This window comes from Thunnus albacares, chromosome 13 (assembly GCF_914725855.1).
Source record: "Thunnus albacares chromosome 13, fThuAlb1.1, whole genome shotgun sequence".
Lineage (NCBI taxonomy): Eukaryota > Metazoa > Chordata > Actinopteri > Scombriformes > Scombridae > Thunnus > Thunnus albacares.
The window spans coordinates 25737210-25809298 of NC_058118.1; the positions used below are offsets into that span (position 1 = coordinate 25737210).

At 39.5% G+C, this 72089-nt stretch overlaps 1 protein-coding gene and 2 long non-coding RNA genes across 3 annotated transcripts; 2 read left to right on the top strand and 1 right to left on the bottom strand.

Moving 5' to 3' along the window:
• Nucleotides 1-12782: 12782 nt before the first annotated feature.
• LOC122995096 (protein sprouty homolog 3) lies at nucleotides 12783-32757 on the top strand. Its single transcript, XM_044370106.1, has 2 exons — nucleotides 12783-13724; nucleotides 30401-32757. Exon 2 carries the CDS (start codon nucleotides 30487-30489, stop codon nucleotides 31393-31395), a length of 909 nt encoding a protein of 302 aa, XP_044226041.1. The 5' UTR covers nucleotides 12783-13724; nucleotides 30401-30486; the 3' UTR covers nucleotides 31396-32757.
• Nucleotides 26947-42661, top strand: LOC122995098. The gene is made up of 3 exons (XR_006406722.1): nucleotides 26947-26957; nucleotides 28123-28126; nucleotides 42514-42661. It is a non-coding gene; the product is annotated as an uncharacterized LOC122995098 (long non-coding RNA).
• On the bottom strand, nucleotides 33596-53134 carry LOC122995097. The gene is made up of 2 exons (XR_006406721.1): nucleotides 52791-53134; nucleotides 33596-34231 (listed from the first exon to the last, which is right to left on the bottom strand). It is a non-coding gene; the product is annotated as an uncharacterized LOC122995097 (long non-coding RNA).
• Nucleotides 53135-72089: the final 18955 nt, after the last annotated feature.

Here is a 72089-nt window from a genome sequence, read left to right on the forward strand (position 1 = left end):
CTATCTGGGTGGCTTCCTTGTTAACCTCTTTCTCTTCTCTTCCTCCCGGGCCTCCACCAGCCAGATGGATCAGGGTTATGTGTTTTGTTTGCACGCATCACACACACTTCATTCACCCAAGTTATTCACTCTCATTGACTTCAATGCAGTAATTTACTAATTGTATGCAGAACGAAGTTAATGTTTAGTGTTCACTGGTGTCAGTGACATCTGTGTTGTCCTGACGGTCGAGAGGTCTAAACACGTCCTGTAACTATAAGGTCACCTGTTTGCATCCAGCCTGGCACCAAGGTGTGTGCATCCTCCTGTTTCTGTTATTTTCAAGAAAATCAAGGGTTTTGCTTGTACCAAGTAATCCTCCTGCTCCACCGATTCATATTTGGCATCATTCATCTAAGTACTTGGACTTCAAGTTTACTGCTTGCAGCCATATTTAAAAGGTTCGCTTTTTAAAGCAAAGTGCAGTAATAATGCTCCCCTAGAAAAACAGGGTAGGACGTAGACATGTTTATCCGCTGCTGCCGAAATTGTCAGACACTGGAAACTTGTTGTCTGTCTGTCTGGGTTTGAATCACAGGAACAAACTAAGTGTATGAATTACCTCCTGACTCTGCCCGTTATCGTTATTTTTTCTCTCCGTGACGTTTACACTGACGACAAGACAGATTATGCTTCTGCAGATGTTAATTGCGTCTGATGTGTTTGTTTTTGGTCGTCTTTGCCAACTATAGGCATATACTTACTGTTGTTCTTGTTGTTTTCCATACTTAATACAAAAGAGTCTTAAAGATCCCCTCCAGACATGTTTTAAGAGATGTAAAAATCCTCCCCTTTTTCCACAAGAAATGCAGCAACCTTATTAAAAACTCAATAAAATGAAAAAACAATCTGTATTATAGGCAAATATTTTTCATTTCCACAGTTAAACCGCTGAATACATGATCTCTCCTGCAGTGGAGGCTTCAAATTTCCATATTACACTTGTGGAAGTTGTATTCTGGCCCTTGATTGGCTCCAAACTAGTAGTGATGTCACAAATCATGCTCATGTACACGCCTTAAACTCAGATTTAAGTTGAGCACAGAGAAACTTTCCTCCCTCCTAGTATCAAACTCTGCACAAAGATCATTCTGCACAGTGACGCTCAAATGTCTAACTGAAAGAACAAGAATAAAAAATACGTTTTTGACAGGAGGGAGACTTTAAATGTTCCAAAATCAGGACATTTAAAGGGTCAATACACCCAAGTAATGCAAGAAATATTCAATCTATCTTTGTTGTTTTCCCTTTATTCCCAACAATCTGCCAAAATAAATGACAATTGCCGTCTAGAATGACACATAAGATCCAACGCACCTATCAGCAGGTTGATAGTTATTATTACTACGAATAGTTCCATATTTACATATTGAGCCAACATTGAGCAACATTAGCGTTCATTTGGAGTCGTGTGTCTGACCACCTGATGACTAAGTCCAGTATTCACTCTGCTTTTAGCTCTGTTTTCTTCTCCACCACCTCCCGAGGGAAATATTAAGTTCTTTATCTGCTAGATGCTCCATTATGTTCACCAGCCAGTCTAACTTTGTCTGTCTGAAAACTACCAAACAGTAAAAAGTTGTGAGGCATAAAACCAAGACAATGAGTTGAGTCAGGTGATGATTATCTTAAAGGACAATCTCAAAATGTCTCTCCCACACATCCACTTTTCTCTTTCATTCACAAACACACTCTTAAACTTGCAAACACACACATTTCCCCCCACCCATATACCCTCTACCATATATGTACATTTTTTATGTTTTTCACATGAACATTTAATCTCCTACACACAAACACATGCTCTCTCTCTCTCTCTCTCTCTCTCTCTCTCTCTCTCCACCATATACATACAACTTTTTTTTTCTATCACATTCAAGCTATGAGCTACTGAGTCTGACGTATACTCTCTCTCTCTTTCTGTAAACTCAATATCCTCTGAGGCCCGGGGGTTTTAGAGTGTAAAGAGCGGGCAGGGGGAGGAAGAGAGAGACTGCATCAAAGAGCCAGAGTTATCAGCCATAATCAATGCTTCCCCATTACGCACCCCAGTCAGACTCACTCTCTCTCTCTCTCACTCTTTCTCTCTCTCTCTAATCAGATCAATATGCTTTATTGGCATGATTGGAAGTATGATAACAATATTGGCAAAAAATAGGAGGAACTCATCAATGAAAGGTTGCAACACTGGTTAAATGTTTGGATGGTTAAATGTTTCATTTCATGTGTCATTTTGAGATTTGAGATGTTGAAAGTTAAAGCAACTAGCAACTAGGCACAGTGTCGTCTGAGCTAAATGCTAACATGCTCACAATGACAATGCTAACATGTCAATGTTTAGCAGGATAACATTTAGAATATTCATGGAAATACATCCAATGGTTGTTGAGAAACAAAACAAACAAAAATGTCAACCTTATGATAACCCCTGATGATCAACCCCTCTCTCCCAGTAAGCAGTTTTATTAAACCAGAGAATATTTAAAGAAATATGTACAGTAGTTTTCTCCGTCGTGGTTGCAAACACCTTAATCAAGACTTTTTGAAAACTCCTCTCCAGGTGTTATTATAGCACGTCGTAACCAAATTATTGGTTAGTTAATATCAGTGTAAGATCAATTCTCCATTCATATTTTGATGGTAGTAATATGTCACCTCAGAACTGTTGAGGTAGCCTAAAACTAGCATTACTGGTATCAACTACTGAGTTTTTTAAGAGTCTTCTGACACCAGAAGACTTTAAACTTAAACTTCACTGATAGTATTTCAAAAGGAAAACATTACTCATGAATTGAAGTACATAGTAATAGTTTGTATAAGTAATAAAAACAATAAAAGTATCACTATTTCTTTTGCTACAGATATAACAGCCTTTTGGGTTGCCAGGTCTGGGTGAATGTCCAGGTTGCATCTCATCAGTCTGGATATTTTCAGTTTTCCACCAGTCATTGTAGTCATCACTCTCCGCTTCACGCTCTCTCTCTTCCCCCCATCTCTCTTTCTCTGTCTCTCCACCCTGCCAGGAAAGTGTTGACAGCTCTCATCTTTCATCCATTTTGATGTAATTATGCTCCTCTATACACATTTGAAGCTTTCCATTCACATTTTATGGTGTGATGAAAGGCCAGTGTCAGTATTTCTCACAGCTCTCAGTTTCTCCTGCTCAAATTTAACCTCTGGTACATATGGTATGACATCTGGATAATACCTCAGAGTGACTATTTTTCACTACTTTGAGTGTGATAACATACTCCTTAAAGGTGCAGAGTGCAGAATTTAGTGGCATCTAGTAGGACGGACTTGGCAGGAATGGAATATAATATTCATGAGTATGTTTTAATTAGTGTATAATCATCTGAAAATAAGAATCGTGTGTTTGTTACCTTAGAATGAGCCCTTTATATCTATGTATATCAGGCTTTGGATACACTCAATACTTGTAAGTAGGATCAATTCATGGTTGGTTTAGCTCTGCACTTCAGATTTGTTGACAATAAGAATAATATAGAAAATCGCCAGCCACATTCTTTAAGTACAGCGGTAGAAAGGCCATCATCAGCAAGCTAACATGCTCCGAATGATGTGCAGCAGGTATGATGTTTATCATGTTCACCATCTTAGTTTAGTGTAAGACTGTAAAAATATGGTTTGTAGCCACCGTGACGTCACCCGTTGGTTTCTGAAGAGTGGTTTTGAAGCTCAAAGTGGGCGGCTCCGGCCTGACTGACTCCGCCTAACTCCCGGCTAATCCAAAATGGGCAAAGAGGTGGAGCTGAGGCGGGCCGAATGAGGCCTGAAACAAGTCACCTAGCATCTAGCAACCAGTCACTTAAAGCGGCCACGTCCTTAATTATGCATAACTTTACGGCTTAATACGATTTAAATGAGGGAGTTTTTTTAACCCCTGTACAGTTGTCATGAACGGGGAAATTAGCTATAGACATTATAGAAATTAGCTTTTTTAACTGTTATTTAATGTGTTTTCTGAAACTTAATGCTTTGCACAATACATCACATGTATACCTATACATAGATATAGAAGAATCAACATTCTCAAACAAGTTTGCTGTACCTTTAATAGACAAAAGAAAAAATCTTCTGCTTCCAAGGTGACAAACCAGCTTTTACTGTAGCACCACCCTCAGGACAAACTTTACATGTCATGTACCCAAGCCTCTAAAAAAAAAAATGAAATTGTCTTTTTCCCCCTGATTTCTCTTAACAAGTTCATATTGTGGGGTGTATTGAACACTGCAGCCTCTAATGCCCAATGTCTTTGTTTTTTTAAGGGTAATTGTCAGTCATCTGATTGTGCAGGGAAATTTTAGTGTTAATCTCGTATTAAATCGGAAGGAAAGGTGTACTGAGAGACCTGCAGTATATTGGTGTGTAATAAAGTTACACTGTAAGAGATATTGTAGGTTGTGAGCCTATAGAGAACCTCCTTCCTTTCTCTCTTTTAATGTCTCGGCTCTGGTTTGTCTCACTTAATTCTATCTCCCCATATCCTGATCCATCCATCAGTGTCTTCTCTTCGTCTCTCACGCGCTCCCACTCCCCCACCCCCCCACACACACACACCCTCTTCCTCTCTCATCCTGTGCTTGTCTCACAGTGTTGCAACTCATTTTCACTCCCATCATCCATCCCTTTCTCTTTCTCTCTCTCTCTCTCTCTCTCTCTCCCTTGATGAGTGAGTGAATGAGTGGGTGAGCGAGTGAGTGTGGGCGAGCGGGCATAGCCGCTGATGCACTCCTGGTCATTAATAAAAGTTTTATACACAGTCAGGAAATGCATTTGAGCCCCCATGGCTGGAGCTCCTCTCAGACACACAGGAAATGGGCGCTTGGCTGACAGCCAATCCTGCTATTTCAGGGGTTCGTCCGGAGCCAATCAAGCTGGGCCTGGTCAGTTAATGGATCGGTGGCTCTACTCTTCTCTACACCCAAATATCAGCAACAATTAGAAGGTGTGGGTGGGTGGGGGGGGGGCTTTATGAGGGGAAACTGAGCATGAGCTGAAAAGTGGTGAAATGTGAAAATAAATTAGTCTAAAAATCAGCTACAATTACCAGTTATGACCAGTTGCACACATGTGAAAAGGCAAAGGGCAACAAGGGGTGATTTATTGAAGGACTAGATGCAATTTTAAGAAATTTTAATGAATTAATTGAACTTTGTTGTGGAAAACTAATTATCAGACACAGATTATTAAGTATTTACATATGTCTTAAAACATGTAGGGGGGGGATCTTTAAATGAGCAGCCAACAAAGAAGTCATTTTCTCTGTGATGGATTGGCAAAATAGAACAATATTAATCTTGCATGTTTGACTGACTAAAGCTCATCAATGTAGGATTCAAAATGTTCAGATTTTAGTGACTTTTTAGTGGTCGTATCAAAACGTTGCCACAGCAGCAGAATAATTTGAAAGTTGCCATAATCACATAAAAATCTACACATTAAGAATAGTCTACATGAGCACAGATTGCTGCTCAGCAATAATATTTAAGCCCAAAGTTTAAAGGAATAGTCCAACATTTTGGGAAACTCTCTTATTTTGCTTTCTAGCAGAGTTAGAGATTGATCAAAGAAGATTGATACCACTCTCATATGTCCATTAAATATTTCATCAGCCCAACAGCAGCTGAAATAGTGTGTTTTAGCCTGGACCAAACAAACCAGACATAACATGTTTATTAATGAGCTTTAGAGGTACCAGTAAGTAAATGTTTTTAACATTTTACAGAGCCAGACTAGTTGTTTCTCATCTTTGTGATAAACTAACCAGCTGCTGACAGTAGATTCATATTTATATTCATATTTTATCTTCACATCTAACTCTTCAGCATAAAGTGTTTTTTCCCCAAAAGGTTGAATTATTGTTTTAACATTATTGTGTCACAAAAATACTTGATTTATCCTACTTATACTACATAAACACTTTAATCAAATATAGTTGAAAAAGGGACGGAGATTGTCATTTTTTTTCTTCTTGTTTTCTCTGAAAGGTAGAGATGTGACATGTCTAACAATCTGGATGAAGGAAATAATAAAGCTGAGGGAAGGAATGGGATGCTGTATCTCACTGTGGCATTCTTCATTTCCTGCATATCCATTATCATCCATGCATTATTTCTCACATAACTTATGTAATAAAACTTTTAGTAAGATGATGTTACTATAGTGTGGTGTACCACGGTGTTTGCTAGTCCCACCTCAGCTGCATCCACGTTCCTCCCTCTTTGCCCAAATTTGGACACAATGTCAACATTTCTCCAATAGCCTGAGGTTTAAGTAGCCCACAAATTTTCATCATAACGCACCTTTAATAAAAAAAACAAATAAATACATTTGTGACAGTCGTGTCACATCGGTTCATCAAAGTTGTCATCAACTCAGTTTTATGAACAACCTCAAAGAAAGAAGAGATTTTTCCCCTCACCCTCTGTCTGACTGTTCAGTCAGCCACTTCAGATAAAAGTATCCATCCATCCATCCAGTGAAAGGAAAGTGTATGTATGAGTGTGCAAATGTGTGCAGAGTTGCTCACGTGAGACACTGTAATGTATTGTGTAAGTTGACACCCATGTGGCTTCATGGGTGGGACACCTCCGCCCCGTCCGGCAGGCGTTTGTTACTGCAGCACAATGACACACAACCATATAATACAGATAGACGATCACATTTTCACACACACACACACACATACACACATACACAGGAAGAGTGCATCCAGAGTGGAGCGCCGGCAGAAATGAATGACTTTGTCAGCTGTATGCTGTTAACCAGGCCATTTGACATTGATCCCTCCCTGACCCAGAACATCTCTCCATTTCTCTCTCTCTCTCTCTCTCTCTCTCTCACACACACACACTCATCTGTATTTAGTTTATTTTTGCTTAATTAGCAGGCATGTTTTAATCTTAGACAAGCAATATTCAGGAATTCATCACACAAGCAATGAATGTGCAAACTATGTATGTGTTGAGGTACATGTCACATCTAATGTTTACCATCTTACTTTAATGTGTTAGCATGCTAACATTCGCTAACTAGCGCTAAACACAAAGTATAGCTAAGGCTGATGGGAAAGCCATTAGGTTTGCAGGTATCTGGTCATAAACAAAAGTGTTGGACAAATTAAAATTATAAGCTGATGTTGGCGCTAGATTAAAGGTTAAAGGATCTCCAAAGTTATTACAGTTCATCCTGAGGGGGACATGAATGTGTGTACAAAATTTGATGGCAATCCGTCCAATAGCTGTCCAGACATTTCACTAAAAACCAAAAACGTGAACCTGCTAGTGGTGCTAGAAGAAAAGTCAGAGGGTCACAACATGCGGGGGAGGGGGGGGTCTGAGGGTGTCCGAGCACCTGCCCCTTTGCCCCTTGATGTCCAAAGTGCCCTTTTGTCAAGGCGTATTTCATGTTTAGCTCTACGCAGACTGTCAATCACTGTACAGTTGTTAGTGGCTCAGACCGGCTTCCTACCGCACTCTCTGATGTAGCTTCTAGGAGCGCTCATTTTATTTCCCATTTGAACACTGGATCCCTGTATGATACACGGAGACAGCTGTTACTGTGAACAAGGAGCAACAACAAACCACCGCCCACTCCTGCTATGCGGGGGTTTAAAACAAGTGAACCTTTGGTGCTGAAGCTAGCAGGCAGAACGGAGCCACTTTCATGAGACGGACGAATTAATCGGTTCAGAGGATGAAATATGACATTAACTGACATGTGCACCGTCAAATAATAATGTGTTTGACATGAAGTAAGTGGCTAGCAAAAACTCTTCAGTGAGGCTTAAGTTTTTTTTAAATTTTCGTTTGTGTTGTTTTAACTGTCCAGTTTATCTGGTGCTGCTGCTTTATATTACAGTAATGGTTATGTAGCTTGATAGTTTGGATAGCTTGACTGCTGATGCATTCCCACTGTAGGAATCCCACTGTAATTAAAACCATACAAGTTAAAGTTCTGCTTCATGCTCTGTCAGACTTTTAAAAAGGAAGCTTTTTTACATTTTCAGAGTGAGTGAAGGAATCAGGAGAGAGGAGACAGAACTGAGGAGGAATCGCAGGATGTAACGGTGCTGAAAGAAAAACAAAGAGAAAGTAAAGAAGACGGAACTGATTCAAGACTGAAAGTAAAAGTTTAAGGAGGAAAGAGAAACACACTGTTCTGTAAATATTTTTAAAAGGCACAATCTACAATCTAAATACAATCTAAATTATCCAAATGTAAACTAAAGGACATCCGAACAAACATGTCAAAGCTCAAGATTGAAACCTACTTGCAGAGCTTTTAACACAAGTACTAACACTACACAACAACTCTATAAACAGGTTTTCTTCAGCTGTTAAAAAGCTTGTTGACTTTAGTAACTGTACCTTAATGAAGTAGGTGAGACGCCAGCAAAAAAAAAAAAAATGAAATACTTTAGAGACTATTTTCAACATTCCTGAGAAAAAGCAACTGGAAACAACTGAAAATGACACATCCCAGCTCAGTGGATGTTTCTTATTGTTTTAAACCTTGAAGATGTTGCTGACTAGAAGTAGAAGTAGCAGAAAAGTGCTGTATATATGTCAGAAAAACATCCAGCAAATAATCACAATTCATTTTGTTCTCATTTTGGTTCGGAAACATTTGTCGAACTGTCTCTTGCACTACTTTTGAACTCTGCCTCTCCATTATTTGAGCCATATTTAATAGTCTTTAAAGATTCTCCCCTTTCCATCCTAGTTTTTGTATGTCTTCTAGTTTTTTAAATTTTTTTTGTAATTATGGGATTTGAAGAGCTACATGTTATGTTCTGGATCAGAGATTGTCACCATATCAAAAACATATTCTTTGTTTTAGGAACAATACGTATATGCTAAATGTCTTTAAAGGAGCAGCCTTTTCACCACTCAGGGGTTTCTGTTTTTGAAAGCAAATTGTTTTATATACCATTCAATTAAAACATTGAAGCCTTGTGCTAATCCTGCCATTCATTTACCCTTACAATGACAAAATCTCAGTCCTCACAGTTTATGATCTATACTGTGGCCATTTTGGTTTTCAGCTCTTGTTTCATGTGCCCCTTTTTAACTTTGAGCACCTGCCCTCCTAAAAAGGTCTCTGCACGGCCCTGTCAGGAGTCATCGTCTGGGAACCACGAATGTCTGTTCCAATCCATTTCGTAGATGTTGAGATATTTCAATCTGGACCGAAGTGGACGGCCGACAGACTGACCAACATTGCCATCCCTGGAGCTACACTGCAAGCGTGGCTTAAGATTTTCAGGGTTTAAAGAAGTTGTACTTATGTATGACGTAAATGAGTGTAAATGAAATCGGAAACAGAAACAGCGTACCTCATTTACGGTAATTATAACTTTCATTTTTCTGTAACACCCTGTCATGAACGACATGTTTAGGCAGCTATACATCACTGACTGATGACCACCTGATCTCAAATACCTGAGAAATATGACGCGGTCTCGTGACATTTCTAGACATTACAAACTGACAAAGATCCTTGAACGCTCCATTAAACAACACAACAGCACACAGTAAATGGATTGTGGAACAATGAGGCCTTCCAACCACACGTCGGTTGTGTCCTCCAGAGTAGAAGAAAAATAAGGCTTCATGTGGAGGAGCCTTTGAAATGGGACACATGTTGTCATACATTCACATAATGTGAAAAACATTGTTTTTGTATTTGTTATGTATCAATCACACAGACTTAAAGTAAGATTTATGGTTTGTAACTTTACATACATTTTGCATCCTATCTCTGAATTACTATGTAGATGTTTTTTTTCAATTAAAGTTCTATTCAAGAGCACATTTGAACCCTTACAAGAAAAAAAAAAAAGAAAAATCACTTGAAGGTAGTTTTGATTTATAGCCGATAATCACATTTTCATTTTCTGTATTTCCCTTCAGTGTGTCTCTTTATCAGCAGTTTGTTTCATCTCAGATATTTTCCTCAACAGGAAACAGAGCTCCCCCTACCCCCATTAGGGACCAGTGTCTGGTTACCTTTGTGTGTGTGTGTGTGTGTGTGTGCGTGCGTGCGTGTCTTTCTATGCCTACACTAGTGTGTCTTGCTATAGCCCGGATGGTTGCAAGTTGCTGAGTAAGGGCACAGACCAAAAGAGACAAAAGCACACACACATACACACATATATACACACACACACACGCATGCATGAGCATCCTCTCACACGTACACAGACAAAGGAAGAGGTTCATATTACAGTCATGCAGCATATTGTCAGTGATGTCACTTGTCCTTATGAAACGAATTAATGAATGACTGAATCTCTGGTTCGTCCCTTTTTTCCCCCCTCTCCTTCACTTCTCACCTCCTTCTCATCCAAAGATTCAGATTGACTTCATCTGCTTCTAATCTAATTAAAACCAGTATTAAGTAGAATAATTGAGAATGCAAGAAAAAAAAAAAGATGTATGGTTTGCAATCAGCCATGAGATAGAAGTCAAAAGTACAACGACATCTCTTGTATAAAGTGAATCTGTGTTCAAAATCACTCCCTTGTTCACTCATTCACTATTGCCAACATAACAAATATTCATTCTTTTACTCTATAGTGAACAGTAAAGGATGGTTTCTGACACTTACGCAACATCAACACATTGTTTCATCACTGACAGGGGTAGTGTCCAGGCCCCCGGGCATATTAGCGCTGTGCTGGAGTATAGAGGCCACAGTTGGAACTGCAGGTCATGTGACGCTCACTGGCCCACAGGAAGTCAGCCAGCTCGGCCAGATAAGGCATTTAATGCAGATGCTGTATGGGCACCAATACACTGAAGCCTGAGGAAGCTTAAAAACCTTTTTCAATTTCCCTTTTTGCACTCAAAAATAATGCTGACATGTTTTATTAAAATTTCATCAATAAAAGACAGTAAAAGGGAAGGAAAACTGGGGTTTGGGAAATATCAGAAGTGCTCCTTTTCCTCTCAGTGGCTCGAGGGGCGTGTCGGCAGGCTGAGTGCCGTTATTACACTGGAGGGAACGAGAGACAAGTTTAGCAAACTTGTGCTGTAGCTTAGTAGCCATCGGCAGCCAGTGTGCTGTTAGCAGTGCTATTAGAGATTAAGGACAACACCAGCATCTAAAAGGACTAAAGTGACGTCTGCAGGTATGTTTACATGCTGTTTAATGTGCTACAGCTCTCAGCTAATTAGCTATCTAGCCTGCAAATTAACATTAGTGTTGCACTTTTCCCTCTGTGAATGTTTGTTTGGTGGCTCAACAACAAGCTAAGGTGTACCTGCCTTTGATAGAGCAGTGATGTTACTGATTTATGTAAATATGGATCAACATGGATCTGATTGGCTGTTTGGAAACAGGTTAATCCTCTTATACAGAAAGCTAACGGCATTCAGTTGAATTAAAACAAAATTAGGGAGTGCCATCATGAAACTAAAAATAAAAAAAATGCGTATTTCTCCCTTTTGGTTACCTTTTTTTTTTTCTTAAAAAAGGTAGAACGCAAGATATTATGTACAGGGCAGATATTTATACTGTAGCAGAAAAAGGCTAATTTTATTTGAGCTGGACTTGAATAAATCTATTGCAGTCAGAAAAAAATAGAAACCATTAGCGTTTTATAATGAGATGGCACATTCAAATATAATATATAGTAAATAAAAATATAATCAAGATTCTTTTATAGACACTGACAAGAAGCACTGAAGAAATGTATTTCTCTTGTCAATTAAAGATCCTTGATTATATTTTTACAGGTTGAGCATGTTGTCTACCCAAGAAACACGTGATTCATATAATTTTTCTGATTACATAATCATCTTGTTGTTGTTGTACTTGTTGTCAGCCTTACAGTACTGTACATACTGTCCTTCTTATCACACCCATTGTTGCATTGCCTTTTTATAGATGACAATGAAATGAACACTGTGCAATTTAGCAAAACTAGTGTACATGCTACGGACACTACATTTGTCATTTCACCAAGGCAATTTTTGAGGGCAGTAATGTATATAAAGCACAAATTAGACACAAATAAAATGGTGGAAATATCGAGCACTAAATAGAAAATATAGAGTGATTTTGAACACAGCTTGTGTTAACTTAATTGTCCAGTTAGCAACTGAGCTTGCTAGCCTGAAAATTGGAAGTTTGTCAGCTAATTTGACAGTCTGTTGTGGCTGGCTAGCACTAACAACTTACCAGTTTGCCAACTACCCTCACAAGTAGTCACTACATTAAACCACTTATTTTGCAAGGTGGCACAAATTAATTTCATTAAGTATGAGAAAGATTTCCTGATCAGAAAGAAATCTATTTTCATTTCTCTATAAAGGGCTTTACAGCTACTTTAGACTGACTGAAATGGATCCTATTTTATTGCACAGGAGCCTCAAATAAAACAAACTGGTTTAAGCTGGAAATAAAATACATAGAGGAAAATTAAAATATCATGTTTACGTAATCTGTTAATATATTGTTACCCAAAAGGATCAACACTTGTTTTTGGTAAGACAGAGGCTTCCGCCCCGTCATGTTCATAGAGCTGAACTGAATTGAATTGAGTTCAATGATGGGAGAGGGTGGGGGTGGAGAGAGAGGAGTGACAGAGAGAGAGGAAGGGAGGAGGAGGGGTGACTGGAGAGTGTGTGTGTGTGTGTGTGTGTGTGTGCGTGAGTGAGAGAGAGAGAGAGAGAGAGAGAGAAAGAGAGACGGAGAGAAAGTGCATGCAGCTCTCAGTCATTCATCTCTCGGGGAGAGGAGAGGAAACTACAGCAGGACGGGAAGACATTTCTTTGAGAGGACAGAAAGGAAGCTTTTTTTTTTTTTTTTTTAAAGTTCTGCATTCAATCTCTGACTGTGGAAGCCTCTCAGTTCAACCTCCAGCTGCTGATTTCTTTTTCATCATCATTTCCTTTTAAACCCCTACAAATACTGCACCGCTGCAAGTATTTCACATCGCTCCTTCTACTCAGCGTGGAGATTAATCCACCACTTCTCCTCCTGCAACCACGGACACTTTTCTCTCTGAAAACTGCAGATATAAGAATCAAACGTGAAAACTCTGCCTGTTTTCTGACAGGAGCCTTATATCACGAGCATCTTCGGCAACTTGAATGTCTTCAAAACTTGGTCAGAGAGTCTGGAGCGCTTCGATGCGCCGTGCGTAAAAGGGACCGGTTGGTTTTTTTTTGGGAGAGAAGGAGGAGGAGGTGACCTCAGGAGGACGCACCAGTATCAGAGCGCTCCTGCAAGATCTCCGGGAAGAGCAGGAGCAAGAGCAAGAGTAGGAGGAGGAGGAGGAGGAGGAGGGCGCATCACACTGAGAGAGAGCATCCTCCCAGCCATCTATCACCCTACAATCACACATCCTTAAAACAACAGGGCTACAGCAATGTTATAGAATTACGGTAGAGAGGGATATCATATATGCATTTTAGCAAAATAACATCCTGCAGCACCAAAAAGTAAGATAAAGACATCAGAAACGTACTGCATGAAGTAAAGTACAAGTAAATTAAGTCAAGATAAATTCACCACTGGTTTCCACAAACATACTGTAAGTCATTAAAAAGGATATTATAGGAAGATTGTAGAGATTTTTCACACACACGCACCCACGGACACCCAGGACACCCCAGCACGCCACCTCAGAATGGATCTCCCACCAATCAGAGGTAAGCATAAATTCATCCTGCCGCCATCCGATCTGCTAATGAACTATTGATGATTTGTGTGACCTTGGAATGAAAAAGTTCCATTTGATGATGTAAAGAATTATTCATAAGGGGTTTGTGTCGCTTTGCAAACAGCCGTTGCATCTTGGGATAGGATTTTATTTCAAGTTTTTAACTTGATATCAAGGCAGCGATTGTAGAGAGTCTCACTATACCGTATTGTTTTTGTCAGTTTTACTTTTTACCGTTTTTAAGGGGCTTAAACAATCCACTTAAACAAGCCATTTACCTTCTTATGAATTAGCCAAAATTTCTTATGAGATCAAGTACAAGATCTTGAACACGAAACAGAAAAGTGCACAGAGCGTGAGGTTTATTTATCAAACAGAGCGAGCAGGTAACTCCAGGTGAAAACTGTCACTTTCCAAATCCTCTGCAGCCAGAGGCACGAGATGAAGAGGAGAAAAGAAGGTATCTCCTAAATATCTGGTAGTCAAATTCCCTTTTTCTTTCCACTTTTTGATCGGTGGTCAATTATGCAGCTGCTGATTTGTTCAAATAGATCAAATCTTACTCGGATACATTTCTGTTCCTGCCCTGTTTTCCATCTCCTGTCTTAGCTGTTGGGTTGGGAAAAAAAAGTTTCATACTGTGATGATTTTTAAAAATCCATCAATCCATCTCGGCTTTAACATCATATATGTGTACTTCACATCTACTTCTCATCATTGTTGGTCAGTATTTACTACAGTTTAATGTTTTGTTGTATGCTTGGGCCTGTGGATGAGTGATGTGTGCAAACTGTCACCTCCCTGGTGGGAGTGAATTAGTTATGTGACAATTTATTAGTCTCCTTAGTAACATGCAATTTGTGTTTTTCTTACCAACTTTTGAAGTAACTTTTAAACTCTTACGTGACTTCAGAGTATATTAATGAATCACAAATGGAACAGAGGGAAATAGTCATATTAACTGATTGTTAGGCTGCATATTAACATTAGCCTCAGTGTGTTTTAGCAGTTTGTGTGTGTGTGTGTGTGTGTAACTGTGATGGGGACATGTGGGGTTGGGATTGATTGTCCTCAAGGTCGGATGCAGAATGTCAATACCCATCTCCGCTGGGGTGGGACTGGAGGGGCGGGTGGATGAGCAAATGATGGGGCGGACTGATGGGGAGGGAGGGAGAGAGAGAGAAAGTGAATGGGATGAGAGGCGCGGTAGCATCAGGCAGAGGGATTGACCAGGGGATGGATGGATGGATGGATGGATGGATGGAAGGGAGGGGACAGTATGTGTGGAGTGGAGGAATATGGCGGATAGATGAACGAATGATGAAATGGATGGATGGTTAGATGGATGGAGAGAGAGAGAGAGAGAGAGGGGGAGGGTGCGAATGGGGATGGAAGGTTTTTATGCCATAGCAGAAGAGCTAATGCACTGACTCTAATGCACTATAGAACCACAACCTTGTAGAAACAGAGAAAAGATTCACAGTAAAAATACTTTGTAAAAATAGCGTGAATTCCCGACTGAATTTAGAAGAAAAAGAAAGCAAGTCTTCTTTAAAGTATAAAAACACAGTAGAGTAAACACATAGTTTAGCTACTTTCTATCTGACTGAAAATAACAGTATACAGTTCACAAAAGCTTTAACATTTCTTCTTCAAAGAACTCACTGTCTTCTCGTTATCTTCTGCTACATAGAAATTACATTTTTGTATTTTCCGACAGTTTGAAATAAATAAAAAATGAACTGAGTAATTAACAGGATGATTAGAACAGCCACCATGGCTAAAAAAAAAGACAAAGCACCATCTACAGACACTCAAAATGTTAAAATCAGCAGAAATTCTAAGAAAGATGACGCCATAGTTTTGCCCTCACTGTTTGAGTCACAGGTGATCTCTGGGAAGTGCATTAATGAATGAATACTTGGCAACAAGAAGGCAGTGATTGTGCAAATGTTATAAGGTGTAGTTCCTCCGAAAGTCACTAGATGTCACAAGAAAACAATCACTGCATTGAAGTGAACAGTAAAACCCTACTTCTGTTTTCGAGTAAAATTTACATTCATTGTTTTCCCATAGTGGATTAGTCTCAACTAGTGCTGAATTCATTAGTGGACTGATCAGTTGATTGACAGAAAAGTCTTTGGCAACTGTTATAAAGCATTAAAAAAAAAAGGCTTTATAAACTCAGATTCTCAATTCATACAATGATTTCTTTGCACATGGAGTAAGTTTTTAACAGTCAAAACTCTTTCCAAGAACCAACTTTCTTGTGACTTTACGTACAAGCAATAGAGAGATGACAACTGTATGTAAATAAGTACACAAGTAAGATCAAGCCAAATGCCTCTATTTAACTCCTAAAACAGTGCCAAGCTGACAGGTTTACTGTAGCTATTATGCCATCTCTTCCAGTGTTTCCCCCGTAGTTATTTCTGAGACTGTCCTCCCAAGAAAAAAAGACAGCATCAGTCATTTCAGCAACTGCCCAAAACTTGTTTTGTTTTGACCTTCAATGGCCGTAGGAATTATAACTCTTGTCTTTTGGGAGAAAGGGAAGAAATAGTGCGGTGATGCTGTTATATAGCCGCCAAAACTTGGAAAGAGAGTAGGTTGGGATGGTTGGTTGGGTTAACAAAACGTCGGAAGTCGGGAGATCACTCGCTTCCCGTTTGCTCCCGACAGTCAACATTGGTTTCTAACCACGATCAATCCCATTTTATGCCTTTATTAGGTAGCAACAGCAGAGAGATGACAAGAAAGGAGCCGGGGACAACGTGGTCGGCATCTTAAACCCAAAGCCACGGGGAGCCCAACTAAGCAGTTATTTTAATCCTTCTTTGCCTAAATCTAATCAAGTGTCTTACTTGCCTAACCTTAACTATTTACTAACCATACTGTAGTTGTTGTAGTCTCCGTGTGCAGATATAGAAAAAAAAACATTGGCAGTGAATATTCAAACACATCTGGTGAGTGAGTTGTTATTTCTTAGCAGGGAGGAAAAACGCTAAAGACAAAATTTAGACTATTTTTAACTAAAATAAGTGGAAGCAATTACAATTCATTGAACCACAGCACAGAGAGCTTGTGATAGTAAAATCTTCCACTGAAAACAATATTAATAAAATCCTCTGAAAATAGTACTCTGAGAGTTTAGAGAGTGAAGTTTTCATTAGTCCTTTGCTTTGAGCAGAGATAATTCTCCACGAATGCTTATACCAAAACCAGGATTGATTTCAGGCAAACATGACAAACCTATTATCTTATATCTTATATCATTGTTTTCTATTTAGGCTGATGGGCTGAGTAGATTGTTACATGAAATCTGGTGTTCTTCAATTTCAGTGAACATGTCTTCAAATAACTTCCTAAAACTACAACTTCCTCTCCAGCTCTCTCCCATGCTCTCCTCTTCTGTAGCTTGTTTTGACTTTTTCCATTTTTATCCCTGTTCCTCCACCTCTGGTTCCACCACTTTCATTTTTTTTTTTTTATCCTTGTTGGCATCACGATCCCCCACTCATTCACTGTCTCTTCCCTTCCTCTCGTCCTCCTTCCCCACTTGTTCTCCCCCCCTCTCCCCCTTGCCTGGACTTGCTGGTCTGCAGTGTCTATTTCAGTCTTTCCGTTGGGGTCAGATTCGGCACATCCGGTATCTCATCCAGTTTATTGTCATTCAATCCTGCTGTGCTCCCGGAGGGCATCACGAGGAAGGCCCCTGGGTCTTAGTGCCTGACGGGCCTCACACATACACACATACAGTCATGCCATGCACTCAGAAAAGCTGGCAACACTGTAGTTAAATGTTTTGACCTTATGAATCTGCTGATTTAAATATGCTTATATACAACACAGGACATAATTCTATTTAGCTATACAACTTAATTGAGTTTTATTGATTTCATGTGTTAAAGCCCTTTGTGATGACTTTGCACAATAGTGACACCCTGGTTAGAATTTGCTAGTAGAGTGCCTTCCTGTCACACTTTTGATGGCATTAGCAACAAACAAACATGTTGTCTATCACAGTGGATCAAAAATACACAACTAGGATTCTTACATCCTCAAACAACCTTTAAAGGGGACATATCATGCTTCTTGTGATTTCCTGTCATTTATATTGGATAAAAGCGTTATATAAATGCAGCCATAGATGCAGTTATAATGTCCGACGTCTGTGTTAAACATAGTCAAAGTTCCAAAACTTGGGGTGAATGTATGTAAAAACAAAAACAAACAAAAAAACACACACACACACACACACAAAAAGGCTGCCTTCAAGTCAAAAGCCAGGGCTTTAGCCTGCAGTCAATACTTTGTTAAGAAAGTTACCACCACTTCCCCATTAAACCGATCATTTGCACATGCCCACAAATGAACAAATGGACAAAAGCCTTTGTTGCTAAGATCATTTGCTAATGTTATAGCAATTAGATTTGGGCTTGAACGTGTAGGGATGCATTTTTGAAGTTTATATGTATGTATTTTTAATACATAGAAAAAGAAGTGAAATGAAACTACTACTGCATGTTTACGTAGCCTCCAAAACTACTGAGGAGCAGCTTCCAGAAGCTGACCAATCAGAACAGAGTGGGTTCATTGGGAGGGGGACAGGAGCTAAAACGGCTTGTTTCAGACAGAGGCTGAACTGAGGGGCTGCATGAAGAGCAAGTATAAGATAAATATACTATATTTTCATTCTGGGGCTGTACTTTTACAGCCCCAGAATGAAAATACAGACCTGGAAATGTGCATGTTATGTCCTCTTTAAAGCTAGAAGTCAGCACTTTAACCTCAAAGTCACTGTTTTATTTCAGATCCAATGTGAGCAGAAAAGCCAAGGTGGAACTATGTAAAGTAACAGTTTTGTGGTACTGAATGAGGTCTTCACAGGACCACTCTGTTCCTAATGAATGGGACCCAACCCAACCCAGGCCTGAGTTGGGCTGGGTCCAAATAATGGTCAGCTTAAGTGGGTCAGGCTGGGTCCTGTTTTTTCGCTGTAGGTCTCAGGTTGGGTCTCTTTAGGAAAAATATATTCATGCACATGGGGTTTGGGTAGGTGTTCCACTTATATTGCTGCTACTGCTTCTATATTTTAACTTTTACTTAAAGATATGACTACTTTTCCACTAGTACATGACAGACTAGTAGTAATAAAGTTATAAAACCAGATGATAAAATACCAATATACACATAACAATTAAGCTAATTATAAGTATACTGCGGATGTAGACTGAAGCTATATCATTGATTTCTATATTTTCACTCTGCATTTCATTTATTCCATATTTTCATTCACTCTCTCCAACCAACACACAAAAACACAAACTGGACCTACTACCTTGCTTCACTCTTCCCATTAAATGACAACAAGCCTGTTATTGACTCTCCTGTCTAACTTTGTCCTTATGTACTTCTCACTCTTATTTCTATCTCTTTACTGCTGATTGCTTGTAATGTTGACTGCTTAGAAATTTAAAGCTCTAATTTGTCAGCTACTGTAACTCAGTGTATTTCAGAGTTGTATCTTTTTTTTTTTTTACCATTGTGGTTTTCAGAGCAGCTGGTTTACGCATTGTGCTTATGTCTTAACTAACCACAACGTTACAGAAGTCCTGTCCTGATGGCTGGGTTGTTAAGTTTGATCCTTGTTACAATTTATAATCATAGGGAAGTAACACATTTCATATGTTCTTTTAAGTCAATATCGATATAGTTTTTTCACTTTCTCATTCAAGGGAATGGGAAGGTGTCCAAACTTTTGACTGCACAGTTTAAGTAATAAATATAATGTGACAAAATACAGTCTTTTTGGGGTCTAGCTACACATTTCATGGAGGGTTATGGATGTGCTGGGGTAACTCAGACTAATCATCTCAGTATTTCTAAAATCCTGGGTATGGCCCTGTCTGGAGTTATTGGAAGGTGTGTTTTTTTCACTTTCAAAGTTGTTAAACTCACTGGCACGCTGAATGCACTGAGATTAAATTAATATTGATCTTCTCTGCTGAAAAACGAGCAGATTTCCTAAAATGTGTCGCTTGTAGGTTCTTGTTGGGTTATTTATTTACTGAGACAGTCATTTATAAAGTGTTATTATGTATGTATGTTATTATATATGGAGCCCATGTTCTCCTAAAAGAATGTGTTTTATTCTTCGGTGAGAACAAGAGGAATGAAAAGGAAACCAAGGAGGCCAAAAAGGAGAGAAGAGCAACAAGAGTGAGGGGAGTAAAAAAAAAAAAAAAACAGGACAGCAGGGAGGGGATGAAAGGGAAGAATGAAGGGAGGTGGTGAAGGTGATGTAAGGGGACAAGAGGAGGTGAGAGGATGGGAGGGGGAGAAATGAGAGGAGGGGAGGATAGAGGAGGAGAAGACAGGAAAGGAGAGGAGAGGGCAACCCCTCCTCATTCCAAGGCGAGGGGTCACTGCAGTCAGTTTTAAAATAGCCTGAAACCATGATGTCATTGGTGAGAGATGCAGTGATGCTCTGTCCATTAAACTCCATCGACCATCAGCAGGTCGAGTCCAGACTCAGCGGAAGTGAGAGAGTCAGCGGGCAGACAAGAGACCAGCACAGTTTATAAGTTTCTGTCTGCTTCTGACATCTGAATTAGTTTTTAAGCCTAAATGGTTCCCACTACACAGATTTCGTCTTCAAGTTTGGTTTGTACATTTTCTACAAACCAACTCTTAATTGAGCAGCAAATATGTCTATGAAATGAGTTCTACATTCCTGTACGGGAGATTTAAAATGCCTAAATAAAAAAAAAAGAAAAAGAAATAAAGTGAAGTACAACACATATTATATATTTCTTTTCTGTTTGCATTTACAGTGTCATAATCAGATGAAAACATACTGTAAGTTAAACCCTGGCTCACAATAGTTTCATTGAAAAATCTGTAGTTTTTAGCAAATGTTACTCAAACAGCAGGATGCATTTGTTGGGGACTATTTTCAGCAGCGGATTTATATACATTTGGTGCTCCTGTGAGTATTAACAGCAGTAGGATGCTGTAAGTAGGATTGAGCCAAAATAAAATACAGTGTTTGTGTTCATGATAATGAAGGAACAAGTCAACCAGTGCAATGGTGGGGCTCATTGATGTGTTTTTAATTGTTTTTGCACAACATGGAGGTCTACAGCATAGAGGAATTAGCATAATCAATTAATTGTTGGTGTGAGTCTTTTCATTGGATTTGTTGATTAAAAGAAAAATGTATAATATTGCCAGGTTTATCCTTATGATGAGGCTACTTTAAGAATGGGACCCCACTTGGTCATGAAGCAAAAACTGACTTTTTTTTTTTTTTTTTTTTAGGTCAAAACAGTAGGATATCATTTTTGTCAAACAATTGTGAAGACTCAAATATATTTCCTCAAATAATTATATCTGACATTCATGTAAATGTTCAAATGGGCTAACTGAGGGACTCATAGGGGTTGTTTCACCACGCAGGTGAGAGACTTCAATAGTTCTGAAGACTGTCTGAAAAATAGATGGTACATAATCTGCCATCATCTGTTTGAGAAGTAGGGTTTTGGGGGGTGATTTGCCTCAATGTGCACAAACTATGTGTGACTTGACACATAAAAACAGAAAATCAGAGGTCAAAGTATGTACTGCTCCATGAAGGTGCCCACACAGAAGTTCTCTTCTTTTTTTGGACATCATAGATGACTCATGAAAGACATTGGTTTTGCATGTTCTAGCTCATTAACTACAAATTAGAAATGGTTTCCACTATTGACCATTTTCCAAACCTCACTGTAAATCTGATTTCTAGATTTCAGAACACAAATGGTTTCATTTCTGTATGCAAAGAAAATGACCTTGCAGAAACTTTAAAATCACTCGGACAGCAACATACAATTTGTCATCTTAGCACTGCAGTTACTTAAAAAGAGTGTCAAGCACCTGTAACCACACCCGACAGTGATGTCACAGAGTCCTGGAGTACATCTGTTCATCACTGCAAAGGTTACTGGAGTTCAGCAGGAACAAGATTTTCATGGGGTGTTAAGTTAGTGTTTAAAGGGACCATTTTAAAAACTCTCCTTGGCAGTGCGTTGTGCATAGACCACATCCGAACATTGATCGTCAGCTGCCAAACATTATTGCCAGAAGACCAACAATTAGCTAATGGATGTTGCAAAATACTGAACTCACTCACTACAGTGGATGCAGACAGGCAGGCCAGTGACAAATAGATGTCTGTGTGTGTGTGTGTTTTTGCAGTTTATTAGCACTCATATTAGTATTTCAGCTCATGTCTGAATGATGAATCAACATTTTTACACAGATAAATTTGTTTTGCCATTTTCTACAGCTGATGCTTTGCAGCTCTGCCTTTTCAAACTATTACTAGCTGGTGTCTCTCACCTAGATGAAAAGAAGTGTTTTATGTTTCTGGTTTATTTGAAAGGTAGAAGAAGAACTTGATAGCTAGCATGAACAGTGATAGCTGAAAAGAGAAAGAAAAGAGTTCCACCTTAAGAAACTCAAACTCAGTCCTTAACTTTAATTGACAAGGGATTTCTGGAAGTGCTGCCCAGAAATGTAATAAGCCCAAAAGTGGAGAGTATGTTTAAAAAAAATTGTACATCGACACATTAAACCAAATATTTCAGAAATATGTGAATGCTTAACTTATGTATGTATTAACATATGTGTGTATTCTTAACTTACATAACTTAACATATGTTTTTATGCACTTTTATTCAGTTACACAGCAGCCAGAAGCCTCAGATGAAACCTGGCAGTGTAAGTGGTGATTGGCCAGCAGAGATAGAATGTATACAGTGTGTGTTTTTGTGGAAAAGAGTGATGAGAGCAGGAGTGTGTGAGTATGTATGTATGTATGTGTGTCCATCCCAGGGCAGAGGCTCACCACTGATACTCCCCCAGCACAGAGGTCTATCCTCAGGTTACCACTGACGGCCTCTTGAAACACCAGCTCACTGTGACTGTTTCTCTCTGGTTTGCTTCACATTCGTTTTATATATTTTACACTCGCGCAATGCTTTGGAAATTCATCATAGAAAAAAAAAAGATAAATGTACAACAAAGACATTGTGTATTTGTGACACTAACTCTCTCACACTCACTAAAATATCACATTATATGTATAAATACTACTTTATTGTTCCCCCATAATGTTATTGAGTACCAGTTTCAGAGAGAGAGAGTGATAGAGAGAGAGATGGAGAGGATGGATGGATGCCTCTCCCATCCTCTTTCCTTTCCTCCTCTGAGCCAGATGGATTATCTACTAAATAAAACACTCATTGTGCTGCCGGCCGTGTTGGTTCTGTGTTAGCCATAAACCTGCATCAAGTTTCCCCTGAGCGTCAGTTGCATTTGTGGGAACATCAATGATGAGGGGAGCATGTGGTCCAAATATAAAAAAGGATGTGGAAATATAAGAAGGGCCAAAACAAAATGATCAATTTTCAGGTGTAACTCAGCAGTGGAGGTTTTAGAAACACCAAGAAAGACAAACATTTTTGGGTATCATATGTACATTGTTTTTGAGTAAAATGTGGCTGTAGAATTATTATCACAAGTTGGCATTAAATGGTCAATTAATCAGATTCTATGTCTTGTTAAATGAATCTTTTTATCAGATGAGAATGAGAAAATGTTGGACCTTTATGTATTTGCTCTGGCTCATTTTAAATAAAAATGGGTTTGTAGAGATTTCTTTTAATATACAGTATTGAAAAAAATTGGTATCAGTACAGAGACCCGGGTATCATATTGTTATCATATAATTTGGACTATTTTTACAACATCCTCTTATAAAACTATACATTATAAAAGTAAATCAGGAACAATGTTAACTGACTTAAAGTCATTTTTATTTTTTTAGATTTTTATGAGGAAAAAAAATATGTCCTCATTCATGGGGTGTTTCCAAATCCAATTAAAAGGATAGGTTCATAACTGTTCAGACTGTTCTTAAACAATAGTTTAAACAATGATCAGTGAACAGTTTTTTCTTGCTGTAATCCTTCTTCCTGTATATACCGACCATTAGGATATCCTTATAATACAGTATCAATCCACAGCCTCCACACAGAGGATGATAATGAGGCTTCAGTCGTCCAAATTAGTCAAATCAAGTCAAAATCTTTCAAAGTTACAGTCTTTTTAGTGCCAAATTCCATCTTTTTTTTATTATCCTTCCACTGCAGCTGGACAGGAAAACACTGTCTGTGAGACACAAAGAGGGAAATTTTTACTAAAAAGACCAACTGTGGAAGACATCCACTCTGACAAACTCAGATAACAGAAGACTCATATTATCATCAGATAAACTACATTTAAATACATTTATTCTCAAAATGAGGACTGTGGATTTTGGCCCCCGTCACTATTTGTAAGCTCGTTTGGAGGGGATCTTGTAATGGTCAGTATGAACAGGAGTAATGATAACAGCCAGCAAAACCTGTGTCAATGTTCATTTGGGTATCTGACTATTGTTTTAAGACAGACTTGAAAAATTGGGAACCTATCCTTTAAGTGGATGGTTAAAATAAAAAACCTTAATAAATATGGACTTGTACAGTATAAAACTACACCACCATGCAAACTCACATTAAGTTCTAAAAACACACCGGCAATTTTTGATGATTTTTGCAGTTTGCGATGTTTTAATCAGACAAAATATCAAAGTAAATGACTGCTCTGTGGTCTGCCTCCTCCCCGGCCCCCCTCGCCTCCTCTACTGGAAGATGTGTTCTTGGAAATCATGTTTGGGAAGTCAGCTACCCAGAATCCTCACACAATCACATACACATTAACACACACGTGACACACAGAAAACACACACACACACACACATCCCCTCAGCTCCACTTGTAATGTGAGAGGGGAGGGTGCAGCCTGCCCCGCCCTCCACCATTCTCTAACACACACACACACACACACACACACACACACACACACACACACACACACACACACACACACACACACACACAGAGCTCTCATCCCAGCTGTTGTTGCTGGGGGATTGATAACAGACACTCTCCAGCACAGACATCCAGACAAACTGAGCATCACCACCCAAAACAACTGTAACCCTCGACGTAGCCAATCAGCATAGCCGAATCAGGTGAAGCGCTAACACAGACGCCAGAGACATTGAGACAGACTTTCATTTTCCTCCATGTGTCTGCTAGAAATACAGTTTAAAAAATAAAATTGGAAAATAAATTGACACCTTTATCCACTTTGTATATCCTTGCAGGGAAAGATTTCATCATGAAATAAGCCGACATTTGGGTGAATGTTTGTTTTGTTTCTGTAACTAATGATCATTTTCAATACTAGTTAATCTGACAATTCTTTTCTTTGATTAATCAATTCATGCACACGTTCCTAGAGCTCATGATGATGACTGGACATATCTTGTTTTGTCTGCCTAACAGTCCAAAACCCAATGAATCATTTGTACCATTCTGATCAACATTTGATAAGATGGAACCATTTTTAAATGACTCAACTGTTATTAATGTCTGTTGATTGGATCATTTCAACACTAGTTTGTATGAAGTTGAGATTGAAGGGATGTTCCGCTATATTTTTCCACCCAAGAGGACACTTTTTCTAACTTTTTTCACATAACTTGCAGTATTTGTGTCACATTGGGGATTGGCAATGGTCGGCTCGACCAGTAAGTAAATATGAGGTCATGGAAATGGACGGCAGGCCTCTTCTTTTTAACAATTAGATGGGCTGATAGGCGGGCAGAGTATGAGCAAGCTGCAGCCACCGCTCTGCCTGATGAGATTAGTCACCAGGACTTCTCCTCTTTCCTCGGACTAATTTGAAAATGCATCCTCATCTAACCAACCTGGGCCCCCTTATCTGCCACTTTATGGATGGACCTCTGGAAGGAAGTGACTGAGTGATGGATACAGAGAGGCTAGAGGGGTAAAGAGCCAGAATTTGTTCAAAAGTCTCTCCTTGGAAAGCCTGGAGGACAGGAAGAGGGTTTTTTTTGTTGGTTTTGTTTTATTTTTGTTTTTGCATGCTAATCATCTCTCCTTCCTTCCCTCTCAATGATGGATTGCCATTCTTGGGTTTCATCCACCTCCCCCATCCCCTCTTCTGTTTGCTCTTCTCTTGCTTTTGCACTACATTTTCCAGAGGCTGCTTGTCTTTTTCTACTTTCTGTACTGAACTGTTTACATAACTGCACATAAACAGGGCATTTTATAATTTACTGACCAGTTTTATGTTAGGTCCAGTTATTTCTTAATTTAATGTTTAAAGAGTTTTTTTTTAAATTTGATGTACTGGCTGTGGTGAAAATCAATTTGTTGTGTAGCTGAAACCTGACCATATTATGATATATAATATATTGATAATGAAAAAAACTATATGAAAATCATGACTGATCATGATTTCAACCATATCATCCAGCCCTACTGTTTAGTAAACCTCTGTATGGTTGCTGCTGCAGATGTGGGGTCCCAGATATAGGCAGACTTCTGGGACAGATGAGGACTATGATGTCCACTTTGGATTTTCTACTGATACAGTCTCAGTAATGTTTAGCTGAAAAAGATGAATCAGTAGCAACAAACAACAAAAATAGATAATACAACTGAAAATGATAATATAATTGATCGATTGTTTCAATTAATCAGTGCAAGTTTGACATGATTAAGGGCTGGAACATGGACATGTGTTTCGCAAAGCTGTTTCTTTTATAGGCTCATCTCTGAGCTTCCGTGACTGCAGAGACGTCTACGTATACCTTTGCAGAATAATAATTCAAACTTGCAAGAAACCACAGTCGAAGGCGGGGTGAAAAGCCAGAGACACAATTACTCTTCAGATATGGGAATAGTGAGCTGCACTTTCTGACAGTCTTTCCTCTAAGACATTCATATTGTCGAAATTGGCTGTAATTATGAAAAATTGAGAACGAGAGCTCGGGAGAGAAGTTCAAATGCTTTCTACTCTCTCACCTTCACACAACAGACCAAGAAGGCTTGTCGAAAACAACAAACCCCTCACCCCCCCCCAACCCATGAAAACCCATGTTAGAAAGGTGTGGGAGGGAGGGTGTTTCAGACGCTGTGGAGGAAGCACACGGACGCCTGAATGGTCACAACACTGTATTGCTTCCTTCAACCATATACTCCTGAACAGAAAAGTCAAGGAAAAAGACGTTTAACTGTTTCTCTTTTGTTCTGGCAGCTCAGTGTAGATCTGTACTGCGAGAAAACAATCTGAGAAAAACAGATGTGAACGGGAAACTTTTGATACATTAACAGTGTTTCTAGAATGACTCTGGATTCACGTGAACGCAGCCCAAAGATGGTCATTTGCTGCGGTTCCTCCTCTATCTAATCTCATGATCTGAGCTGCTTTAAATGCATTTCCATTTGGCCTCATTACTCTCCGAGAGGACCAGCCCAACGTGAGGAGCGAGCCAGCCATCTCTTCCCTTTGGCCACTTGGCAAGACTGCAGCATCTTTGTGTGTGTGCTGCTTAGCGTGCATGTGTGTATGTGTGTATATATATATATATATATATATATATATATATATATATATATATATATATATATATATATATATATATATATATATATATATATATATATATATATATGAGTGTACAGTATTTGTGCATGCTGGTTGGAGAGGGTTTCTACTGTTTTTATCATACACACACACAAAGAAACACATTTTCCTTCCAAAGCTAGCAGCAGATATCACAATATCAGAGTTGTTTTTTTTTTGTTTGAGTTCTGTCTTTTCATTCAGGGCTCATCTGATGTTTGACCAGGGAATCAAATCAGCTGCATATGCATTCAGCTACACTCAGACGTTTTATTTAATTTAGCCTGTTTTGCTTGTGCATTTACTGCATTTGTAAGCAAATTTATAATACCTTTTAAGTATTTATGGTAAATGGTAAATGGACTGCTTTTATATAGCACTTTTATCCAAACCACTTTACAATTTGCCTCTCATCCAGCCATTCACACACTCCAATGGCACTGAGCTACCATGCAAGGCACTGGACTAACCATTGTGAGCTGCTAGGGGGTTCAGTGTTTTGCTAAAGGACACTTTTACATATGTACAGGAGGAACCAGGGATTGAACCGTCAAGCTGAGCCACAGTTTAGTTGCTGTCTTACCCAACATTACAATGAAACTACATTTTCATATATCACAACACCTTGGAGGATATTATTAAGCTACTATAACCACTTTACACTTCTTTTTTTGTGGTCGGTTTAACTCTTGGTTTGGTCCATTTCCGCAGTGATTTAAGTGGTAACAGCATAATGAAACATATTCTTAGAGCTGCCAAAGAATGTACGGAGGCAGCAAAAATGTACACAAAGCCAACAGACAGGTGTCAGACAGGAAATTTGCTTATAACAAAAGCTTGGGAGAAGGAAGATGTTGGTCACATTTTATCAAATAAAGTCTTTAAGAAAGCAAAAAACATGTCTTGTCAACTTTCACTTTGAACCAGCAAGTGCAGAAAAACATGGATGTAAAGTAGTAGTTCAGTAGTTTCAAGTAATTTCAGAGGATTGTTTAGGATTTGTTTACTGAAGTCATAAAACCCCAAATTTGGCCAAAGGTTAGGGAGCCGGTACAGCTGAAGTGGGACAAGCAAACAAAATCCACCACATTAAAGGACCAGTGTGTAGCAATTAGTGGCATCTAGCAGTGAGGCTGCAGATTGCAACTGAATGAATACACCTCCCGTCCCCTCCCAGCGTGTGGGAGAACCTACGGTAGCTGTGAAACTCGCATGAAAATCGCAAAAGGCTCTCTCTAGAGCCAGTGTTTGGTTTGTCTGTTCTGGGCTACTGTAGAAACATGGTGGTGCAACATGGTGGGCTCTGTGGAAGAGGACCCGCTCCTTATGTAGATATAAAGGGCTCATTTTAAGGTAACAAAAACACAATGATTCTTATTTTCAGGTGATTATACACTAATTAAAACATACTTATGAATATTATATTCCATTTCTGCCAAGTCGTTCCACTAGATGCCACTAAATTCTACACACTGCACCTTTAAATGTGATGGGCAAATGTGCCCCAAAAACATATCCCCATTTAAGGATCAGTTCACCCAGTTTACATAGATATATTTATTCTCCTAACCCCTAGTAGTGTAACCATGCAGTTGTGCATGTTTTGCATGCATGTTTTTATTATTATGAAAACAGTTTATATAAAAATACTACTATGAAAAAAATGTATTTTTATTTATTTTTTACAAGCAGGGTAAGACCAAAACTAAGACCAAAAATGTTTTTTTTTATATTTATCAACTGTTTTTCTAAAATAAGGCATCTTTTTACTGACATTTTGCTCAGTGGAAATGATACCTTCACTGATAAACTAAAGAAACTAAGCCATTCAAAAGGAAGCATATCTGTCGATGCACAAACACACGTTGCATGAACTGAACCTGTGTCTGCACTGTTACCCTACAGTCAGTTCTAACTGCTTGGCCTCAGTGCCAGCCTCTCTGTCTGCAGGTGGGTTTCCTCTGTGGCAGCAGCAGCTGTGTTCAACAGATGTTAAATTACAGTGTGGACCTCATGACTGTATCTCTCTGGCTCTGGCAGGCTAATAATAGCGTTAGCCTGAGCAGTGGAGAACCTCAGCGGTCATGATGACATGGCTGATGGTTGTTTGGAAGCTGTGCTGCCAAACTCCATCTTTGATCAAATGCTGCTTGAATATTTGGAGTAATATGTAAGCCACTGTTTGCTGTACACAATGTGGTCCCTCTTTCTGCCAGTGATTGAGGCAAAATTAAATGTTTTTGTTTGCCTTTTCATCAATATTTCATTTTCTATTTGCCCTCCATTTTAATTCACTAAATGTATTTTCTGATTTTTCTTTCTCCACAGCAAACAATCATTATACCTATGATTATAATGGAAGAACACAAATATATAGTGACATACATAATTGTTATTTGGTAGGATGCTACAATATCTGACTTTTTGTGACCTTTGCCCTGTTTTGATTTGATTTTTTTGCTTGTTTGAAGCAAAGTAAAATTTTAAGTGGTAAACCTCTTAGATACCAAGCAGCATTTGTGTGGTACGTTTCCCAAACCTCTTCTGTCAATCAAACACTGGGAAGGACTATCATTTCTTCATTGGGTTTCTGCTACTTTTCTGCTACTACTAATTTGCTGCTTTTCTCCGTTTATATAGTTGGGTTAATACAGTTGGGTTTTGGACTGCTGGTCAGGCAAAACAAGCAATTTTAAAGATGTTGCCTTATGCTCTGGGAAGTTTTTCCACAATTTTATGACATTTTATAGACTATATGGTTATATATTGTGGTTATACAGTATATAGTCTGGATTTGCAGCTTGACTGTGTCTGAGGGAATCTGGGGTAAATTTTCTCACTGCTTTAACCTTACAATGACATTAATAGGCTTATAACTGCAAGGTTGGCAAAGTTTCAAAAAGCCTAAGTTGTGCTAGCTGCTATTAAGTGAATGCATTTTGTATTTGTCTGAGTAATAAGCTTGTCTGCTAAGTGAGTATTATCATTGTCTGGAGCGCTACTGGGGTGGAATCATCAAAAGTTCAATTTAGTATTACAAACCACAGTCATGGTGTTTCTCTCTCTATGTGTTTACAGGTTTATCTGATGTGCCGTGAGCGTTGGGAGCACCTTGCCCCAGCCCCGGCCTGCAGCCCTGGTGCCACCCGGCCTGGCTCACCAGGATGGACCCTGCTCATTCCCTCAGGATGGACGGGCTGGACCTCCAGCAGGTCCCAGTGCTGTCACTCGACCAGATCCGTGCCATCCGGGCCAACAATGACTATGTGGAGCGGCCCGTGGTACCGGAACCGGTATCCCAGTCCGTATTTTTTTATGCTCATGATGACGGTCATGGAATATACCCTCACCACCCCCAGACTTCCCTGCACTCTGCCATGCCCCGTAGCCAAAGTCAGCAGCAGCATGCACACCTGTCCCACCTGAGCCGTTCCAGTACCATAAGCTCCTCCATCTCTCGGACCAGTGCCACCTCAGACCAGAGGCTACTGGCAGGTCTGACACCATCTCACTCTGGCTTAGGTTCGGTGGTTCGTTCTCAACCTAAAGGAGAACTCAAGCCTGATGCTTCTCTGAGTAAAGGCTTGGCAGAAGATGAGGCTGAGCTGGGCCTTCATCTGTTCATCTGTGAGCGGTGTGGTCGCTGTAAGTGCCAAGAGTGCTGTGCCCCCCGCCGCCTGCCTTCTTGCTGGGCCTGTGGACAGCGCTGTCTGTGCTCTGCTGAGAGCGCCGTGGAGTACGGCACCTGCTTGTGCTGTGTTAAAGGCCTGTTCTACCACTGTTCCGCCCAGGATGACGAGGATAACTGCGCTGACCGGCCGTGCTCCTGTGCTCCAGCCCACGCTTGTGCCCGCTGGGGCACCATGGGGCTATTGGCACTCTGCCTGCCCTGCCTCTGCTGCTACCCCCCTGCCAGGCTGTGCCTTGCCCTGTGCCAGTGTGCCCATGACCGTGCCACACGTCCTGGCTGCAGGTGCAGCAACACCAACACTGTGTGCCGCAAGATCTCTGCCTCCAACCCCAACCCTGGTCATCCTTCGCTCCGCAGCAAGGCCCTGGAGAAGCCGTTATGACAGGCCTGGATGGGGGCCAGATAAATCAGTTTCCCCTTAGCCGTCGCCAAAGCAACGCTGTCGCCAATCAACAGTGCCACAGCTGACATTGTGACAACAATGCCATTGTGACCCTTACCTACATACAACAAGCCAACCAACCAACCATGAAGTGTTCACTTAATGTACCTTGTATTTACTTCTTCTCCAGCTCAGGAGGGACCAAAGCTTTACTGTGCCTGTTCATGTTGGAAATGTAATTCCTAAAAACAAAAACTCATACTGAAGAAAAAGAAGCTGTTGTGCAAGACGTCAAGACAGAAATCACCTTTCTCCGCCTTCTGTGGTGTAATCTGGACGTTTAAAATCTATTTATTGTTGAACCTCCTTCCCACCCAGCCTCTGCAAAGAGAACGCACAGAGCACAGAGATGGGCGATGGACCAAATCAGGAAGGAAAGACGCCTGTGGCGACGTATATGATCTATGCCAACAGAGTGTCTGTCCTCTAGAAAAAGGAAATCGGAGGAAGCGTGAGAGATTGAGGAATCAGACCACAACGGCATTCAGAAAGCTCCACAAAAGTGGAAGGAATGAATGAAGAAGGAATGAATGAAAAAAACCGACGTTGTGCCACGGTGGATATCTGACTGGGAATCTGAGTAAAACACCCAGGCATAAAGTGAGAACAAAGACACTTTGTAACACACCTGTAACAACAGTTTGACACCAAAAAAGGGACCATGCACTGTACGAACTGAGTGAATTTCAATGCTATTAAGCTCATTTGTAAAGGAAAAGCACTGTGAGGTAGATGGACATTGTTTTCCCTGGCAGCCAAGAGCTGAATGGGGGATTATTTAACCAGAGGGAGGGTGCATCCATTGTGACTAGGCAGCGTGTGTGTGTGTATGTGTGTGTACGTGTGTGTGTGTGTGTGTGTCCTCCTACTGTACAACAACCTGTGTATGTAGAGCCTGTGTGTATGTTGTTTTGTCAGCACAAGAAGCCTCCCTTGTCTTATTTTTAGCCGTGCTGCTTCAGTGGAGCTCTGTGGGTCTGGTCGGGTTTCCTCCTGAAGTCAGTCTGTCGCCAATCTCCCTCCTCCGACCGACCTCCTTCACTGCTCCCTCTCTCCTCCTCCTCCTCCTCTACCCCTTTCTCCTCCTATTCTCAAATCAAAAGCTAGTTAATTGGGAGAAAATAAATAAATAAAATGATGGGTGTGTCAGTCCTAGTTTTTCAATCTAAAAGGTAATGCAAGAGTTTTAGCATTAAACCAGCTACCTATGTCTCAGAGGTTAGGGGTAGTCCAGAAGACTCCTAAGCCACAAAGATCTAATCAAAATCAGTTGGCTGTTCCTGGAAACGTGCCTCATTGTGTCAGCATTCTGGAAAAAAAATTAAATAAGGAGCTTTTAAAATGTATTGGCTACTTGTCAGGGTATTTTGATAGCGGTGAAACTATGCAATTGCCTCACCAACCAATCAAAACAATCCAATTACCCTGGAGATATAATTTTGCACAGTTCTCTGCTAGTTGGTCACTGGAAAAAAACTGAGTTAGGCAACCGTGATGAACTTTGATTATCCCAGTAGTCTTTTAGGGTTAACCTCATCCCTTCTCAGCAACTTAAGAGCCATACTGTACTGGATGCCCCTTGTCAGGATGCTGCATTAAGTGTTCACAGGACAGAAAATGAAAATTGTCCAGGAAAAAAAACACAGAGAGAAAAAAATGACTTAATAATGTTAAAAATCTTTCTCTCTCGTCCCGTTTTGGAATAAGACGGCAAAAACAGAAACAAATTTAAATGGAATAAAATAAACTATCAAATAATGCGTGAGGCGCATTATTCCCACACACCCATATACGAATCCTTCCTGCCTCATCCGTCTCTCCTCTTACGCTCAGAGGGCTAAAAGCCTCCAGTTCTTGGTCCATCGAGAGTTGATCAAACAGGCAATTAGCTTCATGATAGCTCTTAATGGGCCGGAGAAGAATGGAGCATGGGAGGGAGGGAGGGAGGAGAAGGGACAGGAGAGTGGAGTTGTGGTGTTTGTCAGATGGACAGATTATGAGGAGAGAGGGATGTTAGGAATAAAGAGAAAACAGAGATGTTGAATGAAGGGAAGGAAAGAGGAAAGAGAGGATGTTGATGCAGCCATTAAGTTAAATGGAGACCATACATGCTCTGGAAAATTTAGCAATGTGACTTCTATTTTTTTTTTTTTGAGTTTGAAACAACTTTAATCCCCTCCACTGAATTTATTCAACACGTCAGGTTTACAGTTCAAAATGGTAAAACAATCGCAGCTCATGGCTTTTTCTAGGAAGAAAGGATTCAAAGTTGATTAAAAAAAAAACAACACGTGTACGCTTGTGTGTATGCATGTACGTGTTTTTAAAGCGTGGGTGTGGGTGTGTTCATGTTTGGATGCGTATGGGCTTTTCTGTGTGTGTGTGCATGTGTGTCGAGATGCGTCATTTAAAGCACAGATATACTCACACACACTGACCTGATTTGTTAAATGTTACTTTGCTCTATTTTTATATGTAAATATGGGCTATTAACTGTATAACTATTTTTATTCTGCTTTATTTTGTTTCTATGAGATTGATATTATTACGGCTGTTTTCCATTATAGTGAACATTTACTTATTTACTGTCCACTTGTGATCAATTCAGGAACTTTTGGGGCAACTTTAACAGGAAACTTTGAACAAGGACTTCAGAAATCTTTCGCATCAGTTAATTACCGTTATGGCTGAGTTTTTGTATGACACAGAGTTTCAAAACCTCTGCAGCTGATCAAGTAAGTTGTCTTCTAGATCATTCCTTGTTCCTTCTGCGGGTCTGAAAGAGAACAAAAATGGGATTTGTCTGACAATTCTTCTCAGCTGTTGCATTCAGTAGGAAGAAGGATAACGGCGGTGCAGCTTTTTGCTGTATGGATTAGCTACGTAAAATTTAAAATAAAGGCCTCTGTATGCTTCAGACTATGCTCTTCTTAAACCATCTAACAGCACCTGAAACACCCGTTCTGATGGTGGAATCAAGAGGTTGTGTCCCACAATATTTGTAACTTTTCAAAACAGACAATCCAACAATCACGTTCACTTTAAAAAAAAGGTCTTTTTTTAAATTTTTGCATTCATGCAACACTATGAATGCCAGAGACTGTTCAAAAGTTATCGCCAGTCTCAATGCAATGAGACAACAAAGATATGCAAAAGACACAAAGTTCTTGGAAAGATATAATGGGATGCACGGTAAGCTTTTTGTCCCGCCTTTGAGTGTGGCCATTTGGAACAAGAATGACCAGTTTTGGCTTCAGAGGTGGTCAAACGTCACGTTGTGCGAAGCATTTCTTTTGAAGCATACTGAGGCCTGAAGGCTTTGTGAGTTGATAGAACTACGTTACAGATCAGTAATACAGCATTAATGCAGATTTACTAAAATGTTCACTTTTTTCCTCACATTACAATAAATCTACAGTTATTAGTGTTAGTAAGCAATTAATAAGTGTTTGTTTTTTTTGACCCAAATGCTCTCAGAAACATTTAAAATGGGTGTTCTGATGAATTAAGACACGGTTAAGAGTGAAAAGTTTTGAAAAGAAAAAGTGAAAAAGAGTTTGAATAGTTTTAATTTGTAGATGTGTGAATGTTGCCCTAAATGTTTCTGTGTTCATCACTGGTTTCACTTTGATAGACGGGTTGGCAACTGTGGAGGACACACTCAATTTAATATGGCTTCTTTTTTTTTTTCTTCTTTTTTTAAATGTTGCAACTTTCTCCACGTTTAGTGTTACCTATGACATTATTATTATTGTTGTTGTTGTTATTATTAGGAGTATTGGCAACCAAAAACATAATCTATGTAATTGACACTAATGCAAATCACCTGGGTTGACATTATGTCCACATTAATGTTAATGGTAATGAAACTGAAATCCCCCCCCCCCCCCCCCCCCCCCCCGTTTGGAGTTTTCATCCACACTAAACCAAAAAGAGATCAAGTGAATCTGCAAGTTTCATGTTGTAATGTTGACAAGAGGAAAAACTGGGCTTTTCAAAAACACTGATGTTTGCAATGTCATTGGAGCCGTTTTTGATAATTTGCTGGCACATTCTATCCTGCATGCATAATCTGTGAATGACAAACAACGCTTCAAAAAGCTGCAGAAAACCATCATACGGCATACAGACCAGTTAAACCAGCTGTGTTTGCACCTGCCTGATTGCAGAAATGACTTTCTATTGTGGCGTTTGAAAACAATAGTGTGGACGGAAAACTTTCAAAAATGTAAACTTTGTTTTCAAATGTACCTGCATTAATGGGGACATACAGTAGCTTCAGATGGGTTCTACACACACACACACACACACACACACACACACACACACTGTCTCCTCTACGTCGGCTGGTTGACTTCAGTCAGATCTTGGTGCTTGTGGAGATGACTCGAGGAACATTTATTTGCACCCGGATTGTTTTCTATTTGAGCTGGATGATGTTACTGAGAAAACTGTTGCGTATTTTCAAACTAATTATGTTTCATCTGTGTTCAGGGTAGCTTTAAAATATTTACAGTGACAGCTGTCCAATCATAACCTCTTTAATATGCAATGTTCTTCATGTACAGATACACACAGAGTGGTGCAAGCAGTGCATTGTGGGGCACATGGGAGACCAATTTCCAATGATTCTCATATTAAATTAGTAATTCTGAGTTAATGTTCAACAGTTTTAAGTTGCTTTATACTGTATATATCACATCTGTGTCTCTTATTTTGCAGCTAGATGTTGGCAACAGAAAGTAGCATTTAATGTAAGGAAGATATAATGTATCTTAAGATTTAAGGGAAATGAAGAACAACTGCAGTTTAGTACTTTATTCAAAGCCATTTTAGGATTGTTTATCTCTTGGTATAATTAAAAACTACACTCTTTACTCATTACTGGTGTCCATACCTCATGTCTGCTGACCATGCTGTGTATATCTGTACGTACATTTGACAAATACAACTTTTCAGCAAGATGAAAACACAACTAAAAATAATTATTTTCAGGGCTTTAAAATTGAACCTCTCTAATTTCAAGATTTTCCAACATTCCTCCCTCAGGACTGGAGCTCATGTCAGGAACCTGTCTGTTGCTGTTCGTACGCAGGCTGCCACTATAACCACTACAGTTCTCCTCTCGTGTCTTAGCAAGCATTGCTTTTGGTACAAATTGGCATCTTGTATGTTGTAAAAGAATTTAAGGAGAGTATATGGAACAAATATATATAGAAATCTATCTAAAATGAATATATTATATATGGAACAATATGCATTTCACACTCTCTGTTTCATTGCTGATATTGCATCATGGATATTTATTTAAACGGTTGCAACAATAGCGGTCACACAAAAATCATGCAGATGGTGTTGATGAGTGAAGTATTTATTTTACAGGGGTCAGAGGAGATGAAGAGCACCGTCGTCGTTGTTGTTGTTTGTCTTTTGGTTTTGTTTATTTGTTCCTCTCGGTGTGGTGTGGCTGCTGCTACCCTCCTGGCTAAAGATGATCCAATAAAAAGGAGTTTCCAAACAGAACAAATGTGTGCTTCATGACTGACTGAATGATAAAATGCACAATTGCTCCATCTTATTAAAAAAGTGTACACAATAATAACTTTCAGACATTAAATAATTGGGATGCCCCAATCAGTTTTATGTTTTGGCCACGTCTTTCTGTAAGCCGTTTAGTTCTGAGTATGACTTGATGTTTATTGCATGTTTCTCAACATAATACAGAATGTGGGTCATGGTCAGATCACAGTCAAAACATGTCTTTTAGTGACATTCTGGGATGAGCTTGGAGGACTGAAAATGAACCTGAAAAACCATCTTCATGAACCTCTGCCTTAGTGTTTTAACAGACAGTAGTACATATGACACCTTCCACATGCACATGTCTTATCATCTGTTTCTCACACATATAGAAATAGAAAAGAAGACAGTTTAGAGGTATTTACTGAATATCAATAGCTAGCTCAGCCCCAGTGACTGGACGGCCCCTCAGCACTCAAGTCTCATCCTCATAGTGAAGCTACAGGGTTCACACACCCTCCTTGTTGGCTTATAAGTGGCTAATGTTAGCAAGTCAGCTAAGATGACACAACATGTACAAAAGACAACTTTGCAAGTTCACATTTCTTCTTTTTTTTGTGGAGGCTAACCGCCTCCCCGCAGCTCTCTAGACCAACGAAACGTAATTATTGGAGTTCGAATTGTAATGGCTAACACTACTCGTTACTGAAAACAGTAATCACATTAGGCTACTGTAACAAGTTAGTGAGTAATGTGTTATGGCCCAACACTGCCTGTGACAGCTGGCATAGCTGGAACACATCAGTGAGTTAAATCATAGATGTATTATGAGAAGTAGACACCAGACTGCAAGATTCAGCATGCTGCGAAAAACTTTTCCACCTTCCTGGGTTGCTTCCTGGATTTTGACCACTGCACATGCTCTCCTTGGACCCCCATCGAGATGATGTCACACACATGGAAATATATTCTCCATCCAAAAAGACACAATAGAAAGAGTAAACCTTCTTTGCAGCTTGAAGTTTTACAGACATCTCGTTACAGACGTATAATAGTGTCCTATGGGGGAATGCTGTCTCGGCTGCAGGAAATTTCATTGTTGCAGCACAAACTTGCTGTTGGCTGCTGGGACAAACTGGCAGCAACACTAATTCACCAGCTCTCTTAATACATAATACATATTGAAAATAAACTAAGGACCATAATAAAGTTGCTATAATAAAAGAGAGAGAAGCCACCGTTGCTGAAGTTTCTTTTAATGATGATTTAACAAATTAGTACAGTAAGGTGGATGGCTCTATATGCCACAATATCCATGAGCTTCAGCCACTGTTGCTGTAGAGAAGTCAGTCATAGGTGTGAGTCAGAGCAAATTCAGAAATGCTTTCTTGTTGCAGTCTCATGGCATGACGGTTGCCAAATTAAACAGAAATTGAAGCAGAATCTGAAATTGACCCGATTTAAACTTCTCTCGATTGTCTCCAGAAGACATCCCCAGTAATTAGACATTTTTGAATGCCATGGATTTAACTCAATTGTTATTTTTTTTCTTATTTTTGCTGACATTGTTGGAATGATAAAATCAACTGTGATGAAATCTGGGTGAAGTCAAACGACAGTTTTATAAATGAGACCGCCTGGTTCTCCACTCCCCTCACTTTACTCTGTTGGGTCCATAAATAAGTAATCAAGGCTGGGTCACACTAATGGCTTCCCAGAGCAGTGAATACAGATGTGTGTGTGTGTGTGTGTGTGCATGCAAGAGACATGCAAAAAGTGACGAGGAAAAGAGATTATTAGAGGAAGAGAAATGAAATGTGTGTGTGTGTGTGTGTGCGTGTGGATGTGTGTGTGAGAATGTGCATGTGCAGCTTTAGAGAGAGAGAGAGAGAGAGAGAGAGAGAGAGAGAGAGAGAGGAAAAAAAACAACCTCTCTATTCATCATCTCAAATCAAAGTGCATTAAAGCAGAGCTCTTAGCATCTTCCAGCCTTGCACACTTCCCTCTGGAGCCACACAAACACACAAATGCAACGTGGATGTACAGTACGTGCTCCTGTCGACATACATGAGCAAACACACACGTTTAAGTGCACACACACACACACAGTCATCGAAATGAACACACACTTTCTCTGTCATCTGTGACACAGAAACATTCAGTAGACTGTGTGTGTGCGTGTACATGTGTGTGTTGAAAGTGTGATAAAGAATATTAATAATGCATGGATGTTTCCCTCCACAAGCTTTTTACCAATAAACCCATTCACCAGCTCTGACGTCTGATATGAGAGTGCTGACCTGGTAGCCTGACAGTCCGACCTGCACACTGATGGCTGCTGGTTCAATTCCGCTACTCACTGCTGTGTATAAGCATCCATGTCGCTGACAGCCTCCCATGACCTCTCTAGTGAAATGAGTACATGTACATTATGAGTTTATGAGCTATTTTATGAGTTCTTTTGTACTGTATAGTAACTACTTATGTAGCAGTTATGTTACAATAAACCATAGACCCTGCAAGATATCTGTACGCCATGGGTCTGCATCTGACAAAACCGGACTGAAGCTGATATATTAACATCAGAACTCTTTCTTTATCTATGAACAACAATCTAACACACAGCTGAAAAAAAGCCAATTTTAGCTGCCAATTCACAAACTATTGCCATCACTGTTGAGTGGTGCATGTTTGATTGAGGACCAAATATATTGCGGTCAGTGTATCACTGCAATTTAAATATTTAATTTAAAGTAGTACATGTACAGTAAAGCTTAATATTCATATTTCAGGCTTGAATCTCAGTCCTGGGGATTCACATGACAGTGTTGCCTGGACTCTCTAGCACAGAGGTGGTACCTAGTCCATATCTTACTTTGAGGAACTGAACATATTTTTCTGCAAAAACCTTTTTCAATTTCACAAAGGCGCCAAAGTTATTACATGTTGTCTAAATCACAAGTAGCTATATGAGAACTTTAAATAAAATACTGTCTAAAATTGGAAAAATTACGATTTGAATCACAAACTGTCTGATCAAAGAATGAGGACGAGTATGAACCTGACCAGGCATTTAACACCAGCTTTTGGTACAGTTTGATACTCGGTGCTACAGACACACTTTGGTTGAGTTTTATTTACTGGGACTATTTTGGGGCATAGATTGGATTAGTTTAAACTGAAGTTACAAGCTAGTCTAAATCTACATTTGGGCATTTTTGTCAGTTACTCCTTCACACAATGAACTGTCTCTGTAATGACAAGTGATTAGTGCAGTTTAGGCAAACCTCAAAATTCCAACACAAATTTTCAATTGCACTTGATAATTTGGGTTTTAAATCAGATTTTGATGCATTAAATGTTGTAACTCAGGTTCAAGTCTAAAAACTGAATTAATATCTGTTCAGGTTTGACTTTTTGGGCTTGATTAAAACCAGCACTTGTCAATTTCTGTAGTTTTCCCAATAGGACAGAAAGATGTGGGGATTTCCAGAGGAAGAAAATCTCTCTCTCTTTCTCTCAAATTCTTTGGAGAAGGGAGGAAAAAAGTCCGTGAAGAGACATGAGTCATCAGGTAAAACTGAAAAGGAGTTCACCCGAAAAAACTGGCATAAAGGAAAACTGTGTGCCAGCTCAAAGTTGAACAGTGATACATGTTTACAGCAGAGAGTTTGGGTTATAATTTTAATGTTTGCCTACAATAAATGTATGGATGTCAATATTAAAAAGTATGGGTAACAGTGCCAAACTGACATGGTTGTGAACCAACTGGTATATCTTTCATGCAGCTAAATGATTATTAAGTCAAGCTATGAGAAGTGTACTTACATTTACTAAAAAACTGTCTCTTCCTCCCCTCCAGTGATAAGACAGGCAGATGAGTGATGCCACTTCCAGCCGTGACCCCTGACCCCGCTGTCAAAGCAGTGGGCGTCCAGAGGTGAGGAGCCGCCCCCCCCAACCCTGCCTGACCCCCTACCCTTGCCAACTTGTGCATTTTCACTGTGGCCCTTGTTGTTTCCATACAGGCGCTGTCCTGATGCACCCTGGGAGTCAGTCTCACAGCCCTCAGAAACAAAGTTGCCTGTCTGTCAAACACCTATACAGCTGTCAATCACTCCAAAAACTATTCTTGTGTGTTTACACAGACGATCGTGGCACTCTGCTGCCGCTGAGGACCGTCACTGAAAGAAGCAAGATCGGCCTCACACACACACACACACTCATGGTGGTTTATAGTTGTTAACAGGCAAGCAAACCCCCCCCCCCCCCAAAAAAAAAAAACAGTGACACAAATGAAATAAAGGTCAGAGGTCAGGGTCAGCTACAGATCAGTATCCTGGGAGATGGTAAGGACTCATGTTTTGCTCAAGGACATTTCAGCAGGATAAATGGTTGCTCACACTTTCCAACCTCCCTTTATTACGGTAATGATTAGTAATGTAATGGGAGGTTAATGCCCTTTTGAGTTGGTGATCATCATACAATGAAAAAAAATAAAACCAAAAACCAAAAACCAAATATAACTCCACAAAAAATTTCATGCTAAATGAGGATTAATGCCTTACTAGGACAGTGAATTATGTTTCTCAAAGGCAGTTAGCTAAGTTTAGGTATACTTCTGATGATGGAACAAGAAGCATAAAAGCTAATATAGTTCTGGGAAACATTAAAACTTCTGTTTTGAATGTGTACAAAGTCTATGACGTAATGACCCAAGACACAAAATGGAATTAGATGGCTGTGGTTTGGCAGAGTATTTGGAAAAGATAAGAGGTCATAGCTGTGGCTTTCCTCTGTGCTTGTGTGAGAAGCTCCAATAGGAAGTTGGGGATTTGCGTGGGTGGAAGAGAGGAAAGGATGAAGACATGTTGCCATGACATGTTGATTCAACTGTAAGGTCAGTCTCAATAAAATGCTGGATTTTAACCTGAAAATGATGTGGGAATACGGTCAGTTTAATCATCAGCTGTACCTGTTGCATCCATCTTCCAGGTCCTGTAGCTGATGCCCCGAATCCAACTACCACCTTCTGCACCATCACCACCAGCATTATGAGTGATCAAGGGGCTATGAAAGTATCTAATTATAGAGCTTATCCATATAATTTGTCAGTAAACCCAGAGGAGGTCTGTGCCAAAACATTTCATAATTGATTTCATAGAATTTGCGGCTTGATATTCTGGTGTATCAATGCAAACACAGGAAAACTTCACATTGACTTAAAGGAACGGTTCACAGTTTTTCAAGTCTGTCTTAAAATAACAGTCAGGAGCCCAAATGAATATTAAAATGGGGTTTTCTTGCCATAATCATTCCTCCTATTTATACTGGCCATTAGAAAATCCCTTTATAATGCACTTAAAATGTAAGTGATGGGGGCCAAAATCCACAACTCTCCTTCTGTGCAAAAATATATCTAAAAGTTTATTTGAAGGTAAAATGACGCTTCAGTCAAATCAAGTAGATATCTTTCAGCGTTACAGTCTGTTTAGTGCCAAAGTCCTACCACAGCTCAACAAGGAAACACTGTCCGAGGAAACACAAAGAGGGAATTTGAAGCTAAAAAGATTGTAAATGTGGCAGATATCCACCTGACATGACTCACTCAGACTGCTGGAGCCTCATAAGCTTCAGATAAACTTTTAAACGCATTTTTGCACAAAATGACTGTGTGGACACACTGTGGATTGACAACACATTTGATGGAGATCTTTTAAAGGACCAGTGCGTAGGATTTAGTGGTATCTAGCGGTGAGGTTGCAGATTGTAACCAGCTAAATACCCCCCCCTCCCTTTCCAAGTGTGTAGGAGTGTTTGATTTGTCTGTTCTGGGCTACTGTAGAAACATGGTGGTGCAACATGATTGACTCAGTGGAAGAGGACCCGCTCCCTATAAAGATCTAAAGGGCTCATTCTAAGGTAATGAAAATACAACAATACAGATGATTATGCACTAATTAAAACATACTTCTGAAAGTCTGTTCCGCTAGATGCCACTAAATTCTACACACTGCACCTTAAATAGCCAGTATGAACAGAAAGAATGATTACAGCGAGGAAAATCTATTTCATTATAGGCACCTGACTATTGTTTTAAGACAGACTCACAGAAAAATTGTGAACCAATCCCTTAAAGAGAGACTATGTAACCTTCGCTGAGCAGTAGACAAGCATCCTCTGTTGTCACAAGTGGTAATTACAGGACACTGCAGCATTTAATTCTGTTGATATATGAGCAGCAACTTTCCCACACTATTTTAATGGGAGAGAACACTATCTGAAGGGGAACAAACTTTGACACAAAACTTGGCCAGAGAGGAAAGGAATCACAAAAACATCCACTTTATTATTGTTGGACCATGACGGATTAATCTTGTCCAACTCCATTTGCTACTTTCTATTTTGGCCTGCTGACCCTTAAGCTTAGTTCTGCTGGATCATTTGTGCTTATCTGCCCCAAACAGCCCAAATACACTTCTGTATGTTAGCAGTAAGCTAGCTGCCAATAGATGCACCATTTTGATGCAGTGTTTTTGTGTGTTTGTCTTCAGCTCAGCTTCTGACTCAACACAGAACTCACCAGAAACTCCAGTCTTTGTCCTTTTCCCCTTCTCCTCTCTGTGCATTCATGAAGTACATTCATAAAGTTCTGCGATATGCTCAAATGTTTCACTTTGTTCAACATTTTCAACTCGCGGGGACGTGTTGCGTCAATTTGTGTCACCTGGGGCCAATTTGCGCCTACTTATGTCTTTGCATTGACTTTGTGTGTAATCGTGCCGCACCTAAAAATTTGCTTTGCGTTCTGTCTGAATACACCATGAGCCGATCTTTTTACTCTAACACTCAACACTTGGTGGTGGTTGCTGTATTTCCCCCCAACATGTCTGTTATGGTCACCTTCTATTTGTTCTTTTTATGTTTTATGGTGGCTAGCAAACTATGAAGTGACTCACTACCACCACCCACTGCTATGGAGTTATTGGTGTCTTTTGTTCCTACCTTGTTGTTTGGGGACACAGATGTGATGGTACTCTCAGCCGGCAGATCACCACTTTAGAAAAAGTAGGATTTAGCAGCCAAATCAAAAGTATGGGTGGGTTTGGTACATTATTTTTATTGCTTACAAATCTAACTTTTATTTTTATGAGAATAAATTTTACTTTTTGTACATTTCAAAGTCATATAGTTTTGCTTTAAAAGACACTTAACAGGAAACTTGTTAACCAAAAATACAGCCTAAAAGTATGACGGGTTTGTCCTCAAAGAAAAAACGACCCAGAATCAGACAAATGGGATCAATTATTGCAACAAATACCCAAAAGCAACATTTGTCTGGGTTCAATTGACAAAATTCTCAAGTGGCCAGAGTTATTATGACCGTTATCCCCCGGGAGCCAAGAAGGAAATAGTGTGATGTTGTTATAAAGCCACAAAGTCTGTCTAATTCTTGCAACAGATGTCCTGTTGATAGGGGTAGTCAGATCAGTAGGGCAAAAAACATAAGTCTTATTTTGTCATTTAATTTGGAGGACTAATAATAACAAATGTGAAAAACATTTTCAAATAAAACTAGTTTGGAAATTTCATTTTGTTAGCTTCTGTTGTGAGAAAGAAATGCATAAAAAGACAGAGCAGTTGAGGTTCATAGAGTTGGACTGAAATACAGGAAACAAGTAAGAAAGAGAGATCCAGGGAGCAAGGGAGGGCTTCACACAGCAGCATGGATGGGGGAGGGTGGGAATGTTATCTGCAGGGGTCGAAAGGTCAGGAGAGAGGTTTCAACTCACTTCCTGTTTCTGCTGCTGGGATGACAAAACTCCTCTCCCTACCCTCTGGAATTCAGATCCATCCCTCCCTCCCACTCTCATTCTTTCATCCCCTGTCCTGTCTTCAGCTTTTTCTCACTCTAGCAACTCTCAATAGCTCGGGTCCCATTCAGATATTTTCATGTAAATTATGAATTAGAAGAGCTGAGAGAAAATTGCAACATTTGATTAAAATGTCCTTGATTAAGTAGAAAGGTGTTCAGGCTGATGAAAAGCAGATTTAGTTATTGCTCATAACTTGCCAAATTTTTGTTCATTGACAACTCAATGAGTCTGATTTTAGAGCCTGATTGTAATTTATGAATCCACTGAAACCAGCCAAACTTGTCACTGGTATCATGTCAATATGTCCAACTGCATTTTTTTGGTCGCCATCTTTGTATAATAATATTAAATAAGACCAACATTAGCTGACAACAAAGTATTTCTGTCCATTAGTTTTGCGGATGTTTGTTCTGACCCAGTGGTCAAAATGAGCAGTTGGCGTCCGGTCACACATGCAGCTGTGTTCAAGGACTAAGATAAACCATTTGGTTCAAAAATGTTCCCACCCACTTTTAAGGCACATTTGAGACTCTTTTAGTTTGTTTTATTTGGTCAAAGTGAGAGAAATACCAAAATCTGGCTTGGTTCGTTAAAAAAAGAATCCCAATGAAACAACGCCAAAAACACAAGGGTTTTTTAGAGTAGGAGGAGACAGATGTTGACATGATATTTCATGTCTGGGAAGTAAACTGAGGGCAAACTTTGTGTGAGGAGGAGGTAAATCACATTTTTTGTACTGGATGTGTTTAGATTCTTCCCACCGCAAAAAAGGAGCTCTGCCAAATGAACAAGGTGCTTTTATTCCATGTGATTTTTAGCCACGCTAGCAGCGGCACAGTCAGGCAGTTGGTCCACCAACTTATACACCATATCTCAACAACTATTGGATGGATTGCGATGAAATTTTGTACATACATTCATGATCCTCAGAGGGTGAATCCTATAGGCTTTGGTGATCCCCTGAAATTTCATCTAGCACCTCCAGTGGGTTTAAGTTTTCACTTATACTGTTAAATGGTTCAACATCGAGGATATGGATAATTCCCAGACAATGTATCTTAATGATGATTCATAATTCCCTGAATTTTCCTATAGAACCTCACAAAGCTGCAAGCCTGACTGTAAAATCTTAGTCTTGTTTCAAAGTCAGTGTGAAACAGAACAGAAAATTAACTCTTCCTCTTTGGTTCAGACCAATAACAACTGCTGGTCTAATCACACCATGTTTTTCTCAACCCTATCATTAGACAAAAAACATTGATTCTGCCAAAAATCTTGGATTAAGTTCAGTGACGGTTTCTTAAAGTTAAGCTATGGTCAGGATCAGGCAACTAAAACACTTGGTTAAGTTTAGGGAAAGATTGTCATTTGGTTTATAACAAGGCAACCATTAATTGCAGGTCTGTGATGAACTCTGGTCTTCTGCATGAAAGTCAAGTGCACCACATGCATATCCATCACCCCGACCTCCACACCCTTACTTTCTGCCTTGATAAATAAAAGGGCACACAGATTCCTGCATTGGTACTGGACGGGAACTGTAAAGTGCGGAATTGTCCAATATAAACTGGGGATGATAGGCTTTCCTATGTTTCTCTAGTGAAGCACCAGTGTCTCTCTTTAGCATCTTGTTCAGATATACAGGGCTTCACCCTCAAATTGGAGTGCGGAGCAACATCTAACAGGTAGACCACCATAATGTTACAACAACATGTACAAGAACAATGTTCATGCGCCTAAAACCACCAAAACAACACGCCAAAATGGCTGCATGCAACAGATTTTCCTGCAGTAATAACCACAGGTCAGCACAATTAAGACACTCCCATACAACCACATGGACATTTAAAAACTGATTAGAGGACATGATGACAAATTCTGAATATTCTCTATGGTTGTGTTTAAATTTTTTTTGATGTTGCGAAATCTTGGTTTTTTTCCCAGGAAAAATGATATATTTTCAGGACTTAATATTTAATATGAGAAGTATTTAGGATGAGAAAAAGAAATGCTGAATCATTATGACCTGAGATACAACTGAATACTGTAGGTGTTGGGAAAAGAGCAGGAGAGAGATGGGAGAGGAGAATAGAGATACAGGGAGAGAGGAGGAGGAGGAGAGAGGGAGAGACGAGTACAGTTTTTGAAGTAAATTTTCCATTTTCCACAGAAGAAATTTCTTCTTTTGCCAAAACCTCTCAGCGGTTTAAAGTGGTACAGGTACATCATGTTGTGCAATAAATTTAATCATCTACTTGGGTCTGCCAAGAAAGTATGACTACATACTGTGAAAAGCCTACAAGTCAACATGCCGACAGCACAAATGTTGAACATGTATGTGTATGTGTGCCTGCTGTTTGCCCTGCAGTTTTGGACTCTGTCAAGGACTTATTGGGCGATAAGACTGAAAACAGCACTGCTTTAAAGAACTGCAAGCATCTGCGTTGGTTTGAATGTTAGATCCTTGAATTTAAAAGTTTATCATATGCCAAAACACTGCAGAAGGATATATAAAAAAAAAACAAGACAGGAGTTTATAACTGTGGATGGTTATCACAACAGCAACCATTTTATCCTCTTTCACAACAGTCAGTAGGACATTACAAATACTTAAATAATTCATGTTACAAAATAAATGAAATGTCCGCTTTTATGTATTTTATTGGCTAAGACATTGCAGCAAAAGTTTTACATGGTTTACTTTTTTTTTTTTTTGCCGGAGCAATGATTTCATTGAAATGAACGAGTCTTAATAGACATGTATAAGACAGTGGAGCACTTATTTCCTTTTGAGATAAATAACTTTCAATTAAGCGCTGTAATATTTCCAGAAAGTCTCAAAATACTACTATTTGCTTAACCAAGTACTTGCAGCATGCCATCTAATGTCTCTGAGGGACCATCATGCCTTAGTCCATTCACAACACTTACGTTGCTGCTCAAAATAGTTGCATTGAAAGAACAAACTGTATGTCTGCTTATTTTTGTCTTATTACATTATTGTTGTGTGGTTGTGCAGTGACGAATTGTAAACCTGTTATGTACTTTTAAAGGCATTTCCATGTAACAGTGACATAAATGACAAAGATAAAAGCAGACGTGATTCACTAGTTCAAGCAAGTTGTACTGAGATGACCTTCAATCAAAGCCTGTATGCAGAAATGGAAGAATGCAAGTGGCCCGTAAAATACAAAATGTACATGATTTGTAAGTCCAAGATATGCGTGATTCTTTATCCCATAATAGTGTTTAAAAACACAAACAAATTTTATTTTCAACTTGCTAAAGTTTTTGAAGACTAGAAGTTAAATTCTCAACTCAAATTCTCGTCATCTTCTGTAAATCTTGTAAGAGTAGCCTACAAGCAAGCAACCTAATGTAGGTCATGACCAGGAGTTTACAACACACACATACGTATGAACACAAACCCCTCATGTGCACGTCATCAATGCAAACACACACACACACACACACACACACACACACACACACTTTCTGTGATTTTCAATAGACTCTGTGCATCCTGTCGAGAATGCAGAGAGGAAGTGATTGAATAATTCAGCATATTTCCTGAACAGTAATGGCCTGCTGCTGACGGTAGTGTGGTATTCAGCGGTGGGGTTAAGTGCTGTGTGTACTGAGCCAGCCATGCAACCAACCAGCCATTCATTCATCCATCCAGCCATTCATTCATCCAGCCATCCATCCATCCATCCGGGTCAGTTTGCCCTTAGTTTACTTAGAGCCACAAAGCATAAAAACTGGGAAATCATTGAAAGAAAAGATCTCAAACTGAGCAGGAGACTACAAAAAACAACAAAATACATTACATGAATAGCACGAATATAGGCTGTGTGTGTGTGTGTTCTATTCTCTCTTTGTTATGATGAAGAAAATCATCTTTAACCTTTTAAAACAGATGCATTAATTTTAATTTGTTAGGTTTAAAATTCACAATACATTTTACATAAAAAATATATTAACCATAAACATATCTATTGTGGAAATCTGTGCCTGCATGTGCACATCAAGCTACCTGATTAAAGAAATAATAACAACTAATAATAATCACTATGTGCCATGTTTTCAAAGCAAGGTATCTAATCACACCTAATATGATTTGATGGACTTTGAAATTTTACTGCAATTCTGAAGTCATAAAACATAGCGTTGGTTCAGGTAGAGCGCAGACGTTGTGCTTCAATTAGCCGACTGGCATCAGCTGCTTCATTCAAGCATCAATATCACTGGCTCACTTTCAGGTCTACCCGATCCAGGACCTGAGCTGGACTGACTCCAAATTCTACTCAGTCTAATCGGGTCAGGTAGGGTCCTGTTTTACTGCCGCTCTTCTCAGGTCTTTATATGTCCAATATCTGAGTGGATCAAAATGGACCTGAGTGTACCGGGTATCGGCTCTTATGGAGGTACAACACAATCATCGCTGAGGTGAGAAGAGAACCATGAAATGAAGAGAGAAATGGATGTGTTCTTTGTCGACGTGAGGACAAAATAAAGGAAAAAGGACACCAAGAGGTTAAACCAACTGGCACATCAGCTGTTTGGCTACTTTTTATGCAAATAGTCGAAAAAGATGAGAAAAGTGTCTGAAGCCGAATTTACTTTAAGAAAATCAATTGGCTTAGTCTACAAGATTTATGATAAGGAATATTTTGGATCTGAAATGGACCCTTGAGGACCTCTTCTGACCCCCTTATGAGCTGTTTGGCTACCAGCTGACTAGAAGCATTCAATCATATTCACGCAGGTGTACAGTGTGGCCATTATAACCCAATGCTTCACAGGTTTTTGATGATGCCGATTTAACTTTGATGTAGTGTCAATGTATGTGTTCGTTAGGCATCTCCTCTTGGCTAGTTATAAACGGTTAATTTGTTCATGTAAGTATCTCTATCTGGAAAGCCATCAATGCAACGGACCTGATACGACAGAGAAAAAGAGAATGCGAGACTTGAAAGTAGATCTCTGAAAGAACATGCTTTATGTCAGCACTGTGTTTTGGCTCAGTATTTTGGGACAGGGCGGGAAATCCACGGTCCTGGGTGTATTATATTTAGACCTAGCTGTCTGGTCCAGGAAGCAGGATGAGAAGGCGGAGGGGGGGGGGCAGTTGTTAGATATTAGTGAGCCTTGTGGGACAAACTGGGGTTCCCACTTTCCCACAGTCTGAGCTGGAAAACGCTGGATGGAGGCCCTGACAGCTGGCCCCGCTAAGGACCCTGGGTAATGGACTGCCCACAGCCTCCACAGGAAAGAAAGGTCACAGTGCACACACACACACACACACACACACACACACACAAACACGCCACTGGCCCAACACACACAGGTTTCATAGACTAAATTTATTCCATGAGATCAGCTGGTTGGTAAACTTAATGACACCGACACCAAAATCCTTTAATATTTGTTTGACTTGTTGCAGTGGTGGCCTAACGTGTGAGTTGTGACCTTTTAGTCTTTAAAGCTGCTATAATCCATAGTTTTATGTCAATGGATTAAAAAAAAAGAATATTTGTATATGAAAAGGTTGCTCATAGTTACAAACCCACAGATTATTATCAACATTTTTGTCATCTGACTCAGCAGTTCCCCTCAGGTCTACGTAGCATTCTAGCATTTGGTTTTATGGCCAACAGTTTTACCGCTTTGGTTCATCCTCACTGCTCTCACCAGCGTCGTTTTCAGCAGCAGTATTAGGTAGCTGTTCTGAAAAAGCACAGATAAACCCACTGTACGCTTGCTTCCACCCAGCACCAAACAGCAGACTCACAAAGTTAGCGACCAGCTGGTGAACATAGCATTTAGTGGCTAAAGTGCCAGATATTTCCTTCAGGGGTTCTCTGAGATCAAACCAGAGCTAAAAGGAGAGTAAATATTGGGCTTGAACTCACCAGGTGGTCAGAGACACAACTCTACATGAATGATAATGTTCCTCTGTGTTTGCTGGATGTGTAAATAGGCAAATGCTTGCAAACAAGTTCACCATAAAAGATGATAATATGTCAGTGTTGTGTTTATAGCTTGTTTCCCCTGCTCCCAACTTGCCAAAACAAATCAATGAATGCAAGTTTATAAATGTGTTCATTACATGGTCTCTTGGTTTAGACATGATGTAACTAATCTAATCAATGTACCAGCTTTATTTACAAAAAATTCTTGACCTGAGCAGTTGTGTATTCATCCAGTGTACAGTGACATTTAACTTAACACCATAACCACGCTCTCCTTCTCTTCCTCTCCCGTAATTATTTACTTTTATGTTCTCTTTCATGTCCACTACAGTTCCTACTTCTCTCATCTGACTTTCTTCACCTAAGCTTTACTTACTCTGTTTGGCTAGAGATTTGCTAAAGCGGTTTGAAAATTCAAATTACATTGAAAAAAAAATCACCAAACAAGAGTTATTTAGTCCACTGTAACACATGCTAATTGTGTCAATGTCCAAAGATGGAGACTAGAAACACACACACACACACACACACACACACACACACACACACACACACACACACACACCCTTCTCTTCCCACAGTGTTCTGGTCAGGGAGCAGAGAGGGACTGTGGGAATCTTTCCTCTGTGTGCCAAACGTATCATGAGTCACAGCAACACACACACACACACACACAATCACACACACACAGTATTTTGAAGACAGATATGCAGTCTTTTAATCCAACTGTATAATGCTAATCAATTAATATATTACACAGTAGAGAATTTTTGGGAAATGACTACCTGACAACTCGCACATGCAGTCTGGTGTTTGAGATGTTTCAACTTCCAGGTGAATTTGGCAGTTTAACAGCTACTGAGGCTGAAAGGCAAACAAAACCCATCAAGCCCTTTGTGGGGTTGTAGCTCCCTCCTGTGGTGTTTTTGAGAAATGGGCATTACAGGAAAAGATGAGTCTTAAAGGCAGTTAAAGTTCACTTTTAGATGTTGACCACACAAATGTTCTACAGATTAATTGGTGGTTACTTATTTCATTTAACTTTTGTTGCACTGTAGTGCAGAAAACGTGTTTTGTGTGAGAAAATTTGCATTTTAAAACATATATTAGAATTATGAGACACAGTAATTCTGATTCTATTATCACTCAATATTGTATTTATTTTCCTACTGCATTCGTTTAGCCACTGTGAAGATATTCCAAAGTATCATGTATTATATTACTATTGTTGTGAAGATAAGTGAAATTTTAATTATTTTTCATATATATATTTTAATTTTAGTATTGCATTAACCCAACTCCTCACATAATACATGTGTATACATATATACATTATATTGTGTATGCACAAAAAATGGTAATTTCAAAAATGGTACATTTGCAAATCCTGGAGATAAAATTACCTGTCAATGACTTTTTTTTTTTTTTTTACATGGTCAAAAGTTGCATGTTTTACAAGTCACATGTGTTTATTACTGTCACTATATAGGAGCCAGACAAACAAAATTAAAACCCATTTCAGCAAAAAGAACAACAACATGGCAGAACCCGGCTGACTGTAAAACCAAATATACCATATACCAAGTCATATGAAGCACAAACGGAGACTTTAACAAGGTTACAACAGAAGGCATGACTAGTTCTGCAACTAATGATTATTTTTATTGGTGATTAAACGACTTCTTCACTTTTCGATTAACCAATTGGCCAACTCAGTGTAAGAAAATACAGAAAAATGCCCATCACCTTTTTTCATACCCCAATTTTTTGAATCAACTACCTCTAATTTTAAAAAGATAAAAGAGGAAAACAAGATCCCCACATTTAAGAATCGTTGCCATTAATTGTCTGTCATCCAATAGTTGTCATGACAAGTGGAGAAATGCACAGTAGGCTATGCGTTTGTATATGTTTTGCCTCATCAATACTAGATAACACCTGTGTGGCATTCAGTGTTTCCTACCTCTAGCTCATGATGTCCACAGCGTCTCCATGACGTCCTCAGAAGATGAACAGCACGTGGTGCTCAGCCACAAGTCCGTGAAAGTGACTGACAGATTCATCTTGACTTCAAACAGTCCTGCAAAGCGTTACCCACTTGTTAAAAGTCCAACACCGACGTTTCAACATAGTTTTCCCACAATCAGTTCATAGTGAGTCTGTGCACACTTTGGGAAAAATTAAGAGGCAATCATCAGAGTTTGCAGCGGACTTGAAACCCCGCCCATCTACACACCTGCGCACACCTGGCCAATCACGGCGCAAAACATGTCTGCTCTCTGCTTATTTTACCATAAAGCAACATTAATACTGTGATGAATCATATCGTACATTACTTATTATTTAAATATACATTTTGATCCATTAAGCTGTCTGCAGATATCACATGCTTCATTGCACAACTTATGGCATTATTATTATTAATAATCTCTCAAACTTGCATATACTCCACACTGCATAAACTGTTTACACTATGAACATTTGCACATTCCTAGTCAATATTTTATACATTTAATTTCATACTCTCCAATTTAAACTTTAAACTTGTAACAGCTCTTTTCACTTAGAATATATTTTACATATTTTATTGTAAATTTCTATTTCATTTTATTTATGATTACTTAATTTTTGTGTATATTTTGATTGTTATGCCATACAACACCAAGGCAATTTCCTTGTATGTGCAAACCTACTTGGCAATAAAACTGATTCTGATTCTGAAAGTAAAAACTATATATATATATGTGTGTATCTATATATATATATCTGTGGTAATAGTTTGAGGAGGCCCTTCCCTGTTTCACCATCCTTAAAGGAATGGTTTTCCCAGTTTGGTATGGAAGTGACTTGACTGGCGTGCACTGGGCCCTGACTTCAACCCCATCCAACACATTTGGGATGAGCTGAACACCAACTGCGAGCCAGGCCTCATCACTCAATGTCAGTGACCAACCTCACCAATGCTCTCATGCCTGAATGGGAGCAAATCCCTGTTGCCACATTCGAAAATCTTCCTAGCCTTCCCAGAAGAGAGGAGGCTGATATAGCAGCAGATTAAGTACATTATTTTTGGAATGACATGTACAAATATCACATTACAGTATAAGTATAATATTCGACGGCCCACTTACCGTTGAACATTGCTGTTAAATTCTACTTATTTTCAGTTTGATATATTGAATGATGTTATATAAACCAATCCAAGTTTTAAACCATGCAGCTGCAACACCTTATCTTGCTACAGCTGTTGACCACACATGTCAATAAAGGAAAACAAGGTTTAAAACCAGTATAACACAAGCTCCAGTGCTGTGTGTTCACAGCACAACCAATATACTTTAGATTTTTAAGAGTTGTTAAGAATTGTTATGAAGGTTAAAAACATCCGTTCTGCTGGTCCCAGGTCTTCTGTAAAACCAAAAGAGCAGCAAAGTGCAAGGAGCACAAAAGTTTATTTCCTTGCCTCCATTCACCACAGAGCTGTCCTCATCAATAATAAATAGATGTTCTACTTTCTACAACGAGTTTTGAAGGGCTGAGGGGAAGGAGGAGGAGGAGGTGGAGGAAGAGGAGGCCACCAAAGGCGAGAGAAAGGAGAAGAACCAGGAGGATGCAGACGGTGCAGTTTATTCCTCTCAGATCATCAAACCAGCAAAACAGCAAGAACATGGAACCACAGCTCTGAGCATGCTCAGTGACGTCTGCCTGACACGGTTACTCTACAGCCACAGATGGTTACGGACTAAACGACACTTGTCATCAACATTTATATTCCTCTCATTAATTAGTAATGCTAGAGTTAAGTTTAAGTCACTTTACTTTTGATAAAATTGATGGTTGTGTTGTTGTTTTCTCAATTTGTGATAATGTATGTTACTATAAAAGAGGAAACATTGATAAACTTTTTCATATTACCTGTAATTTTTGCATTCATAAACATTCTTAATCATTAAGGCTAATCTGAAATTAGATTCAAATAAAAGGTACAAGATGGAAAAAAAAGGCATAACGGAGAAAAGGAAGAGGTAAGAGAGGTAAAAGAGGTGGTAGAAAAAGGAAACAAAGAGGTAGGTAAAGAAAGGAAAAGGGTTGAGAAAGAGTAGGAAGGAAGGATGTTGTGGAGGAAAGCAGAGGAGTGTGTCTTGGAGCTGCTGAATGGATACTACAGTGGGTGTAGTACTGTTTCTGACCACAGGGTGTCAGTATTGGAGCACTGTAACGATCACTTAATTGCAGCGTCACAAGGCCTCCCTCTAGTGCTGTAAAGAGTCTGGACCCCTAAAAAACGACATGAAACAAAGAGCTTCAGACAGTCTGCTTCAAGCCTGCTACCTACAGGCAGCTCCAGCTCCAACAAGCACTTTCTGGCACCAATTTTGTCCACCTGTGCAGACAGTAACCATGTCTCTTCTAGGTCCTAGAGGGGAAGACTGAGTCAGCACACTTGCTACTTTGTAAGGCATGTTGGACTCTGTTTAACACATTCACACCTGGGGGCTGCTCGGTGGCCTCTGGGCAGCTCAGGTGGATAGATTTTGGGTTCTCAGTGGGTCATCAAGATAAGTTTTTTATGGGAAGATCAAGTCTGATACTCTCACGCTAGGAGATATAATAATCAATTCATGATATTTGACACAATCCAAGTATTGGGATGAAGAGTTGTACTTTGTTTTTTGGCCCCATTTTCCCCTCAACCTGCCTCGACTATTTCTACTTTGGTGATTTCATACAATTCCCCAAATGCCCCGACCGTCAAGAAACAGATGTGAACTTGTCTGTCCATAACTCAAGTGTGAGTTATGTTCAGCATGTCCTGTTGAACTTGGTTTTATTTCCTACATCTGTGGGTGCAGAAACAAGTCTTTGTTTCTCGTCTTTGATTCATTTCTATTTGTGATTTTGCATTCAGTGGTACAAAATGGTGGCTGTAGAAAAAAGGCCTCACACCAAAATAAAACCAAACATTTTCTGCTAAAACTTAATTTTACCGACCAAACTAAATTAAACTAAACCGAATTTTAGTGTGAAATCAGAGTCCAAAGGTTGTCTAAAATTACTGTGCAAAATATTCTGAGATACACTGGCAATTAAAGTGGTTTATGCAACTTTTTTTCCTTTTTGTGTGGCAAGATTGATTTGTATTAACTTTATGCACAGGGGAAAAAAAACACACAGTTCCAGTCACAGCCTCAGTGAGTGTCCCATAATGGGGACTAGAACACTGGCTACTCCATTTTACATTACAATAGTCCTATAACAGCCCTTTTCCACAGCAGGAACATAACAACCCTTCATCTGGGGCTTAACCTTAACCTTTAAGAACCTTGTGAGACTTTGGATTAATGAATGTATTTCCAATGGATGTTATGGACCTACAGCTGGACTGACTTCATAACTGTTGTGTGGTGTGTGGGACAGACAACAATAGAACAGGTGGTGTTGATGTACATTTTCTTTCACGTTTAGTTGAACTGCTGGGGTCGGGACAAGCTGGTCAGTGGCCCAAAATGGGTTTGAGCCGAACCACCAGTTTTTTGGTTTGCTCCACTATGCACATTGTGATTCTTTATTTTTTTTATATTCTTGTTTCATCCCTTTATTTTTTTCCTGCACAGTCTGGTTGTGTGTTTTATTCCCATATTTGCCAGTTTGTTGTAGTCATCCTTGTTGTTATGGGACGACAACGTTTTGTCAACTGCTAACTCTCTTATCTTCATCGTTGCGTTTTTTATATCCTGTGGAATCCTTGATAATGCATAGATCAACTCTGCAAATCTATCCACTAAAAATTAAAATATCACAATTAAAATATTGTTTAACTAACTTTGTAATTGTTTACATGATCTGCATTTGACTTTGCCATATACAACCGTGTTGAAGTATAAATATTCAAAAAGCAAGAGGCATGTGAAAGAATTACAGATACACAAGTAAAGAAGTTAAGTGAATAGATCAGTTGTTTTGTTACTCTAATGATCAGTCCTCATAATCAGAACCAAATCCCATGAAAATAAATCAGGTTTATTGTTTCGGCTGCAGTATACTCTGTGTCAGATAGATTCATGCTGCTTGGACCTGTTGAGCAGAGCATGGAGTTCATACAAGGGTCACTGGACACTGTATTTATAACCTCTGAACCCCATGTGACGAGTGTCACAGAGATCCTCTCTCTCTCTCTCTCTCTCTCTTATTCATACACCACATAGACACAGAGCATGTGTGTGTTGCAGCAGCAGAGGCTCTGGCTGATCAATAAGAAGCACTGAGGGAGGTTAGCTGTCACTCATCACTGTCTGACATCGGCAGAGGAAGAAGGCCTGAGCCTGTGATACCCTCACTGACTCACTGACTGTTTTCTGTTTCACTGACTGACTTAATGACTTTTTGATGGTCTGATTCTGTCTTATCTGACTATTAATCTGGTGGACTGACTGTATAATGATCAATATTTGTCTGATTACATACTGTCTGACTGTTTGACTTGTTACCTCAACCTTGTGTACTGTTAATCAGACCGTATGTTTGACCAATCACGACCTGAGTATTCATACCGAAAATTTCGTACATGCCATAAATCTAACTGATCATCCGAGATCCAGATCGTTGGTCATTCAGGTGATTAATCAGGCGTTGTGACCTAAAACTGCACATAAAACAACAACCCATCTCACTGAATTTCAGCCCGATTCTAAAATGAGTTGGGGGCGACCAATTCAGGCTTAAAATCTGGCTGTATCTGTACAGTGTCAGCCCGGCTTTACTGACTCATGGACTGATTATTTGAATGATTTTCTTGATCATTATTATTTTTAACATTTTCAGGATCTCATTACATTACATATTAAATTTAGTGCATTCACATAACAGTGCATTAACTAGTCTGCTAATACAACAAGAGTTAAAGCTGCATTCGGCAACTTTGGGCTTCGCAACACCAAATAGAAGCCAAAGGAAGAAGTGTTTGAATTTGAAGTTCAAACCCACAAATCAGTAAAGTGATTTCATTTGGTGGACCACGGCTTTCTTTGGATGGAGTATTTTTTACTGTTAATAAGACAGTTTGGTGTTTTTGTAATGCATTTTACATCATTATTTCCCGTACAGTAATATTTCCTTCTGGTGACCATACTTTAAATAATTCAGGGCAATATGGGCATAATATGTATCTATAGGGCTTTATTTATTTACTACAGCCTTAATTGATGACTTATACTGAAAAGACAAGTGCAGTTTTGCAAAATATAAATATTGAATTTCTCAGGTTTAGAATTTAAAAATGATATGACCTTTTCCATATGAAGACACACATACATTATCAGCTCTACTGTGACACCAGTACAGCCATACACACTGTCGGATAAAGTAGATGTGGCAGGCAGGAAAAATAAATGTTCTGTCTGTACACTGTAGAAAGAAAGTGGGTCAGAGTACAGGCATGTAAAGCATTTACAGGCAGCTTTAACATGCTGTGCAATCATGCTTTCATTGAGAGATGCACAGTATGGTATGGCACACGTATGTACAATCCTTCCTTTACAGTCCCTTCATGTGATGTTGTCTTTCACAGCAAGAAACAGACATATTTTGAAGGGAGAGTGAGGGGACAGAAGAGCAAGATGGCAAACAGGGAAGCAAGGGCAGAGAGACCGTCACACAAACTGACAGGTGAGATGGTACACAGACGAGTAAAAATATAACAAGTCTGTCAGGTAAGTGTAGCAGCAATGAGATGGACAAAGCTGCAGGAGGGAGCACGAGCAATTGGACAGCTGGGAAGTCAAAGTGACAGGTAGAGTGAGCAGGCAGACCGGCGAGTGAAGAGGCAGATGAGCACAAAGGCAACAACAAAACGCACAAGACGCATCAGACAAACTCACAGGTGTCGATGTAGGAAGCAAAGCAGGCTGTCCTGAATACCCAGAGAGGCGGGCTACACCTCTGTTGTTGTGGCGTCGAGGTGAGGTGTCTCGCTCCAGGATGCTTCTGATCCACTGGTGAGGTGGAGTGTTAACACAAACTTCAATGCAGCCCAACCTCTGCAGCCAGCTCTGAGCTCCCTGGTGCAGCTCTGCCAGGAGGCTTCAAAGGCTGCTTTAGCAACTAGAATTCAGTGCTGTGTCCGCCCGATTGCCTGATATTCAAATATATGTTTCATTTTACTTTAGAGCTCTGAATAAATAAATAAAAAAATCCACTGATCAAATGTTGACACTGGTACTGAAACATTTCAGACACCTTGAGTCAGAAAATTTGAAAGTTTGTACACAGTTGTAGCTTGTGTTAACATTTGTGACATTCTGTCACAGTAAGAAGGAAATGCAAAATGAGAACAAGGTGTGACTAAGGGAAAAGGGGTGCTATCCAAAACCATCCAGTCCATGCTGTCTGCGTTCGAATGTTGACTGTGTATACACTACATGGGATGAGTTCATTAATTTTGTTAACAAAAATAGGAGAAAATCTAAAAAAAATCATCAATTTTTATGGATAAACTGGAGTGAAAATCAAAACAAAAAGATCACTAATACAAAAATTCTGATGTTTTCTCGACTTGTAGGTATCTGTGGATCTGTGGTCCTGCTTGACGCGCACTGCTACTACTATTATTATTAGTCATATTTATATTATCATTGTTGTTTTCATTGTTATAATTGTTGTTGCTGTGTATCTCTCTCTCTCTCTCTCTCTCTCTCTCTCTCTCATTCGTTCCATTTCTTGTCATTTTTCTTAGAGGGGCTCTTAATTAGCAAACATAAAGATAATTAGGAGCTTGTTTGTATTTTCACCCAATTTCCTCTGTGCTTTCTATTAAAGGATGACTTTCTAAGATGTCAATAGCTGTGTTTCCATTAACCTATTTTTATGCACATTTTAAAGTACCGCATTCGAAAAGCTTAATGGTAAAGGTCAGGACAAAATTCAAAAAAACTTTCTCAATTTCGCAAAAAAAAAAAAAAAAAATTACGCTCGCTTTAGGTGGATTTTGGAAATGTCAAAAACGAATTTAAGCGCATAATGGGTAGTGGATTATTGTCATAATTACTGGTAATTCAACAAATCAAAGACATGGTTTCAATCTGATGATAGTCCCAGTCAGTATGGCCGCAGTCTGCTAATCTGGTTTGTAATCTGTTGTAGTTTATCTCATGTATGTACACAGTGTTGGAGCTCCTGTCCTGGTGGGAGGCTACAACATTTCTAGCCTACTTGAGAATAGCCTCCAAAACCAAGATGCTTTCACATTTAACTCCTATTCAGAGAATCTGCATTTCAGCAGGTTTTTCAATCAATCCTTACACAGGCAACCAAACCACCAAAATATTTTCTATATTTTACTCTACTATACACAAATCTGAGAAGATAGCTCTGCAGCAAGCCGATACATTTGTCGCCACTGTGTGAAATCCATACGCTTGAGGATGAGGTGTTATGTTGTAATAATAGGGTTAAATAAATGTAAAGCAAATAGGGCTCTGCTGAGACACTTGAACCCGGTTTAATATTTTGTGTCTGTCTGATGTTAGATGCACTTCTACCTGTCCTGCAGGAAGAGCATCGTTCAGCAGGGAGGTCTGGATTTAAGCCACCATCTCAGCAAGCATCTTTGAACAGGACACTAAACCTAGGCTATACTGGTGCACCATTTGGCACCATCTGACAATCATAAAAGGTGAAACATCATCATCATCGCCACCACAAAAAACTTAGCTATCAAACAAAAACAAATCTATAAAAAGTCATATCATCACTTGCTATCTATCTCAAAAATAAGCAGAAAGTTAACGACCAGTTGAGCAGATTAGAGAAACTCTATGAGACAGAAGTCTTGATTAATGCAGCTTTGGTCTTGTGTTGTGCTATAAATGTCAGAACTCCCATTTGAGCTGCCCAGTGGCCACCTGCAGAGGACTGCGGTCGTACTGGTCAACTTCCTGGTGTAAATGTGTGAAAGAGCCTGCATGTTAAGTCATTTTTCCCTGGATAAATAAAGGCATAAAAGGCTTATCCAATGTTTCGGATCATGAGGTGCTGTAACCGTTACATCAGTGCTGCAAGACTCTCTATAACCCCCACAGCTGCTTAGCAATGTAGATTTCTAAGAAGTTTCACATCACCTGGGACAGTCTGACCCGACTAACCCTGTCTCAAGCTCCTCCCACCAAATAAATTACACTTCCTGACAGAAGACAGATTGAAATTGGGAACTGTGAGGACAAGAAAATGACTTCAGCTCTTGTCTTTATGATACTTAACTGCTAGGGCATCAATTAGATCTATAGGCACAGGTCTGAAGAAGTCTGTACTTTAAGAATAATCAGTGATACAATACCACAAAGAGCTGAGTTTATGTTGATGATGTGCAGAAACAATGAATTGTCGCACCGTGCAATTTGAACAATGCACAGCGCTGAAATTAAGTTTAATATATCGACCAGAAATTAAATTGTGTGTGAATGTGTGAGTTCTAACAACTTAATTTAATTCCTATTGGAGCAGAACAGCTTTGTTCTTCACAAACACAAAATGAGTATGAGTCATTTTTATCCAATTGAGTAATTAAAATAAGATGTATCTCTGTTAGCCTTCACTTACTAATGGGATGAAATCTGCCCTCAAATAAAATCTATTATAAATCAATCAATCAATTATAATTCATAAATTCATTAAAATAAATAAACAAAAGATGGAAGCCACTGCGCTGGTTAACATTAACTGGTTTTGCTAATTGCTAACTGCTCCATTTGTTTTTTAACATGTTCACCGCTTGTTCTACTGCCCCCAAGTGTCCAAAAAAAAAATCAATAAATGCACCTTTAAGTAATTCATCATCTCATAAAGTCAGATATTCCTCTTGACAAGTTCACAGAAGTCGTACGAAATTCAAGCACCAAAAGTTTAGAAAAATTCAGGGACAAACATAGACTGTTGTATCTCAAACCAGAACTGCAGACAGACTGCTAATGACTCTATTTTCAAACTCACAATCACTTAAGTGACACTTAAGTGGGGCTACAGAAGATTTATTAACACATGACGTTTGTTGAAAGATTGTGTTTTAGCTACATGCAATTATTTCTGTCAGAGAAAGGATTACCTCTCTCAACTGGTTAAGATCACATCTTTGAATGAGGACACTTTCTGCTTGAGGCTATCAGACAGTATTGACCATGCATTATATTTATCCAGTTTTTATTTTTATTTATTTCAGGGCTGTAGGTACTTTTTATATCAGATTTTTTTTCTCCACTAGCAGCCTGTAAGAAAAGAAAACTGCTTTCAGGACAGAGGGAGAGAGGAGTGCAGCAACACAACACTGCAATACAGAAATACAAAGTCAAAGTCCTGCATTTAAAGTATTACTTCTTTTATATTATTTTACATGTTACAGTACTGTAGTGGAGTATAACTATAAAGTATAAGTACCTCACTTGAGTAAATAAATAATAAATAGTTTTTTTTTCCACTGGCTGGTTCAGTGAGCAGAGAAGCAGAGGAAAAACCTGGTAAATAACTGGAGTTATGGAAACCATCAACCTCCTTAATACCATATATTGAAAAATAACCGAGTACATTTACTCAAGTATTATGCTTGCAGTTATGAGGTACACATACTATACTTTCATATTTCCAATTTTAATGCAACTGTACTCCACTTCTACTGGGAGGGATTCGCTTCCTTCTATTTCAGAAGGAAACACTGTACTTGTCATTCTACTACATCCATACTGCGGACAGCTCCATCGGGAGCACCGGGACATTTCCTGATGGCCTGAGGGTCGTTTTGGCCTGCTGTGAACAGTCGGCTTGACCAGCGATAATATAGCAAGCAGGAATGAGTTGACGGACCTTTCATCCACGCATCAGACACAACTTGCAGTGAGGTTGCGCACACCAAGAATGACATCATCACATCTCTTGACCACACGTATAGTAACCATCTACCTGCTTCTCTACACTGTGTTTATTTTTGTGCTGTTTCCTTTATGGACACCAGTGAGCGAACATTGTAATCTCAATCTTTTTTGTAGTGGAGTGCCTTTTGGACTTTTACCTGCCGTGAATGTGTGTGTGTGAAGTTTTTTTTTTATATTTTTGATGCGCTTGATGCTTGAATATAACAGGGCTGCCAAGTTTTGACTTCAGTTTGGAGTGAGATTTGAGTCCCAAATATTTGTATTTTGTAATCTGGATAACTTTTCCTCCCAGATGAACATAGTGGCCAAATTTATAACTAGTATGGTACCTGTCACTTCCCCAAATAGGGTTAGCCTACAAAATTAGCGGTCTTGTGGTTTATGTGTACAGGGTGGCATCGGATGGAGTCAAATTCCCGCTTGAAGCTCTGTTTCAGTCCACCCCTGACTACATCTTGTTACAGATTCAGATTTTACACACAAAATATATGATCAACAAATAAAATATGATGTGTTATTATAGACTAAACTATCCAGCAGTATATAAATCAGCTAAATGAGCTTCACCTTGAATAGATGTCAAGTATGTACATCGTGCTAATAATACTTCTGCACTTAAAGTAAAATCTTTAATGCAAGACACTTTTAACAGTGTGTTATTAATAGTTGAAGGTTTTGAGAATTTCTTCTACCACCGCCAATACCAACATTCTCAATTAGAGAAAGTTTAACAGAGGACTACTAGTGTGGTATTAATAGTTTAAAGTTTTGAGCACTTCGTCTACCACCACCAATACCAACGCTCTCAATTAGAGAAAGGGTGAAAGTAAGTTTCGAAGGAGGCCCCATGTCTGAGTATGCCTAGGGCCCCCAAATCACTAAATCTGCCCCTGGGAGACATGGAGTAATGTTTCTGAACAGCGGAGCAGCTTCTGTTTTCTGAGATTAAAATACCATAAGCCACAGAGACACGGGGAATGATTGGGAGAAAGAGTGAGTTTGTGTGATAAAGAGGTGTCTGAAATCTAATATCAGAAAGATTTATTTATTTTGCAATGAGGGGAGGGAGAGAAGAGGGCTTTAGAAATTGTTGGGGGAATTTTAAGCATCGAGGTACTGTGCTGAGAGATTTCAAGGCCAGCGAATTTCGAAAACACAAAAGTAGAAGAGAAAAAAAAAAGGAGCTCTTTATATATTTTTTTCATTATCAATCCTCAAAACAAATTATTTTTTTCAACAGAGTAAGAAGGGGATGGAGGGAGTTGCGGGGAGTGAGGGGGGGGGGGGGGGGGGGGGGGGGGGGGGTAGTTGATTTTTCTTTTTTCTCTGTTTTTTCCCTCTTCTCTTTTCTCCTTATTTTTCAACAGATGTAAAAATGATTGAAATCCCAGCAGGCCTCATTACCGCGGTCCTCCAGAGAGCTGGGGTAGGGCTTAAGGTCTTCAAGTAACGATTGAAACATGATTTGTATTAAAGCCAACGATCTTCCTCGCCAGAGCATCAAATTAGCGAGAAACTCTGGTGAAGAAAGGAAGAGACATCACCAAAATGTAATTGTCTCTGACGCTTCGAGCCATAGATAATGTTACGAGCCGAGACACGGGGAAAGCTCTCAAGGAAAGTTTACTTACTGTCAGTGCCATTGTAGTTTACTCCCGACACTGCTGTAATATTCAATAAAAATCCTCTAACAAGGACAAAACCCTCAAACTGTCCGGTGTAAAGGTACCATAGAATCACACTGCTTATATTAAGACTGAGAGCAGAATTATTCAACATCATATTTCACTATAAGGTGAGATTGTTCCCTAAACAATCCTTATGTCTTCTGCATCTGTCACAGTTTAAGACTGATAAAAGGTTATTGTCTGCTGGATGAGCAGAGTGAACGAGCTGGTAGTCTTTGATGCTGAGAATCACAGTCCCAGGGGAGACCATACAGTGGCGTCTGTGTTTGAATAATCAAGGCTTTGTTTTTCCTGTTTGTTAATGGATATGGTTTAACCTTACAAATCTCATCCTTTTGCTTCACAGAACATTATTTCCCAGAGCTTGTCAACTATAAGTCGTCCCCTTTTAAAGCTGAGAGACAAAGACAAAAGTGTTTCAAAATACACCCGTTACCTCAAGATCATAGTTCAATATCTCATAGAAATATAGAGGATCAAGGGTTGAATACGCTCATATTTTGTCAACGAAATACATAAGACAAGGCACCGAACCAATGTTTTTGCATGTTTTACAAACTACCTGACCTGCTTTACAAGTGCTGACCATTTTTCAAAGCCACTGTGCTGTTGTAGATTTTAAACTCGTGAGCTCAGGATCAGTATGCACAACAAAACATCTCAACTCAACAGCTAAAAAAACACGAGAAAGCTCAGAAAAAGCTAATGAGTGTATTTTTAAATTGAGATTGTGTTGAAAATGTGGTTTTCTGAACTTCCAAGCAACCACTGGTTTCCATTCATCAGACTGTATTGTACAAATAACAGCAAACATGGCAACAATACCAGAATGAACAGCAGTGTTTTACTACCCTCTCTGGCGTAAAGTTTGAAGTCTGTTGCACCCGTAACCACGCCCAGCAGTGATGTCACGGTGCACTGACACACCCTGGAGTACATATGTGCATCACTGCAGCATGGTGAGAAGTTAAGCTGGTGTAAAGTTGCTCTTTACTTTAATATAGACATAATGGTCACTGATGGATTATCTACTGTAGCTCAAGCATGTTTCAATTGCCTTCAAGTGTACTAGCATACTGTCCAGAAATGAATGGAGACCAATGGCTGTATAGGAGAAAGAAAAAAACTAAAATGTGAAACACTATGTGATATAATTACAACAGCTTTGTTATGTCAGATGTTGTGGTTATTTTTGATATTAACATCAAATCAGTCCATGAAATGTGAAGGAGTTGCTCATGCTAAAATCATAAAGACGTATCTCTCAACTCTGCAGCTCTACAAAGCTTCTTAGTGTGTGTTCAGAGGTGAATTTTCACCTTGTGTTACTCACATGAGTTTGACCGCTGGACCATTTGTGTTTATTCACCCCAAACAGCCAAAATAGCTACATTACTGTACATTAGCTGCAAGCTAGCTAGCAATGGTTCTGCCTCTGACTGAACTCAGAACTCACCAGGGACTCCGGTTCTTTCTGTTATTTCCCTCCAGTCTCTCTCTTTTTCCCCTCTCCTCTCTGTACATTCATAAAGTACATTCATAAAGCACCATGACACGTGCAAAATTTTCACTGAAGCTGAACAATTTTCAACACGCACAGACGTGTATTCGTGTTTATTTGCATCGCCCGGCACAAATTTGCGTCTATTCGTGTCTTTGCATTGACTTTCTATGTAATCCTGCTGTCTGAAAAGTTTGCTTCGTATTTGGTCTGAACACACCATTAGCCTTGCAGCTTGTTGAGTCCTCGCAGCTCTCACTTACCTGCAGGCAGCTATTTTCTACAAAACAAGAAGAAAAAAAAGCTGATAAACCTGCTGTACGCTACATATCCAGCAACAAACAGCAGACGGACAGAATTATCAACTAGCTGATGAAGAATGTTGAGCATCTTGCTACTAAAGAACCAGGATTTTTTTTCAGGAGTTGGTGGAAACCTTAAGTTGAATATTGGACGTAAATTTATCAAGTGGACAGAAAATGTTCTGTGTCCATAGGATGTGTAAGATTAAGACAACTTTAAAATCAGTTTCATGGCAGAGGCATCTGTTAGCTAGTTTGTTATTTCCTGCTTAGACACCGAGATTTGATTAATGCCACATTAATAAGGCATATATCTGATTTTATACAGGAAGTCTTCATCTCTCCTCCATTTATTTACTCAAAGGGGACAACCACTCAGTGGAAGAATTTGTCAAAGACGACAATCAAAGTGCTTAAAGACTGAAATGTGTGAGTGGCTTTAGATTTAAGTTTTATCACCAGTGAGCGATTAAAACACCTGAGGAGATTAATTCACTCATATATAATTTCAGGTGTCGCTATATGTTATCCACAGGTGTCAGCCATGCATCTCTGGAGAGAAGCACCAAATGAACAAAAAATGGTAGAAACAGTGAGAGGAAGAATCGGGGAGAGAGAGAGAATGGCGTAGAAGAATAAGAAAGCAGAGATGGAGGGTGATGTTGAAGGGCAACAGAAATACAGAAAGTAAGACGCAATCAGTGAACAACTGCAGAGGAGAGCACCGTAAGGGTAAAAAGAGAAAAGGGAGGCGTAAGAGGAAGACGAGGATGAAGAAGATGCTTAATTGATTTAATAGTTTCAACCTCAAGGTTGAAACTATTGAGCAGAGACAACAGAGTCTGACCTCGCTGGTGTCTGTTGAGGGCAGGGTCTGTGTATGTTTACTCTCCTCACATCCTTGGGCCTATTCTATGCTGCATAAAATCATCCTCTGATTCTCACACCTCCCACTATAAACCCTCATCCATCTGCCCCCCCCCCCCCCCCCCCCCCCCCCCTTCCTTCCCCTCTACCTCTGTATTCTTTTCAATCTTCATCAACAATATCAAATTCACCCCTCAACTCTCATACCACATCTCTGAGTCACCTGCATTTGTCTGGTAAGCAGTTAGCAAATTAGTGAAACAAGAATATTAGATATTCAGCCTCTGGTTTCTGAAAATGATTCAGCTACCTGCTTTAATTTTTGTGGCATTTCATGAATTCCCTGCTGCTTTTTTGCATATTTTGCTCCATCTGTCTTCAACCCATGCACCTGCCTTTTCTTTCTTCCCTTCCAAATGACTTTTCTTGTCTTTCATCATCCTGCTCCCTTCTCTTCTCCTCCCTCTGTCTATACCTCTCCCTCCATCTCTCCCGAGTGTGACCCTGAGGCCAGGCGGCGATGAGTCCGGAGAGGATAGAAGAGAAAGGCGAGGGAGAAGAGAAGTGAAAGAAAAGAAAAAAATAACTCTCATGTCACTCACTCTTCTCCATCTTCCCCTTCTCCTCACGTCTCCTTTCTCTCCCTGTTTGTCTGTGTGAATGAAAAGCTTTGAAGGGGAGAAAATGAGTCGGTATCGATCGGCCCTCTGAAAGATGCAGCCTGAGCAGCCAGACCCCCGCCGCATTGTGAACGAACCTCCCACTTCTATCACACCGGCAAATCGATAACCCCCGGCTCGGAGCGGGGCGGGAGTGAATTCAGTGTGGAGGGCTTGAGGAGGAAGACAAGAAGGAGGAGGAAGAGGAGGAGGAGAAGAGGAGGAAGAAGGCTTCCACCAGCCTTGCTGAGGAAAGAAGAGTGATGAACAGAATGACAAAGAGAGTGATTGACAGGTGGACAATAAACCAGTATTTGATATGATTAAAAAGATACCCGAAAGTTTGGACAATATGGTGAAGAGTTGAAACACTAAAATAACTAAATTAAATGAATGAACATAAGAATTGGCATAAATAACAGTTCACCATCTGTGATGTTTTGGACAAACAAAGACCATGAGGCAAAAAGTTTTCAGTCAGTTCTACCAAAAGAGCATCCAGACATTTTTTAAATATTATCACATATATAATATTATCACAGAAACACGTCACAGAGTGCAGCAGCAAGTTAAGATTCCCAAAAATTGATGAGTTGATGATCAGACACCTGACATGGTTGATCAACCACACTACCGTACAGTGCTGGAGCAGCAAATTCATCCACCATCCACTACTTTTTACATTTTACGCAGACTCACATCCACTCGTGACAAGAGGTCTGGTATAGAAGACAGATTTTCAAGTTGACAAACACTGATTTGACTGTTTTAGATCAAATAATCTGCAGTAGCTCTGGATATGAGCTAGACAGTAGTGGATGATCACAGGTCACAATCTCCGAGTTGGCAGATTATGACTTTGTTCAAGGGTTATGTCGCTCCTGCAAATATTCAGTATCAAGTAAAGCTGCTGTGAAAGATTGTGTTGTGGGCCCTGTTTCCCAAAAGCATCTTTAAGTTAAGATGATTGCCTTCTCAAACTTAAAGGTACCCTGATGAGTTATTTTATATTCAATGTGTCTCCCCAAAATGCATTATATATTTATGTGTTGAATTTCTTTACTTGATATCTGAATATCTTGAAACCTGCATGGTTTACTGTTACTACCACCAAGTGTTGGTGAGAGGAGTAGTATGAATGATGGCAATAATGTGTATTGTGTTATGTGTACGCTCAACATACACACAAAACAAGGATCTGCCCATATAAACATTGTTCCATAGTGCTACTAGTGGTCAAAAACTCCTCAAAGTACCTTTAAGAAGTGTTTCGTAAAGCATTCTAACTTCCTAGTTGCTCTTAAAAATGATCATGAATTAAAAAATGCCTTCTACCCACTTTTAGAAGTTTAACTATATGTTCATACAGAATGCAAAGAGAATTTTTGTTTGATTTTTGTCAATGGAAATAATACATTTGATGTAAATTTTCCAGGAGTGGCGTTGTTGAAAATGTTTTAACTTGTTAAAAAAAATGTGGGTGTATCCCAGCGCTTTATGCATCTAGCCTACTTCATAAATATATAGAGAGACGAGAGGAAAAGGGAGAGAGCCTGGAGGGAAATAAAAGACAGAACCGGAGTCTGTGGTGCGTTCTGAATTCAGTCAGAAGCTGAGCTGAACACAAACACACAGGCACACACAAATAGATGGTCGGTGCATCTGTTGCTAGCTAGCTTACAGCTAATGTACAGCTAATGTACATCCCAGTAGTCAAATGTATGAATGAGGCAAAAATTTGCTTCACACTCTGTCTTGTAAAGCTGCAGGAAGAAACATAAGCTACATATGTTAATCACACCCAAGGCTAACCAAACCCCAAAACATAAACTGGCATGCAGGCAAAGGTTGCATTTGGGGGAAGGAGATCTTGAATTAAATTTGTGCATTATGTTTTGCATCCCTGATTTACAAGTTTTGGATATTGATATCTTCTGCAGTTTCTGTTCCTTCTCTGTATCATATAAACCTGAAGTGACAACTCTTAGATAACACTTTAAACCCTGCTTTCACCATGTGACTAGCATGTGGTACAAGTCACTTGAAGTCCTTTCCACTTAAAAAAAAAAAAAAAAAAACTTATGTGTATTTATGATCTAGACTCACAGAACCAATGTATTTTATATGACAATATCTCACTTTATGCAACTTTAAACACTCTTATCTATTGGTGCAGTGAGATTGTCTCCAAGAAAACTCTTTATTTCATCATTGTTTTGTTAAAAAAGCATCATTATCATTTTACCAGTACAACATCTTGGAATCAACTGTGAATTCAAGAGCGACCGAGCACTGAGGCAGAAAAGCAGAGTGAGTCTGACCCTGCAGGTTGGTGGATTATGACTTTATCCAGTGCTAATGAGAGCGGCTCAGCTCTGAATCCCTTCTCCAAATCAATAAAGAGAGCTAATAAGAGCCGGGCTGTTACCGGCTTACCCAGAGATCACAGCAGGCAGACGGAGGCTGCGCTTTCAGGACAACAAGCCCAAGCTGGTGGACATTATGTGGGATAAGAGAGAAAGGAGCCCCTGGGAGGAGTGTATGTTTATCTTAATAAATGTACTTAAATGCCTTTTTGAAATGAGACTATTGGTTTTGCACAGATTTTGTCCCCATAAAACATGTAACTTATTATGAATTTGTCTAAAAAAGAAAAGAAACAAATAAACGCTTAAACTCTACAGTGTTTGTGCTGCAAATGTTTTTTTTAAATCCAATTTCCACCTGGATTTCAACTCTGGTGTCTTTTTAATAATCAAAATAAACACATAAAGTTCTAGCTTTGTAATAGGATATAACCCAAAGTACTGTCTACGGTATGTATGTACAAGTATTACTTGTTCTTGTGATTAAACTCAACTTTTGCTCTTTCCAGTCTGCATATGTCTGAATGAAGAGTGGTCCATCCATGGTAACATTTTCAGTGAGAATCACTGTTTTTTAAATTCATTTATTTATTGCTTTTATTTGCAGGTTTAACAAGGAATTTGCTGCACAACCAACGCTGGATGGATACATGAAGACATGGACAGAAATCCCACAGATACTTGGGCACGCCAACACACACACACACACACACACACACACACACAATGTGATATCTCAGCATCTCTCAGAGCCTGACAGTTTTTCATATTTAACATGTACAGATCATAAGTGACAGTAAGAGCAAGAGATAGAGGAGGGGGTGAGGGGGGATTTTTCAACAAACATCTCCTCTCTCTTTGTTGTCCATTGCAGATAGATGTGTCAATCCCCCCACAGAAAACCCCAGGCTCTCAAGGGGGAGGTGGGAGTGAGGGTGTGTGTGTGTGTTGATGGTGCCTTGATCAAGCCTTAATCTTGGGAGGGACCCCCCCTCCATCTAACACACACACACACACACACACACACTTTGGCCTGATCTATGCAAACACCATCTCTGCATGGTAAACAGCCTCCAACCCTCTCATGACAGGGAGACATGGGAAGACGCAAAGGGATGACAGACACAGAAAGAGAAGGAATATGAGAAGAGAGCAAATTAGTGAATGGGGGAAGTAAGAGGAAGAGTGTCATCTGTACCAGATCCAGTCTGAATCTGTTAATGAAGTGGCTCAACCGAGCAGTTATTCAAATTGGCTTCTGTGACCTGAATCAGGTTTAAAACCATTCAGTGTACATAAACAAAATCTCACCAAATAGGTTGCTGTCCAGTTTGGCTGTAGATAAATGACATTTCATGCACATTACCAGGTCTATATTTTGGAGTACTAGTGGAATATCTATCTATCTATCTATCTATTTATCTATCTATGTATCTATATACCGGCTCTTTATGAAATGTTGGTTGCATTATGTTGTTTGTTTTGTTACTTAGAGTACTCGTGTGCCAGTGTTGTTATTGTGTGATGTGTGTATGTTTTAATGTTTTAATGAACTAATGGATGGGCCAAATACAATTTTCTACCTTTGTGGACTCTTCTCTAACTCACCGCTGTCAGCAATGCCATAGAAACCTCACACACCAGGTGCCACATATTGTGTATTGCAGCTCTATCCATTACAGTCCTGTCATTTTTGAATAGAGATGTCATGTAACATTTACGTGACGTTAGGCCTAACGTAAGCCATTACGTTGACAGATCGGTGAATCTAGTGATGTTACAGGTTCCAGAAGAGATGAAGATGGAGGAAACAAGTAAGAGACAGGAAGAGGAGCAGCAGAGTGAAAGAGGAAGACAGAGGACAAGAGAGAGGAAGATGGATGAAATGACAAGGAGAAAATGAAAGTAAAGAGAAGGAAGAGATGATGGTGATGGTGGGGGTAAAGGCAGAAACAGAAAAGCAA

Excerpts from the sequence above, each read along its gene's own strand:
- LOC122995096 (XM_044370106.1), top strand. The coding sequence starts at position 30,487 with ATGGACCCTGCTCATTCCCTCAGGATGGACGGGCTGGACCTCCAGCAG.